Source organism: Dasypus novemcinctus, chromosome 18 (genome assembly GCF_030445035.2).
Source record: "Dasypus novemcinctus isolate mDasNov1 chromosome 18, mDasNov1.1.hap2, whole genome shotgun sequence".
NCBI classification, from domain to species: domain Eukaryota; kingdom Metazoa; phylum Chordata; class Mammalia; order Cingulata; family Dasypodidae; genus Dasypus; species Dasypus novemcinctus.
Window position 1 is genome coordinate 19,907,936 of NC_080690.1, and position 72,089 is coordinate 19,980,024.

A 72,089-nucleotide genomic window follows, 5' to 3' on the forward strand; every position below is an offset into this window, starting at 1 on the left:
TTTCCAATAAATGAACATGATGTTTAACTGTTGTATTAGCCAGCCAAAGGGGTGCTGATGCAAAATACCAGAAATTGGTTGGTTTTATAAAGGGTATTTATTAGAGTAGGAGCTTACAGATACCAGGCCATAAAGCATAAGTTACTTCCCTCACCAAGGTCTATTTCCACATGTTGGAGCAAGGTGGCTACTGACATCTGTGAGGGTTCAGGCTTCCTGGGTTCCTCTGGGGTCTGCTCCTCTGGTTCCTCCACAAGGTCAGCTGTAAACTATCAGGTGAATGGCTCTGTCTCTCTCCCTGGGGTTCCAGCTTAAGATTTCAGCATCAAACTCCAACATCAAAACTCCAGCATCAGAAACCTGCAAGTCTGTCCTTTGCCATGCCTTTTATCTGTGAATTCCCGTACACCAAGGGGCGGGGACTCAATGATGTGGCCCAATTAAATCCCTAATCGTAACTCAGTCAGGTCCAGGTACAGATCAGAGTACAAACATAATCCAATATCTATTTTTGCAATTCGTAACCACATCAAACTGCTATACCTGTTTATAAGAAATAAAGTACACACTCCAATGGTTTTTTAGAATAGTAACAGGGTTATACAACTATCACCTCTATCCAATTCCAAAATATTTTCACCACCCCAAAAAGAAACTCATACCCAGTAGCATTCACACTCCATTTCCCTTAGTGCCTGGCAAGTGCTAATCTACTTTATGTCTCTCTTTATTTGCCTAGTCTGAACAATTCATACAAAAGGAATCATTTAGTATGCGACCTATTGTGACTGGCTTTTTTCATGTAGCATAATGTTTTCAAGGTTCATTTAAGTTGTAGTGTGTATCAGGACTTCATGCCTTTTTATGGCTGAATGATATTCTACTGTATGTATATATCACATTATATATATCCATTCATTAGCTGATCAACATTTGAGCTGTGTCCACTTTTGGTGCATTATTAATAATGCTGCTATGAGCATTCCTTTTTTTTTTTTTTTGAGGTACCTGGACTATGGATTGAACACAGGACCTCCCATGTGGGAGGCAGGCGCTCAACTGCTTGAGTCACCTCTGTTCCCCCTGTACAAGTTTTTGTGTGAACATATATTTTCAGTTCTCTTGAGTATAAATCTAGGAGTAGATTTACTGGGTCATATGATAACTATGTTTAACTTTTCCAGAAATTGCCTGTTTTCCCAATTAGCTACACCATTATACACTCTCATCAGCAATGTATAAGAGATCCAGTTTTTCCACATCCTTGGCATCCCTTATCATTTTTCATCTTTTTAAAATAGCCATCCTACTGGGAATAAAATGATATCTCACTGTGATTTTTATTTGCCTTTCCCGAATAACTAATGATGTTTAGCATCTTTCTGTGTGGTTATTGGCCATTTGTATTTCTTCTTTGGGAAAAGATTTATTCAAATCCTTTGCTCATTTTTAAGTTGGGTTATTTGCCTTTTTATTGTTGAGTTGTAAGCATTCTTTATATATTCCGGACACTAGATTTTTATCAGATATGATTTAGTATTTTCTCCCATTCTTTGTATTGGCTTTCTTTTCTGGATAGTGCCCTTTGAAGCACAAAAGTCTTTAATTTTTATGATATCCAGGTTACTTTTCCTTGGGCTTTAGTATCATATCTAAGAAATCACTTAAACCAAGGTCATGCAGCTTTACATCTATGTTTTCTTCTACAGTTTTAACTCTTACATTTAGGTATTTCATCCTTTTTTAGTTCATTTTTGTACATGGTATGCAGTATTGGTACAATTTCCTTGCTTTGCATGTAGTTATCCAGTTATTTCAACACCATTTTTGGAAAGACAATTCTTTCCCCATTGACTTGCCTTGACACATTTATCAAAACCTGATTGACTATAAATGCTGGGGCTTATTTCTAGACCCTCTATTCTATGCCATCGGTCTATATTATCTATTCTTACAATAGTCTTGACTACTGTAGCTTTCTAGTAAGTTTTGAAATCAGAAGGTGTGAGTCTTCCAACTTTGCTCTTCCTTTTCAAAATTAATTTAGTTATTCAGGATCCCTTCCTTTTCTATATGAATTTTAGAATCAGCTTGTCCATTTCTGCAAAAAGAAAAAAATCTTACTAGGATTTTGATAGGGATTTTGTTGGCTCTGTAGACCAATCTGGGGATTATTGCAATCTTAATAGTATAGCTTCTCAATCCAGGAACATGCAATGTCTTTCCATTTATTTAGTCTTTGTTAATTTCTTTCAGTGATGTTTTGTAATTTTCGGTGCACAAGTCCTATACTTTCTTTGTTATAAATTTATTAAGTATCTTAATCTTTTTTATGCTATTATAAGTGTAATTGTTTTCTTAATTTTATTTTGATTATCATTACTAGCATACAGAATTACAATAGATTTTTGTGTATTGAACTTACATCTTACAACTTTGCTGGATAAACAGCTCTCATAGTATTTTTGTGAATTCCTTAGGGTTTTCAATATACAAAATCACATCAACTTTAAATAGGGATAATTTTCCTCCATTTCCAATCTGGATCATGTTTATTTCCTTTTCTTGCCAAATTTCTTGGATAAAACCTCCAGGATAATGATGAATGAAAATTTCAAGGGCAGACAAATTCGTATTGTTCCTTAACTTAGGAGAAAAGTTTTCTATTTTTTACCATTAACTATTTTAGCTGTGGGTTTTCCCCTTTATTTTTAATATTCATTTTTAACAGATTTTTTTCTAACCAAGTCTAAGCCACAGAATAGATATCTTTACTACTAAGCCTTCTGAGCTTGCAATGGCTGGGCTAGTTGTTAGAATTTAAGAAGGTAGAACTTAAATGTTATTAGACTACCAACAGATTTGTTAGTCGTTAAGTCATTAAGAGGGCAGAATTCCCAAATATGCATTCTGTGGAAGGACGTTAGTTAATGCTCTATAAACACCATGCACTGTCTGCCTGTTGGGACATTCTCATTCTTAACACCTTCCTTCTTGCTCCTCATATCTAATCTATGAACAGGTCTTGTTGATTTTAATCTTTTTAATCTATCCAATTCTATCCACCTCCACCATCACTAACATAATCCAAGCTGCCTTCATCTCTTGCCTAGATATTAGCAAGCAAGTCCCAACTCTGTTTCTACATGCCTTCTTGTACCCCTCCAATCAATCTACTACCCTATAGCCAGAGTGTTCCCTCTGAAGCAAGGCAATGAACACATAATCTCCTTATTTAAATCCCTTCCAAGGTAAAGCTGTATCTGTGTAAGTCAGATAATGATCAAAATCTTTAACAGAGATGCAATATCATGCAAATCTGCTTCACCTATCTCCTGTGCTTCTCCAACTTCCAGCTTATTGGCCCTTTTATATCTTCAAGTAAAAGAGGTTCACTTCCACAACAGGGCTTTTGTATATGATGTTCTGTCTGCTAATAATGTTCAATATACAGAGTGAGGTACGGAACCATCCTTCCAGCATTAAGGACTTGTGCAAGGTACCTGAAATTCAGTTACTAGATTTAGTCTTTTCACGTCATTCATTCACTGTGGCAGTGAAAATAGAGAGTAGAGGACCAGCTTCACAGTCAGTATGTTTGTATAACTCAGTATAGAAGTAGACAATTTGGTTCCATGAAATTCCTAAGGCCTAAAATGCTGACGTAATAGCCCCATTCCTTTAGGATATGAATTGGAGGTGTAATTTTAAAATATCAAAAGTTCAATCTTAAAAAGTTCTCACAAGTCACAATAGTCTCTTGAACGGGTATGAAAAATGACCTGGAGGCGGCGGACTTGGCCCAGTGTTAGGGCGTCCGTCTACCACATGGGAGGTCTGCAGTTCAAACCCCGGGCCTCCTTGACCCGTGTGGAGCTGGCCCATGCGCAGTGCTGATGCGCGCAAGGAGTGCCCTGCCATGCAGGGGTGTCCCCCGCGTAGGGGAGCCCCACGAGCAAGGAGTGTGCCCCATAAGGAGAGCCGCTCAGTGCAAAAGAAAGTGCAGCCTGCCAGGAATGGTGCCGCACACACGGAGAGCTGACACAACAAGATGACACAACAAAAAGAAACACAAATTCCTGTGCTGCTGACAACAGAAGCGTACAAAGAAGATGCAGCAAATAGACACAGAAAACAGACAACCGCGGGTGGGGGGGGTGAGGGAGGTGGGGGGGTGAGGGAGGTGGGAGGGAGAGAAATAAATGAATAAATCTTTTTAAAAAATGAGCTGGGAAAAAATACCAATAGAAGATAAATATAACAGGGAACTTTGGGTGATAGGTTAATGGGAATAAATAATCCCCCTGGGGGAGCTAAAGATAACTATCAATGGTTTTGCCATTCTGCCTAAATCTGGCCAACATAAGCAATCTCAGGATTGGTGATTTTAAAAAAACTTTTGTAAAATTTCTTCTATTATAAAAGTGTTACAAGAAGAACACACATTCATTTCAAATGCAAAAGGAAAATTCACCAGTATAGAAATACTGGATGGATCATAAAACCAGTCTCAATAAATATCTAAGAATTGAAACCATGCAGAGTATATTTTCTGACCACAGCAGTATTAGACGAGTAGACTTAGCAGATCAGAGAAAACTAAGCTCAGGCCAGCAGCAGAGTAAGCTAATTTTAGCTGCACAACTCCAGAAGGGCCCAGGAGAAGTACCAGGTACTGCTGAAGGTTGAGGTTCAGGGCATTTAAAAGTTTGTGTAAACTTAAAGTCCCTACCCCCACCCAGCATAGCCAGGACTCAAATACCAGCTCCACCATTTCTCACCTGTATGACCCTGGACAAATTCTTTAACCTCTCTCTGAACACAATTTCTTCATTTGGAAAATGTAGGTACTAGTGATACCTATTTCAAATGAATACATGTAAAACCATTAGAACACTGCGTGCCAAATATTAAATTCTGAATAAAGATCAGGTATTAATATGAATTCCAGAGAAAGAAAATGGAAGGAAGGAAATTATCAAACTCATGATATAAAAATTTTTACAACTAAAGAACCTGAGTTTTCAAATTAAATAGGCCCAACTGGTGCACAATGCAATGAATGGAAGGAAACTTTCTCCAAGGTACATCATCTGTTGAAAAATGAAAAGACCTAAAAATGTTCCAAGTTAAAAGATAGGTGTTTTAAAAATGATAAAAAAATTAGAATTACACTTGATTTCCCAACAGGAACTCGGAAGCTAGCATTTTCCCAAAAAAAAATCTGAGGGAAAAATTAACTTTCAATTCATAATTCTCTACTAAGTGAAACTATTAATCAAATTAGGAATGTAAAGACATATTCAGACATGCAAGATCTCCAAAAATTTACCTCCTACACACTGCTTCTAGGAAACTACTAGAGTATGCAACAAATGAAAATGAGGGCTTAAAACAAAAAAGAGGAAGACGTTAGAATACAGAAAATAAAGAAACCAACACAAAGGATTGGTGACAGGAATTCACAGGATTATGTTGAGGGAAGTTGCAGGCTGGTAACTGAGCAGCAGGCTTGGAAAGCAACCGGTCTATACTGAAGCACATGGAGGGAAAGTTCCAGAAGGAATGTGTAAAGAAAGAAATGGCGCTGAGAGAGTATTTGCAGTATTTAAGCATATTTGCAACTCAACAAAGAACACAGGGTTGAATTAGTGACAGGTATATATGAAATAAAATAAAAAGAAATATAAAACAATCACCAAATCCAGGAAAAACAAAAGTATAAATAAGCAAGATAATGTCAGCATAGCACGCAAAAATGATTCAGCCATGCATATTTATGTAGTCATGATAACGAAAATTCTGATTATTGATTTAACCAAACATGACATAGCTATAATGAGAGCTCAGAAGGAATACAACGGTCCATAGCTATAGTGCTGGGAGTGGGAAAAGGTATAAGAATACTAATTCTCATCAACATTAGTAGGAAGTGCATTGATGATGTCTAAAACAGGAAAAAAATCAATTGCAGCACAGCTAAAATTGTTAAAATTAATTGCTACTGGGGAACAGCATCAGGTCTAATAATATGTATTCAATTTGTAATATGATTTTATTAAAATAAATTTTAATGATAAAATCAAGTGAAGGGATGGTCAAAGAGATTTCAGGTAGAGAGAAAACAAAGTAAAGGAAGAAAAGAAATGATACTAGCAAAAAAAGATGAAATATAAATTTAAGTACTAAATAAAATAAAATGTAAAATTATGATAAGCATAATTTTCAAAGATGATTTAACATTCATAGACTTTTTTTTTAAGATTTATTTTTTATTTATTCTCCCCCCCCAGTTGTCTGCTCTCTGTGTCCATTCGCTGTGTGTTCTTCTGTGACCACTTCTATCCTTATCAGTGGCACCAGGAATCTGTGTTTCTTTTTGTTGTGTCAGCTCTCTCTGTGTGTGGCACCATTCTTGGGCAGGCTGCACTTTCTTTTGCTCTGGGGGCTCTCCTTATGGGGCGCACTCCTTGCGTGGGTGGCTCCCCTATGCGGGGGACACCCCTGCGTGGCACAGCACTCCTTGCATGCGTCAGCACTGCACGTGGGCCAGCTGCACATGGGTCAAGGAGGCCCGGATTTGAACCGCAGACCTCCCATATGGTAGGCGGACACCCTACCATTGGGCCAAGTCCGCTTTCTGACATTCACAGACTTTTATGCACCAAATATAGAAAAGCCATATTTATGAAGAAAAAGTAATAAAAATGCAAATTTAATTACAATCAAATTATAGAAACTTCCGCTTCCAAACAAAATGGACTAACAGGAACCAGATTTATACTCCTACTATTTAAACAACTAAAAAACAGTCAAAATATATGAAAGACAGTTTAAGACACTTGTGTAGATCTACACAAAGGAATGAAGATAACCAGAAATGGTAAATATGTAGGTAAACATGTAAGAGTTTTTTCTTACTATTTAAATCTCTTTTAATGACCTTTTAAACAAAAACAATCGTACTCTAGTATGGGATATGTAACATATATAAAAGTAAAACAGGATCACAAAGGTCAGAAAGAAAGAAATAGAAGTATGTTGTTGGAAGGCTTTTATAACATACATGAAATAGTATAATGTCATTCAAAGGTAGACTGTGATAAGTCAAGATATATACTGTAAACCCCTAAAACATTAGAAAATAAAAAGTTATAGTTAATAAAATAACAAAGGAGAACATTCAATTAATCCAAAAGGAGGAAGAAAAAGGGAACAAAGAGTAAATGGAGCCATATCAGTAATCACATTAAGTATAAATGGTATAAATACCCCAATTAAAAGGCAGAGCGTGTCAGATTAGACATAAAAGCAATACTTAACTATGTTCTACTTACAAAAAGAAAATACATTGAATGCAAAGATATAGCAAAACTAAAAACTTGAGTGGCTATATTATTCTCAAAGTAGATTTCAGAATAAACAATATCATAGATATATAGGAGTCAATTTTATTCTAAACTTTAGTTCAATCAATAACAGCTTCAAAATACATGAAGCAAAACTGACAGAACTGCAAGGAGAAATAGACAATTATAGTTGGAGATTTCTATATCCATCTCTTGACAATTGATACAAGTAAACAGAAAGTCAGCAGGATTGAGAAGTCTTGCATAACAATCAACTAAATTGGCCCAACAGACTCCATCCAATAGTAGTAGCATATGCCCTCTTTTCAAGTGGATATGGAACATTTACAAAAATAGATCAAATTTGGGACTGTAAAACAAGTCTCAGTAAATTTAAGAGGATTCAAATCATACAAAGTATGTGCTCTGACAACAATGAAAAGGCATTAAAATGATCACACCAAAAGAGAATGTTAGGAGTTTAGCTGTAGCAGCAAGTTCTACTTAACTGAGACAGACATGCGTTCTAGGTATGACTTAAGGATGAGTGCTAAGCACTGCTCTGCCTAGTATATATAACAAACCAATATTTGTTCTTGCTTCTTCCCATCCTAAAGTCCACTCTTGCCCTCATCTCCCTGACACTTCACCCTGACACTCTAACCTCACAATAAGGTTCTTCTTAGGGTCTGTTCCTTTTATCAAGAAAGAAAGACTTTCTTTCACATGTAAGTCAATGCACTCCATAGTTTAATCTTTTCTACAGAATATTTTACAAAAATTTCTCCAAGTTTCTCAACATCAGTAGCATTGTATCCTAGTTTTCAACAGTTACAACTTTTTCTCTAATTGTATATTTTTTGGTCATTTCAACAAGAACTTGGAAAGAAGAGTTAAATGCATAGGTTAAGTCACTTCCTTATATCATAAACATGCATCTTTTTAAACAAAGTGTAAAAAATATTTCAAAGCACCGAAAATACACAATATCGCAAAATTTCCTTGGTTCATGATACTGCATATTTAGTTATGTCTCTAGATAATTACCTCCAAATATCTAGCTAAAGTAAAAAGTTTCCCAAAATATATGTACCAAGAAAAAAAGTCCATAGAGTTAATAGGCATATTCTTCCTTCAATGCCCTAATAAAAAAGGGACTGGTGGATTTCCAGAATTGTAATAGTGTCTGGGAAACTGAAAGTTAAGAAAAGATGGAAACAGACTTTGGCCCAGTGGTTAGGGCGTCCGTCTACCATATGGGAGGTCGGCGGTTCAAACCCCGGGCCTCCTTGACCCGTGTGGAGCTGGCCATGCGCAGTGCTGATGCGCGCAAGGAGTGCCGTGCCACACAAGGGTGTCCCTCGCGTGGGGGAGCCCCACGCGCAAGGAGTGCGCCCCTGAGGAAAGCCGCCCAGCGTGAAAAGAAAGTGCAGCCTGCCCAGGAATGGCGCCGCCCACACTTCCTGTGCCGCTAACGACAACAGAAGCGGACAAAGAAACAAGACGCAACAAATAGACACCGAGAACAGACAACCAGGGGAGGGGGGGAAATTAAATAAATAAATAAATCTTTTAAAAAAAAAAAAAAAAAAAGAAAAGAGACTTGGGGGTAGGAGGGCAAGGGGAGTGAAGCAAGGATGAAATCAGTGACAGAACTAAATAGCTAAAGTCCTTAGTCAAGCATAGCCATAAAATGTGTGCAAACACACACACACATGCACATGCACACACACACATCTTACTTCTTTATTAAAATGCATAAAGCAGCCAGAAGCAGGATCACCAATAAATTCTTCTATATAAGCAGAAATTTTTAATGGCTCCCTGAACACTAATAACCACTGCTCTCTTATGTGTACTTGACTCTGTTTAACCTTTTTCTGGTGCTTTTTAACTTCTCCAAGTCAGGTACTAATAGGGAACTAATGTGGGGTTTATTTTCCCTATAGGAATAGCAAAAAGAGCAGTGCACATTATCGTAATTACACAAGTCCTTCTAGCAACGGTAGGACCTTAGATCAAAGCCTATGCATTATAGCTCAGGAAAAGAATTTAATAACAATTGTAAGACTAAGCAATCTTGTTTTTAAACATCAGATATTCCATTGAATATTAGTCATGGAAAAAAATACTTTTGGCACACAAGTGACCCAGGAGGAAAGAAAATAGACTTCTTTCAATAATGGCTAAGTTGCTGTTGATTTCGGCAGCAAGGATACCCTTGCAATGGCCGATCATCACAGCCTGCCACTGATGAAGGATGGCCAGAAACATGAACCCTTTTTATCTTTAGAAAATCTATTTTTTAGGAGATTCTCACTGCTGGAAATAAAATCTAAGTGGATGGGGTAGGGACAATGTTCCATTTCCATTCATATTAACCTCACACCTCAATATTCCAGATTGCTTGTGAGTTGCTATCTTAAAATGTGTTCAAACAGATCCTAAACTCAGCATTTCTGCCTGTTTTATCTTCTCTTAAGTTTTTATTTATTATTTTTCTCTCAGAGATTACCTTGGAGATGCTGCAAATACTTCCACAATTGGAAATGAACAACATGCCTCAAGATTTTTCCCCCTGACTTTTAGCTGCTGGATACTTTTCAATTCTTTTATTTTCAAATACAGAGGTCACCCCAGCATCCTGACACTACTCTAGTTGTGTTCCTGCTGCATTAATCCACTTCCTGCTGAGCTTTTGCAGAAAGAGGAATTCATTTGACACCAGCAGGGAGAATACAAGGGAAAAATTAAGGGAGAATGAATAAATAATTTAAACAAAAGAGAATAACAAGAACCAAGTAAATGACTATAAGTAGATGTACATGTATGTATGGCGGGGGGAGAGGGACAAGTGAAATTGTATAGGGAGAGATGTGCCCAGGAACTAATATGTATTCCTTTTAAAAAGAATTAAAAGAAAGAAATGGGAATTTGTTGGTCTCCAGTGAGGTGTAGCTACCTTGTGGTTTTTATCTGCATTAAATTTAAATACCATCTTAAAATAAGAACTAGGTTCATCACCTCTCTCAGATGAATCAAGACATGTCTACTGAGAAGGACGTAGTAATAAAATTCGTGGCTTCCAATATTAGCCCAGTATTTCCATCAAAGCTGTAGTCAGACACGTGGCTGAGCCAACACAGTTTTAAAGTCATTGTTTTCACACCCTAAATAAGTTCATCATACTTAGAATGTTTGCCCTCAATTATTTTCAAGCACAGAATCACATATGCAAATAAACTTAGGTAATTTCTGCTGTCTTTATCTATAGTTAAGTGGGAACACTAAAATACCCTCTCCTAAGACAGGTATCTGCTGAAAGAAATAAGTGAAACACATTTCCCTCTGATTTATTTACAGGATAACTGAAATACTATAAGTGGAATTAGCACGGATACCTGGCAAATCAGTCCTGAAACATTTCTAAAGCAACTTTGAAAATATAGCCCTAAAGAGATCATTTATAACATGATAGCCAAAAAAAAATTTGTAACTAGAGTACTCATACTGATGCAATCAAAAAGATGAAAATATCTGGCTAATTAGCCAGCATGATTTTAACTTATACCTCTCATTTCCTTAACTAGACTAATATTTATGTAGGATACACTTAGAGCAAGCCAACACACTTATTATAAGGAAAACTTCCTTCTCACCTCTGAATGTAATTGCTAACAGCTATCAAAATTGAGGAATTAATTTTTATGACCTTTCCTTTCTCCCTCTTATTCACTGGTGCAGATGCTAATTAAAATCCTAAAAGTGAGCAGCAGCAGAAAGTAGAAGGCAACTATTTGAATTATCCAGACATGACATAAATATCTGTAAATTGTAATATTTAATATTAATTTAATATTATATTGATTAATATTTAGAACTACCAGTATAGTTCTAGGTCAACTTTAACTGGAATGATGATGACAATAATAAGGGGCTCCATTTTTGAGCACTCATATAGGTGGCTGGCACTGACTTTTGTGTAATTTTATTATCCCCAATTTATAGATGAAGACACTGATGCTTAGAGAGGCTAATGATCTTAAAGGACACATTGCCAGTAGTCAAAGTTTGAGTGGAGACCAGTCTGACTCCAGAAATGATTCCCTTATCCCCTACACGTACTTCCTCCTCCGTACTAACACACCCTACGCCAAAGTATAGAAGTATATGATGCCTATTCACAAGTGTTCAAATGTTAACATAAAAACTTGGTATCCTTCTGTGCATCTTAGAGTCTCTGTTTATTAAAATATCAAAAAACAGTGCTTTACAAAATCTATTTTAAAGCATCATATTTCCAGATTGACCACTAATATCTCTAAGCACTGGGATTTTCACTGACATGCTATACCTGGAAAATAATCGCTGATAGCATTATCTTCAAAAATGAGAAACAGTAACAAGAAAGATAAGTGAACCATTTTCTTAAAAAATTTTTTTTTAGTTTTTTCTACTACCTAGCTGTGTATATTTTTTAAAACATGAAACTCTTTCAACTCCTGCTATGGCAATTCTGCATTCCTTTATTAAAGGGCCAGACTTATAAAGGGCAGGCAGGGTTTCCAGCGCCACACAGTAATAATAGTGATGATAATACCTTGTGTTTCTACAGTGCCTTTCCTCCAAGGAGCTCCAAGTTATTGGATTAACTCCACCAGTTTCCCTTGCCAACACACTTCCAAATATAATATTACCTTTTATTACTGTGCATTATAAGAAGAGAAAAAGTATTTGAAGTACAAATAGTATGTTAAAGAATCAACAAATATAGATTATCCCTAATGCAACCATATTTGAAGAAAAATATATATATATTTTAACACATATTCATGTCTGTTATTAGGATAATTCTTGATTTTTTTTTTTTTTACTTTAACTGAATTATATTTCTATGGCTAACAGTTACTGGTGAAGTTTTTAACTATTTGAATGTTTGATTACTGCATAAGAAGATAAGCAAGTTGGCATTTTTGTACCTAGATTTATTATGAAATAAAATATTGAGAAATACTTTGGAATTCAGACAAGCTCTTTTCTCTCTTATTAAAAAGCATCTTTAAAAAATACCCTGTATTAAGGAAAGAATAAAACACAAGACATTCTGAAAAAATATTTTTAAATTTTAATTAAAAAAAGACATACTAAAGAAGCTAACCAACTGTTTCCTTGCAGTAAGCCAAGATTGCAACCTGTGAACTTACTAATTACATGTTTGCTTCTCCACAAGACTCCCCATATGATACTGAAACATCCAAATACTTTAATTTGCCTACTCTATGCTGATTCAGTGACTGCTCACTTATTATGTGAGTGAAAGCTATTCAAGGAATCAACAACAACAAAAATGTTTAACTTCCTAGAAAATATTATAATTATGTGGACAAAATGATGCTGACTGATCCACATGGTTTCTTTCTTTCTTTCCAGAAATATCCGTGCAAGTTGGATCCAGACAGCCAGATGTGGAATATTTACTTTTGTGATCTCATTGTTTATGACAGTCAAGTCAAACAGAAACTTTTCTGTGAATCAACCCGTTTCCCAGTTGCTTAGTAGGAATGCTCCTGTGGACATTTGTTGTAAATAGTTTGACCACATTTGTCACGTGTCTGGAACTAAGTTCAGAGACAAAATGGAGATACGCAGCTTTGGGCTTAGAATTCACAATAAGTTCTCTCATGAGGGGAAAGATTAGAATTACATGATCACAGTGGAGGAAGTTGTTAACTCAGCAATTCCAGACGGAGTGTCCTGCCAAGCAGTGGAGGGTAAACTGAGAGAGACAGAATAGGGTAAGAAATAAAAGCGATACCAGAATGCCAAAATTTTCAAATAAGTGATAAAATGAAAGTTAAAACAATGATTAGATATTTTATATATATAAATACACATATAGATACATATACACACACATGTATACATATAGACATGTGCCTGCAAAAAGTATGTCTGCTAAGAAACTATGGTTAGAGTTAATCACAGCACTTCATTTCTTCCCCCTAAAAAGAAATTTCTAGGACAAAGCTGATTTTATGGATATTATAATATACCAAATCTGCAAATATTTAAGTTCCCCCAGGTGCCAAGTAGTATGTTAGAAGTATTTCTAAATGCTAAAGAAAAATAATGAATTTATAACCCCTGTATGAGTATAGCTTTTCGAGTTGGTAAGACTACAATATCATAACAACAGATCAAGTCTCCATTTCTGGTTTTATTGAACATATCAAGATTATGTATTAGTAGCATAGGTTCTAATATTACCTTAATTTTATTCTACTAATGGAAATGAATGGCAATGATTGGTCTACATTCTCTTGCCTCAGCTTTCTTGTGAGAAATGGTATAGCATTAGCTTCGTTAAATCCTGTTGTGAAGTACAAACGCTAGCTATATACACAAAATATTGAAAACTCACCATAATTCCACAATTCAGTTTTTATTATTTCTTGTGAAAGTATTATCAATGTTGTCACAATCAAGAGAAACAATTAATCTCTTGGACCTAATGGCTGACTAATTAGGAATGTACTATTCAGAGGTGAAAATTTTCTTCAATATCTAGTATAGCAAAGAAAATGCACAATTTTTCAAAAGGGTGATTATCACAATTGTCTTAAAAAGCTCTCTATTCTCCACTGGTGATAAAATCATGACAGTTTTTCAGAATTACTTCTAGGGATAGATTGTGTTTCCAAATATGGGTATAACCATATCTCCCATTCCATACACCTTTTGCAATGTGACCTTACCACTTTCCATCAAGAGATAGAGTCTATTTCCTCTCTTCTTAAGTCTGGACTTAAATCACAAAACCAGGCCAGACATGGTGGAAGTGACATTGTGCAACTTCAGAGAGTGGACCTTAAGAGATATGCAGCTCTTGACTCACCTCCAGGATGCACCTGCTTGGAACCCAGCTGCCATGCAAAGAGCAAGTAGGCACAGTTCAACCAAGCCTCGGAACATGCTCTTCATATCTTTTTTCTTGCTAGAGATAATTTTAAATAAAGAGGACCACTTCAAATCCCAATTGCTGTAAGCTTTAATGCCTGAAGTATTCTTCTCAGATAAAAAGTATATCAGTGTCCTTAAAGTTAGGGAAAGGTTATCTATATAAAAAGGGCCCAAGCACCTTTTGAGTCAGGGGGATTTGTGGAAGAAAACATTCTCCAAGCTTAAAAAGCTTGGGTTTGAATCCTAACTTTGCTGCATTAGATGAGTTTCCACTTTCTCAACTATAAAATGAGAAAAATAATGTGAGAATTCAATGAGATAATATGGTAAAGGACTTGTAAATGGTAAGAGATCATGCAAATGTGAGAAAGTATTATTCAGTATGCCATTCTGTACATAGTAAGATTGTATTCCCAAAAGAAGTGGTTCAAATATACTATAGCCAGCTTTCAAGAAGCATGAATTTGGGTTGTGACTCTCCTAGAAGTAGGATGCCAAGTCCAAGTGCAGGAGATTCAGCAGGCATTGGCCTTTGTGTGTTCATTTAATCAATTTTGATTGGATATCTATGATGTAGCTGGCGCTGTTCTAGGCATGGGGATGTACCATGAACAAAGCAAAGTTTTGCTTTCTTGTAGCTTTTAGTTCCATGACTATAGAAATATGTGCTTAGAAAAATAAATAGAAATAAAGAGACAGAGAGCAACCTATGGGAAGGCGGCTATTTCAGGAAAAGCCTCCCTTATAGACAAGATGAAATTTGTGTGCTCTGAATGAAGCGAGGGAGCAAACCAAGCACATATGTGCAGAAAGATATTCCAGGTGGGGGAAACAGCTAATGCAAAAGCCCAGCGGTGGGACTGTGCTCGGTATGTCCAAGGACCAGCCCACAAACCAGAAATAGGTGGTAAGGCAAAGAAGCAGTGGGGCTTCTTTTTCAGATCAGGTAAAGCTCAGTGGACCACAGCAACAACTTTAGATTTTACGCTGAGTGATCAGACACACCAGAAGAGATTTTGAGCAGAGGAGAAGCATAACTTGATTTACCTATTCAAGATATTATTCTGGCTAGATGTAGAATATATCATGGAAGGGGCCTATCCAGCAAGTGGCTGTAGCAGCAGTCCCAGCAAGAAATGATATGGCCTGGACGAGGGTTATAGTAGTCTGTACGTGAGAAGTGGCTGGGTCCTGGATCTATTTCAGAGTTAGAACTAACTGGATTTACAGAAAATTGGTAGTTGTGAGTGGGAGAAAAAAGGTGAATCAAAAAAGAAATGGATTTTACTAGAAAAGAGGGTACTTTTAGGGTTGATTTGCTTAAAGGTAACAGCAACAACAAGAAAAAGGTGATTTTCAGCACCAAGTTTTCAACGTCCTGGCCAAAAAAAGAAAGAAAGAAAAAAAAGCCAGTGGTCTCTTTAGAAATTATTTAACTGTCATAAAAATGTGCTGATTTGGGGAAATATTATGAGATGCATAAAAGCAACTCAAATTCTATTTTCTTTAGTCGAAGCTTTATAACCAAGCACAGCTGCAAACTGCCCAGGCATAATTATAGCTCCACCTGGCTGGCAGGCCCCTCAGTTTGAAACATAGCATTTCATTAATAAAATGAAAGAATGTGTGAAATTGTATTTTTAAACAGTTGAAATGGAAAGAGACTCACAGGTGGCAGACTCTCTTTTCTAGGCCACAAACTAGTGTGTTGAAATGTCACATGAACAGCACCTGTCACACTTCCCACCTTAGCATGAGTGCGGCCAGCCTTACCATGGAGTGTTCCAGGAATACAAGGGGCTTTCATAATGTAGACATTCTTATAATTTCACGGAATTCCAGGGAAGGAAAAGACACAACCCTCAGGCATCTTTGTTGCACTCACCTGTAAATGTCTTTGTTTCCTTCAGATGACCAGATAACCAAGAAGCAGCATTAAAAAGAAATGTGTGCATAAATTATATTGACCACCATCCAATTGTTTCTCATTTATTCACTCAATTATTTGCATTTTACTATACTATTAAATTATTGCATAAACTGATTAGCAACCTGACTCCCCCAGTATGACATCTTCAGCTCCACCTGGAGCTACCAATAAAACTCAATCACATTTCTACAAAAGCAAAAATCCATGTTTGCTCTCTGAGGGGACAAATGCTTAATAAAGAGAAAAAAAATTAATCTTATATTGTGTCAACTTACCCATCTTATAGATGTCAATCAATTAGATTTTCTACCTAGACCCTATTGTTACATACCAAATAACATACCTTCAAAACAAGTAACTAAAATGTTTTTAGATATAAAAGAGGAATTGACAAACCACTATATATAGCAGGTTTTTTTAATATAGCTCTCTTAAAAAACAACTGAATAAGTAGATAAGTTTATGAATAACAATTTAAGAATTGATTTAATAACTCTACAGACTTCCTTTTAAATGTCCATAAAACATTTTTTTAATGAATCCAATGGTAAAACATAAAGAAATTCATACAGACAGCATTCTCTGACTACAGGGCAATGAAATAAAGAAATTAACAACAAAAGGAAAGTCAAAATTCTAACCACTTAGAAATCTTTAAACACTCTTCTGAATAACTCAACATTCAAAACTGAAATTATAGACTATTTAGAAATTCATGAAATTAGAGGGAAGTCTAATAAGAACCAGAACTTCTTAGAGAAATGACAGATTCCAGAACTGGACCAGGAATTGTACAAGATAGGCCTGGGATGTCTTGTTGTATGAGAAAACAAGAAAGCTATCAAAGACTAGAAGTGTCATGCAAAAAAGGACCTAAAAATCAATGCAACAGGCCTCCCACTTGCCAAAGATGGGACAATGTGAGCATCAAAAAAAGTGATGACTAAATGGATTTAAACACATGAAACATGAAAATCTATGCATTTATAATAATACTTTTTAAAATGGTCACTTCTGGAGGTTTCTAGAGTACCAACTCATTATTCTGGAACATGGTAAGTAAAAGATTCAAGAATTTATACTGCCTTTTTCTATGAAATTTATTTCAGGAAAATATTTAGCTGATATAAAGAAATAATAGAATAGAAAATCACCATTTTACAACCCCTAGTGAAATAACTTATCTGGGCAATAATTATCAATGGCTGCTAAAACCATTAGTTAAGACTGCTGGGGACCTTTATAATGGATGAATCATTCTGGAAATCCCTGCGCCCACATCACAAGAAAATAAACAATCAGACATTGGGGTAATATTGTAATAGGAAGTACACAGCACCACCTGTGAGAGCTTCTTGCCAAAAATATTAAACTCATCTGAAGCTGATCAAACCTTCAGTTATAACCAGGAGTTTACAGGAACTACAGGGATAAACACATACATTAAGCAACACCATGGGGCTACGATCAGCCAAATCCAGAATGAGGAAATTTTATAGAACAAAGGCCCATTTCTTTACAAAAACAAGCAGAGAGCAAGGAGGAGGAAAGACTGTTACAGATTGAAAAAAGACATATCGACCAAATGCAATGTGTGGATCTTATTTGGATCCTGAGTCAAACCAACCAACCTTTAAAAAGATATTCAGAGATAAGTGGGGAAATGTAAACACTGAATGGATATTAAGTGATACAAAAGAATTGTTAATTTTTCATTGGGAGAGAATAATGTTTACTTAAGAGTCCTAATCTGTTAGAAATGCAAATAGAAGTACTTACAGATAAAATAATACATCTGGATTTGCTTTAAAATAACCCAGAAGACTGGAGAAGTAGGGTATGGATAAATAAAATCAGCTGTGTTTTTTGAGGCTGGTAGTTTAAGAGTGGGTCTTCATCATACTAGTCTTCCTGCTTTTGTGTATGTTTGAAATTTTTCACAATAAAATGTTTTTAAAAGAAATGTAGGGGAGCAGATTGGCTGAAGCAGTTGAGCACCCACCTCCCATATGAGGGGGTCCCAGGTTCAGTTCCTATGCCTCTTGAAAAAAAACAAAACAAAACAAAGAAACAGCTAACAAAACAAACAATAAAACCAACTCAGGGAAGTCAATGTGGCTCAGAGGTTGAGCGCTGGCTTCCCACATATAAGATCCCAAGTTCAATCCTCAGCCCCCAGGAAAAAAAGAAATGTATGACAATGAGAATACCACATGTCAAAATTTATTAAATGGGACCAAAGCAGCACACAGTGGAAGGTATTTTTTATTTTTTAGTAAACAAAAAAGATAGTAAATGAAATAGCATATAACCCTAAGAGCTAGGAAAAAGCACACAATAAAATAAACTAAAATAAAGTAGAAGAATCAATCAAGATAAAAGTGAAAATTGGTTTTTTAAAGCATGCATTTGAAAAATAAAACCAAAATCTGTCATTTCAACAAAATAAACAAATCTCTGGTAATTATAACTAAGAAAATAAGAACAAAATCCTAAATGAGCACTTTAAGAATGATATAAAGGCCATAATAAGAAAAAAAGTCCATAATCACAAATAGGAAAAAATTTAAATGTTAAATTACACAATAATATTAGGTTTCAGTAAAGCTGAAAATCTAGATGAAATAGATTATTTCTACTATAATAAAAGTGACCAAAAACAACTCAAGGAAAGCTATAACATGTAAACATACTGATAACCACAAAATAATAGAAATGGTAGTTTAACCCCCGAAAGTCATCAGTCCAGATGGTTTTAGTCATTCATGTATTCTTTCATTCATCCCAAAAAGTCAGTTGAACATCTAAGATACCAGACACTATTCTTAATGATAGAGATTCAGCAGTAAACAAAACAAACCAAAAAATCCCTGCCCTCCTGGAATTTACATTACAGTGGTGATTGCAGGATGGAGGTAGGATACAGACAATAAAAGGATAAGTAAAATATATCATATGTTATATAGTTTGGTAGGCTAAATGATGGCCCCCCAAAGATATCCACATCCTAATCCCTGGAACCAGTGAATACATACCCCTACTTGACAAAAGGGACTCGGCAAGGTTAAGGTAAGGGTTAAGGTAAGGTGAGAATGCTGAACTCCTTGAGCCAAGCAGAGTATCATGGGTTATCCAGGTAGGTTCATGTAATCACAGAGGGAGACAGGTGGATCAGAGTCAGAAAGAGTGCAAGGGAAATAAGGAGAGGAAAACAGTTATAGATGCTGTGCTGATGGCATTGAAGATGGAAGAAGGAGCCATAAACTAAGGAATTCAGGTGACTTCTGGAAGCTGAGAAGGCAAGGAAATAAATTATTCCTTAGAGCCTCCAGAAGGAGCCAACCCTGCTAACACCTTGATTTTTAAAACTTCTGACCTCCAGAACTGTAAGAGAATAAATGTGCATTATTTAAAGCAATAGAGAACTAATGCAGATAGAAAAAAAAAAAAAAAAACGAGTAAGAGAATGGGCCTGCCAGAGGGTGCAATTAATATGAGATAGTTAGGGTAAGTCTCAGTTCTAACAAACCTTGTTATGTAGACTATTCCAGGGCAAGGAAAAAATAGAACTAGCGCAGGAAATTAGAAAAAATAGCATACAAATGGCAAATAAACATATGAAAATTTATTCATTTTCACTAATAATTAAAGAAATGCAATTTTAAAACAATGAAATATTGTTTTTGTTTAAGATATTGGCAAAAAGTCTTAAATGATTGTTAACATCCAGGTGAGTGTGTGAGGAAAATCTCATATACTTCCAAAAGAATTTTAAACTTCTACAATTTGTTTGGAGTGCAATTTGGTGATTTCTATCAAATTTAGGCATGCCCTTTGTTCAGTAATACATTTCTAATAATCTACAGAAAATGCTTACATTAATATCAAAGGAATATGTAGTATTCACTGTAAAAATAATGGAAACTTAAATTTCTAACATTTGGGAATTGATAAATTGCAATCAATCATACAAAGCCCTACTTTGCAACCATTAAAAATTAAACACTGCACAACAATCTACCCAGAACTACAGAAGATCCGTACATACTAAAATGGAAAGATATTCACAGCATATTTTTTTAATACCCTTGCCTTTCCAACATTTCCTTTGTGGATCTCTAAGTCAAAGGAGGGTTAAATTAATTCTTACATGTAAAGTCCTGAGAAGCACTTAGAAGTATACCCGGCACTTAAGTGCTTCTCAGATATCATCTTTTCTTTTTTAACAAATCAATTTTATTGATATATATTAATAAAGCATAAATCCATCCAAAGTGTACAATCAATGGTATTTTGATGTAATCACATATTTGTGCCTTCATCACTTCAATCATTCTTAGAGAACATTCATTATTCCAATAATAAAAATAAACAAAAAACAAATAAAACTCATTACCTCTCAATCTCTCTATGCTTCCCCTGCCATACACAGCTGCTATTCTGTTTCCTTCTCTCTAGTATATTTGTATTTACATTTTATAAAATGAAGTCTAATATATGCAGTATCACCCATATCCATGTTTTACATGAGGTTTTACCATCTTATACAGTCCCATGTTACAGTTCTTGGCTTTTCTTCTAGCAATATAAATGACCTTAGACTTTCCTCCTCAACCACTGTCCTACCCATACAATAGTACAGCTCGTTACAAACACCACGATATGTTCTAATCATTTCCACTCATCTCCAAAGATTTACAAACAACTCTTCACAGATTAACTCTCAACTTTCCATTCTCTACCCTCATTCCGTTTTCTGGTGCTCTATATTCTAATTATTAACTCCATGAATTTACATAATACAGTTAGTTCATAATAGTGTAATCGTATGGTATTTGTCCTTTTGTGTCTGACTTGCTTCACTCAACATAATGTCCTCCAGGTTCATCGATGTTGTCATATGTTTCACAACTTCATTTCTTCTTACTGCTGCATAATATTCCATCGTGTACATACACCCCAATTTATTTATCCATTCATCAGTTAATGGACACCTGGGTTGTTTCCAACTTTTGGCGATCATGAATAACACCACTATGAACATCAGTGAGCAGATGTCTGTTCATGTCTCTGCTCTCAGTTCTTCTGGGTACATACCTAGTAATGGTATTGCAGGATCACATGGCAAGTCTATATTCAACTTCCTTAGGAACTGCCAAACGGTCCTCCACCATGGCTGTACCATTCTTCACAGCACATTTTTAAATGAAAAACTGAAGATACATAACTACATACACAGAATAGCCCCCGCAGCGGGCAGCGCCTAAGGCACCCCCAGCATATTCACACTGGTGTGTTTCCCTCTTCTTCAGTGCGGTCCATTACTAGTGAATAGAATGTGGCAAAAGTGATGGGACTAGGTTACAGAAAGATGGTAGCTTCCCTTTTCTGACCCTTATGAAAGCCAGCTGACCTAGGGAGAGGTCCACGTGGCAAAGAACTGACAGAGGTCCCCAACCTACAGTTAGCAAGAAACCGAAGCCTTTGGTCCAACATCCCCACAAAGAACTAAATCCTGCCAACCACTATGTGAGTGAGCTTGGAAGCAGATCTCTCCCCCAGATGAGACCAGTGCCAAACAACATCTTTATGGCAGTCTCCTGAGAGATCTGGAGGCAGAGGGCCTGGCTATGCCACACCCAGATTCCTGACACACAAGGAAGCTGTGAGAAAATAAGGGTTTCTTGTTTTCAGCCCTTATGTTTTAGGGAAATTTGTTACACAGCAATAGAGCAATAGATTTTTTTTTTTAGTAGAATGCTATTAATTATCAAAAGAATCAAAACTATATACGTAGGGGGATGAGAGTTGGGGAGTGGTGTTGTACAGGCTAGGAAAACATTGGAAGAAGAACATCCAACAGCGAAGGAAGGTTATTTCTGGGGCATGGAACTAGGGAAGAGGGAAAATTGCACTTTTTAATTCCATATTGTTTGAATTTATTACACAAGTACATATCATTTTCATAGTCTAAAAATATATTTCCTTGAAATTCTTCTGCATCATTGCCATTTTATGCAAATATCATGTTCCTGACACAGCAGTAAAAGTTAGGTACTTTTCTGAGTTGTTCTGTCAAGTATGGCACTAAATTTTCACTAATCCATTCACTTAACTTTTTCTCTTGCAACAAATGGTGAATTCTTACAAAGACAGAGACTCCCACCAATGAAATTGAGCAAAACTAATTGACTCTTCCAGGAGCTGAACCAACCCCTTGTTTTGTCAGAATAGGAGTAAATTTGTTAAAAAGCAGGTTGTAAGTACCGTTACCACCAAGTCCAGTAACGCAAAACCTCAAAAATCAGAATGTTTCCATATTCTGAAAAATCCTTTCTTGCCATTTCAGAAAATAGCAACCCCATAGCCAAGAAACCTCAGTGTCACAGATCGTTCCTCTCTTTGCTCCACCAACCACATATACTTGTGAACAAGTCCAAAGCAACAAAATATATTTTGAATCTGACCACTTTTCTTTATTTTACCATTACAAGCTCAATCTAAGCCCTATTATTACCCTCCTAGGCCACTACAATAGCTTTCTTACTGGTCTCTCTGCTTCCATACTTGCCCGCCTATAAATCATTCCTCACACAGAGGTCAGCATGATCTTTTCCTTTTTCACTTTTTATTTTGAAATGATTTCAGGTGCAGGGAGAAAGTCATTAGAACAATACAAGAACTGAAGAATCCCCAAGTTCCCCAGAAATAATCACATTTGCTTATTGTTCACTCCGTCCCATACTCCATGCCTGCACACATGCACACACACGTTTTTTCTGAACCATTTGAGACATCTTGCCCCTTTCGCCCTAAATAATTTCAAGTGTATTTCATAAAAATAAGGACTTTCTCTTCCATAAACAGAGCATCATTATCAAAATCAGGAAATTAACAGTGATACTTTTCTATTATCTAATCTACAGACCTTATTAAAATTTCACCAATTTTTCCAATAACGAAGTAATCTTTTAAAGAAGTAAATCATGTCACTCTTCTGCTTAAAATGTTCCAGTATTCATCATTGTAATAATGTCCAGATCCCGTACTTTGGTTTACAAGCCCCTGCACATTCAGGTTCCTGCATCTCTCTCTTAACACTCTCCCCACCCCTCACTTTGGCCAAGCCCTAAAAGTCTTCTTTCGGTTTCTCCAGTATATAACCTAATTTCTACCCAGGGCGTTTGCAACTACCATTGCTTCTGTCTGGAATGGTCTCCTCCACAGATCTTCAATGGCTGACGCCTCATCACTCAGGTCAAGCATCACTTCCTCATTGACTCTATGTTGTGTTGCCTTCTCCTTGGATGACTTTTAGGGGAGGAAGTGGGGAAGATTTAATTCTAGACTGTTATTGTGTTCCTAAAAGAATCCCAAAAGATTGAATTCTCTGCTTTTTCTTTGCTCTGGTGCATATTTTATTACATCCAAATTATTTATAAATGCTCATCAGTATATGGGATATATGGGATATACAAATTAAAATCCTATTCTTAAAACTCTCTAGATAAATAGTGATATCCAGTACCATATGGTTGTTCTTGGATATTTGCCACAAAATTGGTGTCATTAAGTAGCAATGATTTTTCTTCTCTCTTCAACGTATTAACAGTATAAGAAGTATGTATTATAGACCCAATTCAAGCTTATCTACAAGTAATTTAGTAATGAAGTTATTCTGGTTATAAGATCTGATTCTAAGGACATAAATAAAATATTTTGGTTCAATAACCATATATAATCAATGTTAATGTATAGCTAATGCATCTATATAATAAGGGGTACCCTAAACTTTGCTCAAACCTCAGCAGCCACTTAGAATCATGAAGACATTCCATAGGGCATCATGTGAATCCTAAAACTAACATGGTAAGACGTGGAAAGTGATTATTGCTATTATTTAGGGTCTTATGTCATTTTTCTGTAGTGACATCCTGTGTTTCCTCTATTCCAGGTAGCAGTCTTCCTCCTCTCCAAACTCAAAGACAAGGATTATATGTTTGAATAAAATGTCCACATCCCACATTATGCAGGGTAATGGGAATCCAAATTCTCCCTCACTAGTCAGAGCTGAAAGAAACAACATCTTTAAAAACGTGCCTGAATTTTCAACTAAAACCCACCTGATTTCAAGGTGACAGAATATGTTCTTAAGAGCTGTTACCACGGTGGATAATTATCAGGCTAGAGAAAGGCTTCAAGAGGGAACGAAGGAAGATTAACACCTCTGCGTGTTGATACAGCCTAACTCAAGCAGGGCCACTGGTGACCCAGAACGAAAAGAGCTGCTGCAACTGCTGCCAATTGGAAGAAAATTGAAATAAGGTGGAAGTGAGGAAACATTTATTAACAATTAATAGCAAAGGGCTTGCTTTGTCTTTTTGAAAACTACAGATATTTGTGGTTAAGAACAGATAGAAGGTTTTGAATACTTCCAAGGTCACAACTGCAAATAGTAAGTTGGTTGGCAATATAAAAAAGTACAAAGAACAAAGGGATAAAAGGAAACAAAAGTGTTGTTGAAATGCAAAACAGAGAAACTGGGAACAGGATTTCACATTTGCCCTTGACACATGCGTGGGGTCTGCAGAAACTGATTACCAAAGCTCTGGGGCTGTGTTGTTGTTCTTTCCTGAAGATTTGGGCTAGTTGAGTTTGGTGCTACTCCTTTCAGTTTAGTTCAACTCAGGAAACATACTCTAAACCAATGACCTCCTAACCCTAACCCACTGGGATATGGGAAGAAGATGTTACAACTTTTTATATTTATTATTTATCTGGCTCTTTTGAAATACCCATTTTGTGTATGCTATAAAATTTATACACTAGGGAAGCAGATGTGGCTCAAGTGATTGAGCTCCCACCAACCACATGGGAGGTCCCTGGTTCGGTTCCCAGTGCCTCCTAAAGAAGACAGCAAGTTGGCACAACAGGCAGGCACAGCAAACTCACACAACAATAGACACAAGAAGAAAAATAAAACATAATGAGAGACACTACAAAGCAGGGAGTGGAGGTTCCTGGTGCCTCCTAAAGAAAACGAGCAAGACAGTGAGCTGACCCAACAGGCAGGCGTGTCAAGCTGATGCAACGAGATAATGTAACAAGAGACACAAGAAGAAAAACACAATGAGACACATCAAAGCAGTGAACAGAGGTGGCTCAGGCAATTAGGTTTGCTACCCAGGACCTCCTGGTAAAGAAAAGGAAAAAGGCATTCCAGAGCTGTGGAATGTCACAGCTCTCCCCACACCCCCACACCCCAGCACACAGTAAAGCAACGCATCAAAAAGATGATGATGCAACCAGATAGGAAAAAAAGAAAAGAAACAAGTTAGAAAAACAGACATAATAAGTACAAACAACGAGGGGGTGGGGAGAAATAAATAAATCTTTTTTTTTAATGTATACATGGGAAGCAGATGTGGCTTAAGTGATACTAAATGCATGAACAAGCCTATTGTGAAGGTAAATTAGCAAAACACTCTTACTGATGGCGGTATGTGATCAAGAAAGCATAGGGAGGTGCAGAGGTGCCCAAAGATGTACTTACCAAATCCAATGGATGTGTCATGATGATGGGAACGAGTGTTGTTGGGGGGGGAGAGGGGGGGTGGGGGGGTGGGGTTGAATGGGACCTCACATATATATTTTTAATGTAATATTATTACAAAGTCAATAAAAAAAAATAAAAAATAAAAAAATAAAAGTACTTAGAAAGAAAAAAAAAAGTAACTGAAAAAAAAAAAAAAAAGAAAGCATAGGGATTCTGATTCAGTAGGTCTAAGATGGGGCCCAGGAATGTGTATTTTTAATAACTTCCCAGCTGATTCTGATGGGCACATTTTATGTATATTAATTCATTTTAATTCTCACAAGTCTACCATTAGGTTGTATAATATATTAATACTAAGGCAGTTACAACCATTGCCATTGTACAGATGAGAAAACTAAGGCATAGAAAGGTTAAGTAGTTGCCCGAGTTCATGCAACTAGTCAGAGAGGGAGGCAGAATTCAAATCTAGGCAGTCTGGCATTAAAACCATGGTTCTTAGGCACCACCCTGTATTATCTAGAAATGTTAGGAGACTATGACACAAAATACAATTAAGCAGGGGAACACTAGGTAATTTTAAAACTCAGGTAGAAAAGATGGATGGGTGCTCAGTGGAGAATGTCACCATTCTGGATAACTCCATACAGTGGAGTTTCTCACTCGTGAGCACCAACATAGACTCCCAAACAAACTTTCACATATTTTGGTCACATTTGCTTCGCTTCATTAGATGGGACTATTCTAGAAAGACAAAGATAGGAAAGAATACACAAAGATTGCTTCAATAAAATATCACCCAGCCAGATCAGTTCACTGTCATTTTATTTTTTATAGAAGCCTTTCGCCGTATGGAACTAATTATCACCATCTGCCGTTGCATACTTCTATATCCTCTCTAGCAGCTCATTCTTCAATAACTCAGTAGCTTCCTCCCTTTACATTTGTAAATGCTGTTGACTATGGATAAAATCCATGTTTACTTTCTATTCAAAACCCCATAGGAAAGCCAGTTTTAATCACCCACAGATGTTTCATTCAGTTCTGCTTAACTTGGCACAAAACTTCAGAGGGAAATAAAAGAAAAATCTTTATTTTATATTTCAATTGTAGATTGTTACAGACTAAATAAAATGCCAAATTGTTATTGGAAACAACACAGCCACTGTAATAACGATAGTCGACATCTCATTTTTACAATTATAATTTTATCTGGCATTTGTTTAACTCAAGATGGTTTCCATATTTTACAAAGGGCCTTTTTGTTTTTCTTCTCTGAATGAACCTGCATTGAAGCTATAGAACATCATAATTTACTTTTACTACATCTTTTACATTTGAGAAATATTGAAATTATTATATGATAGTGATTAGACTTTTAAATACTTTCCACCCTTCTGAAGTCACTTTTTGATATGTTATCCTTTTGAATTCCTTTATAAGCATCCCTTAACCCAAAGACCACTTCACATATATCTATTACCTCTGTGGATCAGTTCTTCATTGTTTCACTTTTATTTTTTTATTTTATAACTAAAGGAATTGATATATAAACATTCACTATGAATTACATTTTACAAATATTAAATGTAAGGGGAAAAAAGCAACTTTTTTTAGAGGAAAGAGTAGTTCTATGAACTTACAGTAGATTCTCTACTTATTTCCAAATACTGTGACATGATTGCTTAGTAGCCTATTTCCTTATAATCCATCCTTGCAATCAGCCCAAAGTTTGCCTGATTCACTAATAACCTAAATTCTAGGAGATGCTTTCTTTTTTTTTTTTTAAGATTCTATTTTTTATTTATTTCTCTCCCCTTCCCCCCCCCCCCCCCCCACCCCCCAGTTGTCTGCTCTCTGTGTCCATTCGCTGTGTGTTCTTCTGTGGCCACTTCTATCCTTATCAGCGGCACCGGGAACCTGTGTTTCTTTTTGTTGCCTCATCTTGCTATGTCAGGTCTCTGTGTGTGTGGTGCCATTCTCAGGCAGGCTGCACTTTCTTTCACGCTGGGCAGCTCTCCTTACGGGGCACACTCCTTGCGCATGGGGCTCCCCTACGTAGGGGACACTGCTGCATGGCACAGCATTCCTTGTGTGCATTAGCACTGTGCATGGGCCAGCCTCACATGGGTCAGGGAGGCCCAGGGTTTGAACCTTGGACCTCCCATGTGGTAGGCGGATGCCCTATCCATTGGGTCAAGTCTGCTTCCCTATAAGGTGCTTTCTAATTTCTTTTCACTACACTAATGCCAAGAATCAAACTACACTCCCTAAGACCTAAGTCCAAAATTTGCCAAACATGTACCTATGCTAAATCCAGCCAATTTCATTGCTCCTTCAGAAGCATTTCATTTAAATTATATTTATATGGCAGAGAGCTAATTTTAAATTTCTTTCTCATTCTAATTTGTTAAAACTTTAGATGACTTTGTTCTGGATTCAGTGCATGAGGTTCTAGAATTATTCCCTTCAGTACTTAGAAGGTATGTTGGTACATATTCAAGGAAGAAAAAAATCTGCTCAAAGAAAGATGATCCCAGAATGAGCCAAACGGCTTTAAGAGAGGGCCAGTTACAGCTCCTTGTAATTGTTTCAATATACACATCAAGACTCTGGTTTGAAAGTGCTTACTTTGCTCCAGAAGAATTCTATTTTATTGTCCTCCTTCCTATTTGTTCAGAATACAGGGGTCAAAGAACTTGTGGTTTACTGGAGGGAAGAGTGAATATATGAGGGGGAATGATAGAGATGGTGCCTGTCTTAGTTTGCCAAAGGGCTACCGATGAAAAGAACCAAAAATGGGTTGGCTTTTATAATGGGGATTTTATTTAGGGTAAAAGCTTACAGTTCCAAGGTGGTGAAATATCCAAATCAAGGCATGCATTCTCAGGGTCCTGCCATACGGCGAAGCAACATGGCCACCAATCTCTGCCGAGGTCCCTGCCTGCACCCCCAACTTTCTACTAACTCCCAGAACTCAGGAATGGGCAACCAGGCATAGGGCTTGTCTCTTTCCAGGCCTCCTCTCTCAGTCTTGACTGCTCTGCTATTTTTCCAAGGTCAGCTGTGGTCTATCAGGCATATGACTCATCTCTTGAGCTTCTCAATGGGTCCCTTGGGGGCCTCTTTCAGTGCCTCTTTACTCTGCTGGTTCCAGACTCCAGGACCTCTCTCAACTCTCAGGGCTTCTCTGTTTTCCTGCAGTCCTCTCTCTCACGTGGCAGGATCAATATAATATGGCAGCTTCCTTTCTCTCTGTGTTCATTTATATCAGACCCAGCAAGAGGGTGGAGACCCAAGCTGGCTCACCTCACTAACAGAGTCCAATCAAAAGGCCTCATGATGCTATTAAAAAAAAAAAAAAGTAGAAAACTACAAGTGTTGGGGAGGTTGTGGAGGACTAGGAACCTTCATCCACTGCAGGTAGAAATGTAGAATGGTGCAGGCACTGCAGAGGACAGTATGGTGGTTCCTCAGGTAGCTAAGTATAGAATTACCATATGATCCTGCAATCCCACTACTAAGAATTTACCCAGAATAACTGAAAGCAGGAACAGAACTGATATATGTGCACCAGTGTTTATCAGGGTATTATTCACAATTGCCAAAAGCAACTAAGTGTCCATCAGTGGAGGAACGGATAAACAAAATGTGGTATATACATACAATGGAATATTACTCAGCTGTAAGAAGGAATGAAGTATAGACACATGTGACAACATGGATAAATCTCAAAGACCTTATGTTCTGTGAAGCAAGCCAGTCACTTAAGGACAAATATTACATGATCTCACTGATATGAACTAAGGATACTGAGCAGACTCTCAGAGATAGTCTGGAAGATAGGCTCCCAGGAGATAGAAAGGGAGGAGAAAGTAGTGAGCTGGTGCTCAATCTGGGAAGGTGGGGGGGGAGGTTTGACAGTGGACATGGGTGACTGGACTGTTAGTATGCTGGACTGTTAGTATGAGACGGGTTGGGAGGGGAGGGGTGTTGGGCTATCCATAGAGCTGGGGAAGGGCGGAAAGGTTGGAGGAAGGAATAAGTGAACTCTGGGGAGGTAGAGGACTGTGGTTGAGAACACAATTGTGGGAATGTTCTTTTGGCAACTATGGCTGAGAAGAGTCACTGGTGCAGTGTGTTGGTCATGGAGGAGCGTGTGGGGTAGAGTGCACCTGGGGCATGCCTCTATGGAATATGAATGTGTTCATGTGATCATTGGGTATAATTTCAATGGGTGGAACCCACACAATAACCAACAAAATATTAAATTCCCATCCTGGGGAGTCCTGCTACATTCTTAGTAGAGTGGCAAGAATCTCTAGAGTACATAGATAGTGCCTAATAAAAGAAAACAGACCAATATGCTAAACCCTAGATATTAATATTTTCACTTATGAACCTTATTCTTATAAAATTGAAACTTAGCCCAGCAACATGTATTGCCTAAGAGTTAACTCCTAAAAACTTTCTTACTTAGAGATGTGGTCTATCTCTAAGCCAAACTCAGCAAATAAACTCACTACCTTCCCCCCAGCACGGGAACTTAACTTCCGGGGATGAGTCTCCTTGGGACCAAGGGATTTTTACCAAGCACCAACCAGTGATGCATTTGGAAAAAGATCTTGACAAAAAGGGGAAATTTTTAAACACAAAAGAGTTTTTACAGCTAAGAGATTTCAAAGTGAGATGGGAAGATCAGGTCAGAGGTTAAGCGTACGCACATCTCAGGCAGATCTAACTAACTGCTACAGTAAACAAAGCTTCCTGAGTAGTCTAGAGACATCTGGACACTATATGCAAGGCACACAATCCCATGAACTCAGCAAGGTCCATGGACCTTACCTTGGAGTATATGATAACCTATTTCCCCAATGTAACAGTTAGACTCATTTATAATTTCCCTACACATGATTGTTTTATCCCTTTTATTTGAACCTATAATTGGCACTATACTTGTTAAATATATGTCTAAGAGACTTCAATCTTTGGTCTGTTTATATGCCAGTTGAGCCCTGAATCTCAGCAGAGTTGGAGCCAACACCTACTCTCTAGTTCATTGGACTTACCCAGGACAACTGACAAAATGATGATGCTGGACAATGCCCATCCCAAAAAGCAGAATATATAGAACTGCAAGCAAGACAGTTCCTTCCATCTGCCCCATAAGATCTAAGGCCCCTCTCAATCTGAAGAAGAACAGGCATTATCATCCCAAAATCCTCAAGAATGAGGAATGAACAAACATAAGGGGGAATAAACCATGGACCAAAGTAGACATTATCATTTTAGTAATGAAAGAACTTTTAACATTGATATAAAGACAGTGGTTACCAAAGGTTCTGAGGAGAGTCGGAGGAAAGAATAAGTGGAATATAGGGCTTTTTTGGGGACATTCAAATTGTTTTGCATGATACTGCAATGACAGATAGAGGCCATTATACATTTTGTCAAAACTTATAAAATTATGCAGTGCAAAGTGTAAGCCATAATGTAATCTATCAACCATAGTAGCAATGCTTCAATATATGTTCATCAATTGTAACAAACATATCACATTAAAGAAAGGTGTTATTATAAGAGGAAAAGGTAAGAGGGGGAGGGGGTGGGGTACATGGAAATCTACTTATTTTCAATGTAACTTTTCTATAATCTAAAATTTCTTTAAGGAAACGACTGTGGCTCAAGCAATTGAGCTCCTATTTACCACACGGAGGACCCAGGTTTGATCGCCAGGACCTCCTGGTAAAAAAAGAAAAAAGGCATCCCAGACCTGTGTGGCAAGTTGCAAGCCCCCATGTGTCAAAGTGACATACCAAAAAGACAATGACACAACCAGACAGGGAAAAAAACAACAAACAAAAACCTCTGTTTAAAATTTCTTTAAAAATAAAGTTTTAAACAATCAAAAAAAAAAAAAAAAAAAGGCCCCAAACTCACAGGAATGGATTAGTTTAAAAAATCTTTTTCTTTCTGGGATTCATAAAAGAACTTCAAACTGTCAAAGTGCCTAAGAGGTTATCAAATCAAATTAAATGTTTTAAGTCAAAGTAGCAAAGGAAACAGGTTTCTTTACATAGCTATATTTTTCTATGTAAGTAACAACTCTTCAGTGAACAGCTCTGAATTCTAATAACAAGGAAGAATATTTACTTTCCTAAATTCTGACCTACCAGCTATATATACTTATGATCCAACATCAAAGAACAATTAAACTAAATTCATTAAAGACCTAAGCAAACTTCTTAATGTCCAGGTCATGTCTAACTAAGATCCTCTGCCCCTAATTAATGGAAACTTTTAGTGGCAACGAATAACTTAAGATTTTTTATTAAGAACTTTTAAAAATTATTTCATTTTTATTATTATTTCATAAGTGTTTCATTCATAAAAGGGACTAACACTTAGTCTTTCTTTGGTGTCCACTGTAATCCAGACAACTGGGTTCCTATGAGTCAAAGACAACAAATTAGACTTCCAGGAGATGGCATCAGAGTAGGTAGGCAGAGTTCAACACTCACACAAAAACAATGGAGGAAGGGCATAAAGCTGTCCAAGGGACCAGGAGAGTGCTGTGTATCCTCCAGGAGGGCAAGCATCAGAGACATGAAGAAACCAAAACAAAAGCCATGAGTTTCTAACCCCCATGGTCTTCAAGATGAACAGTCTGGATAAAACCTGAAGCTCACTACAACAAACGGAGAGGGGAGCATATGCCTTCCTCCCTGGGGAAAGGGAGGGTGCAGTGGAGAGCAGAGAATAATTTATCATCCATGAATTTGACTGAATCTTGGCTTTGGTCATACCAGAATCACCGGCAAGTGAGGTTGAAACAGACACCGCTATGTCAGGATTCACCAACACATGCCGTTTGCTAGCCAGCCAGCTGGGAAACCACAAAGAGAAAAACCACTTTTAGAAATCTCTCATCTCAGCCCCTTGGAGCAGAGCTGCTCCCCATTAGTGAGTCCCCAGACCTATTTTGATCATTTAAGCTGGGCAATTTTTAAAGACTTAGAATAAATTGCACCAAAAATCAAAGAAAAGCTGTGAAACAAAATCACTAGGCAAGAGAAACTGACCAGAGCAAATTCACCAACATATTCAGATGCCTAGACATCAGCAAAAAAAATCGCAAGCCATACTAAGAAACAGGAAGAGATGGCCCAGCCAAAGAAACCAAAATCCTGACAAGGCACCAGATTTAAAACAACTAATTAATGATAATTACACAAATCTCCTAAATCAGTTCAAGGAGTTGAAGGAAAATATGACTAAAGAGATAAAAGATATTAAGTAGACACTGGGGGAAGCAGACTTGGCCCAATGGATAGGGCATCCACCTACCACATGTGAGGTCCATGGTTCAAACCCCAGATCTCCTTGACCCGCGTGGAGCTGGCCCATGCGCAGTGCTGATGCACGCAAGGAGTGCTATGCCATGCAGGGGTGTCTCCCATGTAGGGGAGCCACACACACCAGGAGTGTACCCGATAAGGAGAGCCGCCCAGCGTGAAAGAAAGTGCAGCCTACCCAAGAATGGTGCTGCACACACAGAGACCTGACATAGCAAGATGACGCAACAAAAAGAAACAGATTCCCAGTGCCGCTGATAAGGATAGAAGCAGTCACAGAAGAACACACAGTGAATGGACACAGAGAGCAGATAACTTGGGGGGAGAGGGGAAAGAAAGAAATAAAAATAAATCCAAAAAATAAAAATGCGTAAAAAAAAAGAAGACAACACTGGTGAGCATAAAGAACAATTTGAAAGCGTGCAAAGAAAAGTAATAGTGGGAAACGGACTTGGCCCAGTGGTTAGGGCGTCCGTCTACCACATGGGAGGTCCGCGGTTCAAACCCTGGGCCTCCTTGACCCGTGTGGAGCTGGCCCATGCGCAGTGCTGATGCGCGCAAGGAGTGCCGTGCCATGCAGGGGTGTCCCCCACGTAGGGGAGCCCCACGCGCAAGGAGTGCTCCCCGTAAGGAGAGACGCCCAGTGCGAAAGAAAGTGCAGCCTGCCCAGGAATGGCGCCGCCCACACTTCCCGTGCTGCTGATGACAACAGAAGCGGACAAAGAAACAAGACGCAGCAAATAGACACAGAGAACAGACAACCGGGGGGGGGGGGGGAGGATTAAATAAAATAAATCTTTAAAAAAAAAAAAAAAAGAAAAGTAATAGTGCTTATAGGGATGAAAGACACAATAGATGTGATCAAAAATACATTAGAGGCATATAACAGAAGATTTGAATTGATGGAAGACAGAATTAGTGACTTGGAGGACTAAGCATCTGAACTTGAAAAGAGAACAGAAAGAGAAAAGAAAGGAAAAAAATGGAAAAGGGTCTCAGGGAATTGAATGACAATGTGAAATATACAAACATACATGTTATTGGTGCCTCAGAAGAAGAGAATAGAAAAGGGGCAAAAAGAATATTTGAGGAAATAATGACTGAAAACTTCCCAACCCTTATCAAAGACATAAATATCAATATCCAGGAAGGGCAACACCAAACAGACCTACTCTGAGGCACCTTCTATTCAGAATAACAAATACCAGAGATAAAGAGAGGATTCTGAAAGCAGCATCACATACAAGGGAATCTCAATAAGACCAAGTGCTGATTTCTCATTAGGAACCATGGAGGTGAGAAGGAAGTATGATGTATTTAAGGTATTGAAAGAAAAACTGCCAGCCAAGAATTCTTTATCTGGCAGCTGTAAGAAGAAATGAAATCAGGAAAGATACAACAACATGGATGAACCTTGAGGATATTATGTTGCATAAAATAAGCTAGACACAGGACAAATATTGTGCAGTCTTACTAATATGAACTAAATATGATGAGTAAACTCACAAAGGTAAACTCAAGAGTATAGGTTGCTAGGAGATAGAATGTGGGTTGAGAATGGGAGATGATGTTTAATGCATGTAGAATAAGGTTTAGTGTAAAAGTGTGGAAATGAATAGAGTTGATGGTAACACATTATAGAGAGTATAAACTAACATTGCTCATTTATAAATGTGATTGTGATGAAAGAGGTAGTCTGTGGATGTAAATGTCAATTGAAGGAAGGTGAAGAATACTCTAGGGACTGTATAACAGTGATTTCAGTGGTGGGTGAAAATTGTCGTTAATAGTATAAATACAAGAATGTTCTTCTTTTACAAAGTGTTAAGAATATGGTGACATGGAAAAATTACAACTTATATAATTTATGGACAATAGTTAACAGTAATATTGTAATATTTTTGTAGCAACAGAAAAGAAGATATATAAATTCTAAGGGACAACAGGGGATATAAAGGGGTATGGGATTTTTCCTTTAGGAATAATGAATATGTTCTAAAATTGGCTGAGGTGATGACAGTACAACTCTGTAATGAAAATGAGAGCCACTGAGTGCACACTTTGAATGGATTGTACAAAGCATGGGACTGTACAACACACGGAATCCATGATGGAAGATGTCGAGTCTATATTCAACTTCCACAGATACTGCCAAACAGTCCTTCACAGTGGCTGTACCATTCTACATTGCCACTAACATGTAACTATTCTTTAGCCCTTCAAAGAGGTGAAGTCATATTTCAAAAAGGGACAAGCCTTTTCAAGCAGTGGACTGGACATACAAACATTTAGCCTTTGGCAGAGCAAGGGCAAAAGATGTGGTTACCATGCAAGTGGATAAGAAGAAATCAGCTACAATTTTAATCAAATCCTTAAAGGGCAAGAGTAGCTCTACATGGCAATTTGCAATAGTTAAAAGTTCCACCCCATCCCCCAGAGTCCATGCAAAGGTCCATTGCCTCCCACGTAAGTGCAGAAGTCAAAACTTTCTGCCTCTGGAGTGGAGAAGGAGGAAACTTTCTTGGACTCAGGAAATGCTCTCCCACCTTAGACCAGCTACAAATACTAAATCTGAGTTTAGCTGCCATGGAGAAGAGGGGCAGGAATTCTCAGAAAACCCTAACCGCAAGTCCCAGGGACACATGGCCTACTTAGAATGAGGCTGGACCAAGACAAAAGAGAACCTCTCTCCCCCACCACAGGCCTAGCACCAATTAACAAGGAACAGCATCTAACATTGGGGAGAAATAAGTACATGAAGAGAGACACCTTCTGAGGATTCATGCAGGCAGGGTAGAACAGGTACACTGAGAGAAAAGAAGAAAAAAAAACTCTCTAGCTCCCCAGGTCACACTCTAAGCAAAAATTTAGAGCAGCAACCACTGAGGAAATCTGAGGTCAGTGATGAACTAAAGGTAACCATAACAACAACAAAAATAAATAAATCCAGCTCAAGTCCTGATGGCATGATTGAAGAAACATGCCCGTTGCCAAGTAAAAATACAATTTACTGCTTTCTCTTCTGTTCTTCTACATACCTTCATTTTAAAAATTATAAGACACAAAAAAAGCAAGATAAACTTTATTGGAATTGTAGTTGGTGCTGGGGTTTAAGATATATTTAGGGGATTTGAATCTCTGGACTGATAATAAGACACCCAGGCCCAGAGCCTCAACAGACTTCAGCGCCTACACTTTGATTTATTGGACTTACCCCACTCAGCTAACATGGAGTTGAAGAAGGTCAACCACCATGCCATGGGGCCTGGGGTGTCTACAACTGAAAGCAGGAGGAGTGCATCCAGTATCCATGTGGAATCTAAGCCCCCACTTGACATAGATGTGCAATGGACACAACCAATCCAATGTCCATAGAAAAAATGTGGAATGGGTGTGGGAAGGGTAGCCATGGTGGCTGCTGGGTTTGGGGAATGGGAGGAAGAGATGAGATGTGGAGGCGTTTTCGGGACGTGGAGTTGTCCTGGGTGGTGCTTCACGGACAATTACAGGACATTGTAGATCCCCCCAGGGCCCACTGGATGGAACGGGGGAGAGTGTGGGCTATGATGTGGACCATTGACTACGGGGTGCAGTGATGTTCAGAGATGTACTTACTGGGTGCAATGGATGTCTCACGATGATGGGAGAGAGTGTTGCTGTGGGGGGAGTAGGGGGTGGGGGCGGTGGGGTTGATTGGGACCTCGTATTTTTTGAATGTAATTTGTAAAAATAAATAATTTTAAGTAAAAATAAATAAATAAATAAATTTAAAAAAAAAAAAGCAAGATAAAACCATCCATTGTTAAATGATAAAGCAATCAATATGACCAAATGCAGAGATGACCTAGATGTTAGAACTATGAAGCAGGGACTTTAAAATAATTTTGATTTAAATGTTAAAGGATCTAGTGGAAAAGATGGACAAAATGAATAGCAAATTTCAGAGAAATGGAAACTATAAAAACTAGTCAAATGGAAATACTACAGTTTTTTTGTTTTTTGTTTTTATTTCTCTCCCCTTCCCCCCCACCCCCACCCCAGTTGTCTGCTCTCTGTGTCCATTCTCTGTGTGTTCTTCTGTGACCACTTGTATTCTTGTCAGCGGGACCCGGAATCTGTGTCTCTTTTTGTTGCGTCATCTTGTTGCATCAGCTCTCCGCACGTGCAGTGCCATTCCTGGGCAGACTGCACTTTTTTGCACTGAGCGGCTCTCCTTACAGGGTGCACTCCTTGCATGTAGGGCTCCCCTATATGGGGGACATCCCTGCGTGGCATGGCACTCCTTGCATGCCTCAGCACTGCTCATTGGCCAGCTCCACATGGGTCAAGAGGCCCTGGGTTTGAATCCTAGACCTCCCATGTGGTTGGCAGATGTCCTATCTATTGGGCCCAATCCGCTTCCCACTACAGTTTTTTAAAACCCACAGTAAACAACCCATTTAAGAAATTGGCAAGAGATTTGAACAGAGGCTTCCACCAAAGAAAAAATACAAATGGCTAAAAAGCACATAAAAAGATGCTCAATAACACTAGCAATTAGGGAAATGCAAATCAAAACTACAATGAGATCCATTTTATACCCATTAGACTGGTGGCTATTAAAAAAACAGAAGACTACAAGTGTTAGAGAGGATGTGGAGGAATGGGAACCCTCATCTATTGCTGATGGGAATGCAGAAGGATCCAGCCATTCTGGAGGACAGTCTGGTGGTTCTGCAAAAAACTAGCTATAGATTTGTCATATGATCCAGCAATTCCACTGCTGGGTATGTACCCAGAAGAACTGAAAACAAGGACAGCTAACAGGGAGGATGGTCAACCACCACACCAGGGAACTGAAAATTTCTACAACTGCAAGCAGGAGAATCACATACATCAGTGATGTGGGATCTAAGCTCCCTGTTGATTTAGAAGTAGAGTGTACATCACCATCCCAGGGTCCACAGGACAGAGGAATAAAATATGGATTAGAGTGGACTTACTGGTATTCTGCCATAGAACTATTGTGACTCTAGCAATGGAAGAAATTGTATCATTGATGTGGAGACAGTGGCCAAGGGAATTGCTGAGGGCAGGGAGAGGGAAGAAGAGGTATAATGTGGAGGCAATTTTGGGACTTGGGAGTTGTCCTGAATGATATTGCAGGGACAGGTACAAGGCATTATATACCCTGCCATAACCCACTGAATGGACTTGGGGATAGTGTAAACTACAATGTAAACTATAATCCATGTGGTGCAACAGTGCTCCAAAATATATTCACCAAATGCAATGAATGTGCCACAATGACAAAAGAGGTTGTTGATGTGGGAGGAGTGGTATGGAGTATATGGAAACCTCTTATATTTTTAATGTAACATTTTTTGTGATCTATGTATCTTTAAAAAAAGACAATCAAATAAAAATTTTTTAAAAAGAACAAAATATTAGAGATGAAGAATTCCTTCACCTTACTATTAGCAGTGACAAAGCTGAGGCAAGAATCAGTGAAACCAAATATAGATCAGTATACAGTATTCAAACTGAAATACAAAGAGAAAAAAGAATAAAAATATGAAAAATTTTGAAATAACAGAATAGAGCTTCTAAGGGCTGTGGGATAATATCAAACGATGTAATTTATATGTCACTGAAGGTTGAAAAAAAGAAAGATAGAAAACTATTTGAAGAGATATTAGCTTAGAATTTTCCAAAATTAGTTAAAAGCAACAAACCACAAATCTGAGAATTCCAGAGATCCTCAAGCAGGACTTTATTCTTTTTAAAGAAGAAAGAAGAAAAAACAAAACAAAACACAAGAACCAAAAAACACCTAGACATAGCATAGTCAAACTGGTGAAAACCAAAGATGGAAAGAGAAAACCTTGAAGACAGGCAGAGAAAAAAGAAATTACATTTAGAGGGGGAAAGCTAAATTAAAAAACTAAAGTAATATTACTTATTATTTAAAACCATAAAAATAATTGCAATGCTCATCTTTGCATTTTATCTTCTGTGTTTTCTTATATTGTGTATTTGATGTTTCCTCAGATCTTTGTCTCTCTGATTTGACTATGGAAATTAAGGAAAGAGACCTACACACCCCTTTTTAAAAAATATTGTCTTTATCACCTAGCAGAGTACTGGATAAAGCATGGATATTCAATAAATACTCCTGAATTGGGAAGGTTTGCTTTTGTAGGACTTCCATGGTATGGGTGAACTTTTTTTAAAAAATAGGACATAACACTTAAATATAAAAGTATTTTAAAATTAACTTTGTGAAACTTTTTATCTTGCCTTCTCTACTTTTTATTTTTCTGAAATTGTTGACAGCTGACAGCCTCGCAAGAGATGAATAGTTGCAGGTTTGGCTCTACATTTAGAAAAATAAAATCATGGATCCTCGCCCACTTCAATATTTCCTTTCCCTAGCACTTACATATTGAATTTCAGATAATTTTATATTCATCGATGTATTGTTTTGTTATCTGTAATTTCATATGGGCCCTTTGTCTATTTCTCCACAGATACTGAATCTTCAAAATAAGGTCTGCAGGGAAGCGGACGTGGCCCAGTGGTTAGGGCATCCATCTACCACATGGGAGGTCTACGGTTCAAACCCCGGGCCTCCCTGACCCGTGTGGAGCTGGCCCATGTGCAGTGCTGATGCGCGCAAGGAGTGCCATGCCACGCAGGGGTGTCCCCCGCATAGGGGAGCCCCATGCTCAAGGAGTGCGCCCCATAAGGAGAGCCGCCAAGCGCAAAAGAAAGTGCAGCCTGCCCAAGAATTGTGCCACACACATGAAGAGCTGACGCAGCAAGATGACGCAACAAAAAGAAACACAGATTCCCGTGCCGCTGACAACAACAGAAGCGGAAAAAGAAGAAGACAAAGCAAATAGACACAGAGAACAGACAACCAGGGCAGGGTGGGGGGAGGGGAGAGAAATAAATAAATCTTAAAAAAAAAATAAGGTCTGCAATGTGCTTATTTTGTATTTCATACACAACAGATGGACAATAAAATGTTTGGTTACTAACATTAGTATAATTAAAATTTCTAGGAATGCCAGTTCTTCCCTGCTACTTTAAATCCCAGGTCCAAGAAGGGTGAAAATACAATAAACCGAGATAGAGCCCATTGTTGAGTTTACCCTCACCATCCATACTCTCAGCTGTTTCTTCTCTGCTGATCTCAGTTTTGCCTTTTTGGCCTCATAGCTGTCCCAGCCCATGGCAATATCTGCGTTTCTACGATCTACTTATTCATTTCTCTGGTTCTTCAACTGCCACTTTATTCCCCAGTCTTTGGCCTGTTCTCTTTCATGCACTGCCTTTGTTCAGACAGGCTTTCTGAAATATGACTTTTTTAGTTTGACCTCAGGACTCTTTTCATATGCTACATTCTAGGCTCTGACAAGAAGCAACCTTAAAAGATGTGAAAACAAACAAAGCTCTTGATAAAGCCAAAGTAAAAATTATTATCAGGTATGCAAATTACTCTTTTATTAGGATCATACTTAAGGGGAAAGCACCAGACTTTCACACCACTATCTATTAAATCAAAGAACATTAATCCAAAATTATTAGTTTAGCTGAACATTTAAATAAATGTAATGTTTAGCCTATCAAATTACCATATAAGTAAAATAATTAGTTCATGAAAATCAGTACCACTCAAAAGACTAGGACTTGCCAGTGTGCTCTTGAAAATAAGTACATTGCCTAAAGAAACTAAGAATCTGAGCTTAAAAGATGAGAAATACTGGAACATCCAATCAAGTTCTTTGACTCAACCTCAAACCATACACCAAAGGTATAATCTCTATCTCAAATATCTTCCTCAATGGCCCAATTTGATACCTATCTTGAATCTCATCACACCTCTCTCAGTTTTCCAGTCACTGATCTTATTACTTATCAACTTTACCCCTTGGTGCCAGTGCACATTTTCATCCTTCCTAGTCATTGCCTTGGTCCCAGGGTCCCTTTCCCAACAATGTATTCACATAAATGAGGCAGGACAACGAATGTCCTACCACATGCAAAGGCATGTAAAAACTAAATCCACAGCCCAACTTCACCCTTCCTTTCTTCTTGAGTTTACTTGTATTTTCAGAATCTATAACATCTTATTGAAAATTCTGAAAGGATTGGTCCCCAAAATTAGGATAAATACTTGGGTCATTTGGTTCTAAATTATGTATGTAATTTATAATTTTTTAAGTATAGGAAATCCCCAATAATTACTGAGCTTTGCTTCCCCTGTGCTGAAAGAAACCTGGTGAAATACTACCTGCCCCTTGGTCATCATAGAGAAGTATTAGGTCTATGTACCTCTTGTTTTTCACTGGGCATATTGAGGCTGTCCATAAAACATATATAGCTATGAGTGATTACCCATATGTAAGCTAATTTATGTTATTGATCAGTTCATTTAGTTCCCTCTGTGACTAAGAGGGAAGTGGGGGAAGTGGATTTGGCTCAACTGATGGAGCAACTGCCTACCACATGGGAGGTCCAGGGTTCAAACCCAGGGCCTCCTGACCCATGAGCTGGCCCAAGCACAGTGCTGATGCAGCAAAAGCAGTACCATGCCATGCAGGTGTGTCCCCTGCTTAGGGAAGCCCCCCGCATAGGGAAGCCCCATGCACAAAACGAGTACACCCTGCTAGGAGAGCTGCCCCATGTGAATAAAGTGCAGTCTGCCCAGGAGTGGCACTGCACACATGGAGAGCTGATGCAGCAAGATGACACAACAAAAAGAGACACAGATCCCTGATACCTCTGACAAGAATACAAGCGGACACAGAAGAACACACAGTGAATGGACACAGAGAGCAGACAACTGGGGGTGTGGGGGAAGGGGAGAGAAATAAAAAATAAATCTTTTTTTTTTTAAAAAGGGAAGTGGAGGTATAGAAAAATAAAGCTCTAAAGACTAGATGCCTTGAACTTCTTGAACAAATATGTGCTATAAGATTCATGGGATACCTAAAGAGAGGCTATTTCTAATACAATAGAAACACATCTAAGGTTGGAATTATAGGCACCATCAGAGTAGGAACCAGGGTTGGTTTTGCTCACCATTGTAAGCTCAGCATCTCTTCTTTGTCTAGCATGTTGTAAATACACCAAAAAAACATAGTTATTTCTCAGCAATAAAAATAAACAATACATGAAACAACATGAACAAATCTCAAAAACATTATTTTGAATGAAACAAAGCACACATATTGTATGACTCAACTTATATAAAGATCTAGTAAAGGCAAAATTAATCTATTATGGAAAATATGTCTTTTGGGGTCTAGAGGGCAAACTGGTAAGTTGAATTACCTACCCCAATAAACACATGCTCTGTTCTTCATCTTAACCACTTCCCTGTAGGTGTGAACCCATTATAGATAGAATATTTTGAATATGTCATATTTAGTCCAGGTGTGGCCAACTGAATAGGGTAGCTCTTTTTTTAAAAAAAAAAAAGATTTATTTATTTATTTCTCTCCCCTCCCCCTGCCTCAGTTGTTTGTTCTCTGTGTCTATTTGCTGAGTGTTCTTTTTTGTCCGCTTCTGTTACTGTCAGCGGCACAGGTATCTGTGTTTCTTTTTGTTGCATCATCTTGTGTGTCAGCTCTCCATGTGTGCAGCGCCTTTCCTGGGCAGGCTGCACTTTCTTTCGCACTGGGCGGCTCTCCTTATGGGGTGCACTCCTTACGCATGGGGCTTCCCTATGTGGGGACACCCCTGCATGGCACGGCACTCCTTGCATGCATCAGCACTGCGCATGGGCCAGCTCCACACAGGTCAAGGAGGCCCAGGGTTTGAACCACAGACCTCCTATGTGGTAGACAGACGCCCTATCCACTGGGCCAATTCCACTTCCCAATCAGGGTAGCTCTTAATCCATATTAAAAGAAGGTCTTATAAAGAAAAGCCAGAAAGGAAAGGGCATTGCCATGTGAAAGGAGGGCAGATATACAAGCCAAGTAATTCCAAGGATTATCAGCAGCCAGCAGCAGAATACCACAGACTCAGGTAAAAAGCATTGCCAATATCTTGATTTGGACTTCTTCTAGCCTCAAAAGTGTGAGCCAACAGGGAAGCAGACTTGGCCCAGTGGTTAGAGCGTCCGTCTACCACATGGGAGGTCTGCAGTTCAAACCCCGAGCCTCCTTGACCCGTGTGGAACTGGCCCATGTGCAGTGTTGATGCACGCAAGGAGTGCCATGCCGTGCAGGGGTGCCCCCATGTAAGGGAGCCCCACGTGCAAGGAGTGTGCCCCGTAAAGAGCCGCCCAGTGTGAAAGAAAGTGCAGCCTGCCCAGGAATGGCACCACACACACGGAGAGCTGACGCAGCAAGATGACGCAACAAAAAGAAACGCAGATTCCCGTGCCGCTGACAACAACAGAAGCGGACAAAAGAAGACACACCAAATAGACACAGAGAACAGACAACTGGGGCGGGGCAGGAAATAAATAAATAAATCTTTAAAAAAAAAAAGTGTGAGCCAACAAATTCCTGTAGTTAAGTCTAAACTAGTTTGTGATATTTGTAATAGCAGCCTAGCAAACCAAGACAGTTTTTGTTTTGGTAATGAATGGTGCTGATTTTAGCACAACAGTGCAAATGTAATTAATTCTAGTGAACTGCATACTTGAAGGAGGGTTAAATGAGATAATTCATGTTGTATATAATTTAAAAATTTTAAAGACATGCTAAGTCAAGTATAGTAAATGTTTTTAATAAGAGATTCTAAGTGGTGATTATTTGCATGTTCACAGTAAAATTCTTTCAAATTTTGTTTGTTTGGAAATGCTCTTAATAAAATGTTGAAGGGAAGTTCACACACAATATTTTAAAAATACATTTAATAAAATGAAACCATCTTCCCCAGTCTTCCATCTGATCCTGAATTCCATAGTTTCATCAAGTGATCATTTAAATCAGTGATTTTCAAATGTTGCTTCATAGACTAGCTGAATCACATAGAGCACTGATTAAAAAACACAGATTCCAAGGGACACCAGGACCTATTAAGTCAGAACAACTGGAGTATTTTTAACAAGCCCCTCACCCAGTCTGAGTGACCAGGGGATGCCAGACCTGGATGATGTTCAAACTTCCAGATTAGAGAGTCCACTTTTCCGTTGGCCCATTGCATTTCTGGAAAGTTCTATTCAAATATTTTTTCCTTTCCACCAAACTAGAGTCTGTCTTTTGGGATCTACCACCCATGTCTTCTATTTCTTATTTCTGGAGGCCATAGACTAAATCTTTCTTCCATTTTATAACTATTGGTTTCATTATTAGTGTACTTTATATCATATTACACTCTGTGTGTATCACCTCTCAGTAGCCTTGTTTTTTAGGAGGTACCAGGGGTTGAACCTGGCAGGACCTCTTATGTGGGAGGCAGGTGTTCAACCACTGAGCTACATCCACTCCCACCCAAAAGCCTTTTAAATTTCAAGTCGTTCCCCCCCCACACACACACACACACACCCCTTAGGTCTTTCCTTCTCTACACTAAGCCATCACAATGACTTCAACTTTTGTAAAGTTGTGCCATGGCTTCTAGTCTCCTCATATCTTCTTCAGAGAATGGTCATAGCATAAATCCAAATCATTTTACTCTGCTGTGAATAAGTTTGAGATGCTTTTCTGAAAATAGGTTGTGACAGAGTGAACACTAAATAGCATAAAAGGGGGAGTCTCAAACACATGGAAAACAACCTTTGCTTATTTCCTAGTTCTGGCAAACACCAGCTCAGCTTACAGGGATACAGTGTATTCCTCTATTCAGCTTCAGACTTCGAATGATCTGGAAACCATGGTTTCCACTATTTACAATTTAGACAAGTTTGACTGAAATTTAAAATTAACCCTTTCAGCTGCCATATTCTATGAGCTTAAAAAAATATTTGTATCTCAGTGTAAAATAATGTCGCCTCAGGGTCTGTTTAATTTTGCTTTTTTGAAAAATATGTTCAAACACTCCTGCTAAACTCAGAACTTTAAACAACCTGAATTGAAATATTTTTTAATAAGATTTGGGAGACAAAATCACCAAGTTACCTGTGTTTTCCTAAAATCTACTTGAGATTTGTGTATTTTATAATTTTTAAATAAAAGTAGCATTGTACTCTGCTATGGATCAGTTTGACAGTTTAACTATTTGGTTGCCAACAGTCTATTCACCGTGTTTGTTGATATTCCTGGGTATGACATATTTTAACACAAACGTGATATTTTTACTAATATATTCATAATGCGAAGTTTTGTTAATGTAATCATAGCATTTAACTGCTAATTTCAAAACTGGAGTTCTTTAAATTTCTAGGGAGTTTAGTAACTTCTAGGTTGAACCATGAAACTGACAAATTTGGGGTAAAAAGCTCAAATATTGGCAATTTCATGATGTTCAATTTAATGTTACCTTTCTTTTGATTTTTTTAAAGATTTATTTATTTATTTCTCTCCCCTTCCCCCCCCACCCCAGTTGTCTGTTCTCTGTGTCTATTTGCTGTGTCTTCTTTTGTCCACTTCTGTTGTTGTCAACGGCAAGGGAATCTGTGTTTCTTTTTGTTGTGTCATCTTGTTGTGTCAGCTCTCCGTGTAGGTGGCGCCATTTTTAGGCAGGCTGCACTTTCTTTCACGCTGGGCGGCTGTCCTTATGGGGTGCACTCCTTGCGCGTGGGGCTCCCCTACACGGGGGACACCCCTGCATGGCACGGCACTCCTTGCGCGCATCAGCACTGCACATGGGCCAGTTCCACACAGGTCAAGGAGGCCCAGGGTTTGAACCGCAGACCTCCCTTGTGGTAGACGGATGCCCTAACCACTGGGCCAAGTCTGCTTCCCTCTTTTGATTTTAAAAGACAAAGCAGAGGGGAACTTTTGGGAAGATGGGGAGTAGGGAGCTCCAGAACTCAGTCCTTCTACCAGAACAACTATTAAACAAGCGGGATCTCTATTAGACAATTATTTTGAACTTCCAGAGGCCAGAAGAAACTACACAGCATGCAGGGAAGAGCAGGAGAAAGAGGCTGATAAGTTATGGTAAAGAACTGCAAATTGCTCTCTCCACACAGCAGTTAACAGTGCCTATCCCCCACTCTCGCAGCAGACCACCACAGAATCCAGTCCCTGGATTGCTATTGGTAATAGAAAGGAACATAAAAGTCCTCTTCCCCAAGAACAGGGGTGGGCACCACCAATCACTGATCGCCACTTTTGATTAGTAAATTTTTGTCTATGGCTCCCAGCACAGAGGGCAGCCATTGTTTCAATCCTCCCCATCAGGTGTGAAAGCAATGGAGATTTAAAGATGTAGGGCTTCCGGGGACAGTTAGGTGAAGGATTACATTTGTCAGACAGGCCTGGAAAGCTCAGCTTTGGGGAGCTGTTGGAGAGCTTTAGGCACCCTTAATGATGCTCTTCCCTAGGTGCTTTGGAGCAGATCTGTGTCCCCACATGGCCCCTGGACTGCTTTGACTGGGAAAAACTGACTTGGGAAAGTCCTCTCCAGAGTGATGATCCTCCAAGAATTTGCCCTCCAGGCAAAAGTAGCATGAGACAACAAAAAGACTGTAAAAATATATATATAGACACAGATAGTGTGAGACAAAGGCCTGCCAGCTTCAAATACCCAGGAAAAGAAGGCTTCTCCCCTGGGAAACAGAGGATACCAAACTCCTGTAAATGAGGGAACTCCAAAACAACTAACAGGCAAAAGCCCAGGACAAGATAGAGGCCCAGAATGATAGGGAAAACCCTGCTCAGTACCTTCACCTTGGGTAGACCTTCCTGATAGGAGAACCGAAACTCAAGAAAATCTGTCTTATCAACAACTGGATACAAAATCAGGAGAGACATATCCCAAATAGTAAACAGCAGAGTTAGCATTTTAAAATATTAAAATGTACAGTGTACAACAAAAGAACAGACAAAGAAACAGGAAATATGACCTATTCAAAGGAAGAAGATAAAAATACAGAAAACACAAATAAAGAAGACAAGAATGTGGGCATATTGAGCAAAGCCTTGAAAAATAATCTTATCAATGCTCAAGATGATGAAGTAAAGAAAAAGAACTAAAGGATATGAGGAAAACAATAAATGAACATATGAGAATCTAAGAGATAGAAATATTTAAAAAGGAGTTAAGCGGTACTATAGTACTATAGAGGTGTAGACCTTTATAACTGAAATAAAAAATCCCCAGGAGGGCTTCAAGAGCACATTGGAGCTGGCAGAAGAAAAAACTAGCGAACTTGAAGGTAAGACACTTTGAAGTGTATCAGGCTGAGGAGCAGAGAGAAAAAAAAAAGACATATTAAAAGGAAAAATAACCTAAGGCAGCTATGGGATACCATTAAGTGCATCAATATATGCATGATGGGAGTTCAAGAAGAAGGAAAAAAGAGAGAAAGGGGCAGAAAGAATAGTCAAAAATAACAGAGAACTTCCCATAGTTAGCAAATAACATGAATATGCACATCCAAGAAGCTCAGAGAACACCAAACTGGTGTACCCCATCCTAAAATAATTACACTATCAAATCAAAAGATAAGAAGAGAGTCCTGAAAGCTGCAAGAGAAAAATAATGTGTTACATACAAGGGAGTCTCAATAAGACCGAGTGCCAATTTCTAATCAGAAACCATGGAGGCAAGAAGGGAGTGGGTTAAAATACTTAAAGTGCTGAAGGAAAACAACTGCCAGCCAAGAATTTTATACCCAGCATGATTCTCTTTTAAAATGAGAAAGAGAAAATGGTGTTAGAGTAGGTAGGCAGGGCTCAACACTATCATATAAACAAAGGAAGAAGGGCAAAAAGCTATCCTAGGGAACTGCTTTGGGATCTGCAGACCAGGAGAGTGCTGCACATCATCCAGCAGAGAAAGGGACAGAGAGACAAAGAGACCAAACACAAACCATGAGTTGTTCACCCCTGCAGCTGAGAAAAGCACACAAACCCCACCCTCAAGGAAAATAGCTTCAGTAAAACCCCTGGGTCACTGCAGCCAGCTGAAAGGCAAAAGAAAGTCCTCCTCCCTGGGAGGAAGAGGGGTCTGGAGAATGTTTTCTCTTCAACGAGTTTGGCCAGCTGGGCCCACTTTGAATCTCAGCTGTAGCCAGACCAGCAACTGGAGGTTGAAAGAGACCTATCCATAGGAAGCTGAAAGGTAAAGAGGTATGAGTTAGGCACCCAGCAAACTCAGAGACAGAGAGGTGTAAGGGTGAGTAGAGATAGGTCAGTGGAACAGAGTGGGGGAAAAGACCCCAGATGGTTCTGAAGTGGCACCAGGGAGAGGGAAGGGGGACTCTGATCAGGTAAGCTGTCATACCTACCCACCCTGGGAGAGAGAGGAACTAGGTCAGTGAGGGGGTAAAGGCACCTAACAACCCTAGAGAGAAGGAAGCCAGGAGACAAAGCCAGCACACTGTTAGAAACCCAACTCACTTGAGGGGAAAAAGAGGACTGGGAGAACCAGATAAGTTTTCAGAAGTTTACCTAACCTGTGGAGTGGATATAGCTCAGTGGAGCAATGTCTGCCTCACATATACTAGGTCCCTGGTTCAATCCCGGTACATCCTAAGAGAAGGGATCCAGAGAGTGATCCACCGGGTTCTCAGGCACCCAGTCAGCACCTCATGAGAGGGAAGTTATAGACTGAGGTTTTTTTTGTTTTACATTTTTTGATGTGTTATTTTATAATTTTTTTTATTTTTTATTTTTTTATTCTTTATTTTATTCTCTAAAACCTTACCTGTGGAGGATGGGCTGCAGGGGGATTGACTGATAAGCACTGGCAGCCTGAGATGGTTCCTAGGATACTAAAAGGGAAACCTGTTATTCCTGGGTTGATTTTTGTTTGTTTGTTTCTTTTTTCCCCCTTTTCCTTCCTTTTTCTCCTTCGTTTCTTTAGTTCTTTTCTTTCTTTCATTATTCCCTCTTCTGTTGCATTTCTCTTGTTTGGGCTTCACTTTTTTCTTCTTATCTTTCTGGTCTTTTATTTTATTCTATTTTTTTCTTGTTTCATTTTTTAAATTCATATTCCTTTGTATTTTTTATGATTTTTCACCTTATTTTTTTTCCTGGCTCTTCTATAGTTCTTTTTCTATTGTTTTTTAAAAATTATTACTAGTATTCCATCTTCTCTCTTTCCTTTTCTCTGGTCTTAATATTTTTTCAAGGGAACATGGACACCTACAAGGATATAGAATAAGTGGAATCAAGTGTCAAAGAGAAACCTTAACACAAAACAAAACAAAATAAAACTCCAGAGTAGAAAGAGAAGTTAACCATCTCAATAAGCCCAACAAGAAAATCAGATGCCTAGACACCAACAAAAGAATTACAAGCCATACCAAGAAACAGGAAGACATGGTCCAGTCTAACGAACAAACTAAAAAACAGGGGAAGATACAGAATGCATCTAATCAAGAATGTCCAAACAAATAAGAATCAATTTAATGACATGAAGGAAGAGATAAAGGACATTAAGAAGCACTGGGGGAACATACTAAAGAAATCATAAACATATATAAAAAGATAACAGACCTGGGGAAGCGGCTGTGGCTCAATCAGTTGGGCTCCTGTCTACCATATGGGAGGCCCTGGGTTCACGTCCCTGGGCATCCTTGTGAAGGCAGGCTCTCCCGCATGCTGCAGAGAGCTGCCTGGCCCGCAGGCACCACAGAGGACCAACTCAGCAAGGTGATGCAACAAAAAAGGGAGACAAGCAAAAAAAACACACACACAGAAGAGCATGCAGTAAATGGACACAGAGAGCAGACAGCAAGCAAGCCACAAGGGGGAGGGGAAATAAAATAAATACAGACACCGAAGAACGCACAGCGAATGGACACAGAAAGCAGACAGCATGCAAAAAGCCATAAGGAGTGGGGATAAAAAAAAAAGATAACAGATCTGATGGTGATGAATGGCACGATGCAGGGAAACAAAAATACATAACAGCGGATTTGAACTGGCAGAGGAAAATATTAGTGACGTCAAAGGTGGTACATCTGAAACTACACAGATAGTAAAACAGATAGATAAAAAGATAGAAAAAATTCAGCAGGGAGTCAAGGAATTGAATGACAACATGAAACACACAAACTTACGCATTATAAGCATTCCAGATGGAGAAGAGAAGGGAAAGGGGACAGAAGGAGTGCTGGAGGAAATAATGGCTGAAAAGTTCTCAACTCTTTTGAGGGACATAGATGTGCATGTCCAGGAAGCACAGCACACTCCAAACAGTATAAACCCTAACAGGCTTACCCCAAGACATAACACTTACCAAATTGTCCAATATTCAAGACAAAGAGAGAATACTGAAAGCAGCAAGAGGAAAGAGATCCATCACATATAAGGGAAGCTCGATAAGGTTAAGCATTAGTTTCTCATCTGAAACTATGGAGTTGAGAAGGCAGTGGTATGACATAGTTAAGATGCTAAAAGAAAAAACTGCCAGCCAAGATTTCTGGATCCAGCAAAGCTGGCATTCAAAAACAGGAGAGGGAAATGGACTTGGCCCAGTGGTTAGGGCGTCCGTCTACCACATGGGAGGTCCGCGGTTCAAACCCCTGGCCTCCCTGACCCGTGTGGAGCTGGCCCATGCGCAGCGCTGAAGCGCGCAAGGAGTGCCGTGCCACACAGGGGTGTCCCCCGCGTAGGGGAGCCCCACGCGCAAGGAGTGCGCCCGTAAGGAGAGTGGCCCAGCGCGAAAGAAAGTGCAGCATGCCCAGGAATGGCGCCGCCCACACTTCCCGTGCCGCTGACGACAACAGAAGCGGACAAAGAAACAAGACGCAGCAAATAAACACAGAGAACAGACAACCGGGGGAGGGAGGGGAATTAAATAAATAAATAAATCTTAAAAACAAAAAAAACAAAAAAAAAACAGGAGAGAGTTCAAAATATTCACAGATAAACAGATATTAAGAGAGTTTGTCAACAAGAAACCTGCCCTTCAAGAAATACTAAAGGGGAGCAGATGTAGCTCAGTGGTTAAGCACCTGCTTCCCATGTATAATACAAGGGCCTGGGTTCAATCCCTGGTACTTCCTAAATAATTTTTTAAAAAATAAAAATAAAAAAGAAGGGCCTTTACCTCACACTGTATACAAAATCAACTCTGGATCAAAGAACTAAATATAAGAGCTAGAACAATCAATCTCCTAGAAGAAAACATAGGGAATCATCTCAAGAGCTTGTGTTAGGCAGTGGTTTCTTAGACTTTAGACCCAAAGCACAAGTAACAAAAGAAAATAAGATAAATGAGACTTCATAAAAATTTAAAACTTTTTTTTGGCCTCAAAGGACTTTATTGTAAAGTAAAAAGACAACCTACACAATAGAGAGAAAATATTTGGAAACCACATATCTGATGGTGGTTTAATATCCAGAATATAGAAAGAAATCCTACAACTCAACAACAAAAAGACAAATAACCCAATTAAAAAACTGGCAAAGGACTTGACCAGACAGCTTCCCAAAGGATATATACAAATGGCCAGAAAGCACATGAAAAGATGCTCAATATTATTAGCCATCAGGGAAATGCGAATGAAAACCACAAGGAGATATCATTTCACACACAGTAGAAGGGCTGCTGTTAAAAACAAAACAAAATAACAACAACAACAGGGTGGCAGACTTGGCCCAGTGGTTAGGGCGTCCGTCTACCACGAGAGGCCCGCGGTTCAAACCCCGGGCCTCCTTGACCCATGTGGAGCTGGCCCACGTGCAGTGCTGATGCACGCAAGGAGTGCTGTGCCATGGAGGGGTGTCCCCGCATAGGGGAGCCCCACGCGCAAGGAGAGCGCCCCGTAAGAAGAGCCGCCCAGCACGAAAGAAAGTGCAGCCTGCCCAGGAATGGCGCCACACACATGGAGAGCTGACATAACGAGATGATGCAACAAAAAGAAACATAGATTCCCGTGCTGCTGACAACAATAGAAGTGGACAAAGAAGATGCAGCAAATAGACACAGAGAACAGACAACCGGGGTAGGGAGGGAAGTAGAGAAATAAAAAAATAAATAAATCTTAAAAAAAACAAAACAGAAAATAAGTATTGGAGAGGATGTGGAGAAATAGGAACACTCATTCATTGCTGGTGGCAATTTAAAATGGTATAACCACTGTGGAAGACAATTTGCTGGTTCATCAGAAAGCTAACTATAAAATTACTATATGACCTGGCAATCCCACTACTAGGTATATACTCAAAAGAATTGAAAGCAGGGACTCAAACAGATATTTGCCCACCAATGTTCATAGTGGCATTATTCACAATTGCCAAAAGATAGAAGCAACCCAAGTGTCCATCAACTACTGAATGAATAAATAAAATGTGGTATATACATAAGGAAATATTATTCAGCTGTAAAAAGGAATGAAGTCCTGAGACACATAAGAGCATGGATGAACCCTGAAGACATCATGTTGAATAAAATAAGCCAGACAAAAGTACAAATATTGTATGATCTCACCAATTTGAAAGGAATAAGCAAATTCAGGGTTAAAATCTAGAATATAGGTTACCAGGGGATGGGGTGGGGATAGGAATGGGATGTAAAGGCTTAAATGTACAGGGTTCCTGTTTTAGAATGATGGAAATGTTTTGGAAATGGATGGTGGTGATGATAGCACAACATTGTGAACTTGATTAGCAGCACTAAAAAATACATATCTGAATATGATTAAAGGGGAAATTTTAGGTTATATATATGGTCACAGAATTTTAAAAATTTTAAATCCATGGAACTATACTACACAGTGAGCTCTAAATTAAATCATGAATTTTAATAGTACAATTATAAAAATGTGCTATTATCAGTTGCAACAAGTGTTCCATACCACTGCAAAGTGTTGGGTGGTGAGGTGGTATATGGGAATTCTGTATTTATGTATGACTGTTCTGTAAAATCACAACATCTCTAATAAAAGAATGAATAAATAAATAATGGGGAGCAGATGTGGCTCAAGCAGTTGAGCGCCTGCTTCCCATGGTTTGGTCTCTCATGCCTCCAAAAAAGAAACAAGCAAACAAACGAAAAAGAAAAACCAACTCTGGGGAGCTGATGTAGCTCAATGGTTGAGCTCCAGCTTCCCACATATGAAGTCCGGAGTTCAATCCCTGGGCCCCAGTACATAAATAAATAAATAAATATCAAAACAGAAGTGCTGCCAATTAGCAATTTACTTCTGCCTCTCACTGGAATCATGCAAATATTTTCCTGTCTACTATAAACTAAAGTATAATTTTGTATTATGAATTTTCAGTTTTGAAAACAGACCTGAATCTTCCTGTAAGACTATCTTTTCACCATTTTGACTCTGCAGTTCTGGACTAGTCACCCTTCCCAACTTTGAAGAAACCAGAAGTTTACATGCAATGTTAACTATGACATTCAAAGATACAGTGAAGATAAAAGTGGTTTCCCAGTTCTTCTAAATATTCTTTAAGTTTTACTTTAAGTGGCTTAGTGATTTTTTTATATAGAAAGGGCTTATAATTCTCTGATGGTATGGCATGGAACCCTAAGAAACCTCCCAAAATTCAGTGCCTGCAAAGTTCAGGACTCAGTGGTATGAAAGAACTTTAAACGGTAAATAAAACAGTTCCATAAAGATATTTACTTTTTTAACATCTAGATATCAAGAAGAAAATGTGGTCAGAGATTCCAGAAAAGAGTTATATTTTTCTTGTCAATACATAAAAAAAAGAAATACAATCTAGATTAATCTATCAAAAATATTCTTTTAACCAATGCTCATGATTTATAGTCTCAAACTTGGATTAAAGATTCATATTTTGCATCTTTTAATGAATAATTCCTTCCCAGGCTTCAGCAATATAAAATACTTTTCCTCTCTATGTACCCTGCTATTACCATTCATTTGGCCCTCATGCTTCCTCATCTTATTTATTATACAAATAAATAAATATACACATACACACCTACTATATGAACATTCCATAAGGAGAGCAAATGTCCTAAATATCTGTTTCTCTCTGAGTCTTGCATACCGAAAATATTCTTGCATGCGGTAACTCCTATTTTTTTTTTTTAATCAACTCTTTTTCCCCTAGATCTATTTAGTTACCCTTTTCTGCATCTTTCCTATTTCACCTCTACTGGTGTTTCTAGAGGGGTAATGACCAAACAATATACAATGGTCTAGGTATAGATGCATAGTACTTTCATTTCAAAACTACAACAAATGATAAACAAATTATGCATTCGAAATAGCTTTGTTCTGTGTATCCTCAGAAAGTTTACAAAAATTAATTAGGTGAGAGTGGATGTGGTTGAGCTCCCACCTCCCACTTGGGAGGTACCAGGTTAGGTTCCTGGTACCTCCTGAAAACAAAATACAAACAAGAAACCAAAAAAAAAGGGGGGGGGGGGATTGATGTGACTCAGTGATTGAGCACCAGCGTTCCACATACAAGGTCCCAGGTTATACAAATGAAAAAAAATTAATTAATTAGGCATGAGCCCAAAATCCTAATGGCCATTTCAAATGTTCTAGTTCTCAGTTTTAGTAATACAAAAATATTTAATAACATTAATCTTCTAGAACTATGTTAATAGGATCCATTTATGGATAGATCGACTTCACTAGAAAAATTCTCTGTGGGAAGATATAAATCTAGAAAATTCAAATGTTTTCTACAAGCCTATTACAGTTACTATTCAAACAAGCACACAAGGTATTTTCTACCTTAATTTCTGAGTATTACTTTTGAGTACAATATGGGCAGTTTTTCAAGGCTAAAATCTAAGGCAATTATCCAGATAACTAAAGTTAACTGTCAAAATAATCATATGTAACTGAAATTTAGTCTAGATATTGTTTAGATTTTAAATCAAGGGCCTGCAGCTTAATTTCTGGTCCTTTACTTAGTTGAATGGACTTGGATAAGTCATTTAATCTCTCTGAGTCTGTTTTCTTATATCTAGAGTGAAGAAACTTCTACGATCTGTCCATCTACTTAAGAAAATTTTGAAAATAAAATTAGATCGAGCTTTCTCAACCTGACATTATTGGCATTGTTGCAATTCTGTGCATTGTTGGATGTTTAGCAGCATGTCTGGCCTCTAGTTGCCAGTGGCACAACACTTCCAATTGTAACAACCAAAAATGTCTCCAGACCTTGCCAAATGTCTCCTGGAGTTAAAAATCACCCCTCATTGAAAAAGACTGAAATAAATTATTTGTAAGAAGCCTTTTTTCGCATATCAAATACTGATCACCTACTGTGTGCTGGACTTGATAGCCAAGATATGCTTCATGCCCTCAAATAATTTGCAGCCTATAAGGAGATAAACAAGCAACTCAATGATTACAGTGATAGAACTTTGGGAGCCACTCTGGGAGGAGTAAGGCAAGAGAGATTTAGAAACTGAAGAGCAGAACTTCTAGAAATTGGTGACTAAATGGATATGGGGGTGAGTTTCATTCAGTTTGCACTCCTATCACCAGAGTTATCAAGTCCAACAGGGGTCTGTTAATTCCCATCCATAATGGGACTATCAAGGTCTACAAAAACATAAAGAGGGATAACATACATCATTATGGTTTATTTATGTCATTCACTTAAGAACAGAGTATTTTACATGGTCTAAAGAGTTTTATTAAATATCAGCTTTGAAGACCCAAGTCAAATGCATTTGTACCAGTACCAAAAGAAAATCAAAACCTAACCCAGGGCAAGAAACTGCCTTTCCCCCACGACACTGGAGAAGTGCAGCTTTTCAGAATATTATCTGCATGTGAGGTCCTCACAGATGTAACGCTATTAGAACCCCCTTGCTGTGGTACAGCAAGACAAATGACTATCCCATTATTACAGCTCTTTCTAGTTTACATGTCAAAGCAGGAAAGTGCAGTTTTGAGACATAGAATATAGCATTCATTAGAGGAGAGCTCGTTAAAAGATGCAAATGGGACCCTTTGGCTCCTCAACTTGTAGAGGTATTTGGAGGAGATCCATGCACCTAACCACAGCCGTTTTTAGATGAAATACTCTTTGCAAATGTGTGTTACTTAACACCCCAAAATATATGAAAGCCCTCCTGGTTTTAGAGTGTGCAAGCCTGTGACAATGGAATTCTGTCTGGAAATATAAAAATTCAAAAAGACAATTTCTGAGCAGATCAAAAATAGAAACCATTATTAGAATATAAAAACATTTTAGTTACTTAAGAATCTACATTTCTAAGAAAAGCAGTCTTATTAAGCAACATTTGCTTAATAGGCAATTTTCCTCATTTAATTTTCATAAATAGATCACTTTGAAGTGTATTTCCCCTACACATTAACAACAAATGATACAACATGTTCAATTTTTAATTAGTGTCAAGAGCTTTATTTTGCTTCCAAGCAACTTAGAGAAACATGTTATTAATAGAATTTAATTTAGGGGGATAGACATTTGTTTTCTATTTTTAAAAAGGTGATTCTGAAATTCTGGCCCTGTTAACATCATTTAAACATTCCTGTTCCCTGCCTCAATATAATAAATTAAATTGGCATTTTAATTGTACCCTTGCTTTGTGGTTTCTGGCAGTACAAAAAATCCTCTATGAACACACAACTCTCCTCAGAAAGATTCCACCAAGTGATTAATTACTAGTCTGGAAGATATGAATATGTTCTCCAATAAAGACAGTATGGACTTCTAGAAGTTTTGGCTTTAAACATCTCTATAGGGCGCCTTTACTTAGCAGACATCCTCTTATTCAGACAAGATTCTGGAGCCAGCATCCACAAAGAGCTCTACCATGATACACTGCTCATCTATTAAATAGTATATTTCAATTAGCATAATTTTTGTACATGTACAAAAATCAGAAAGAAAACAGACAAAGCTAGTTCTTTAATCCATAAATATATAGAATGTTCAAGTTTTCTCTGCTTCTTAAGTAAGAAAGAACTGAGAATAGAAAATAACCTTGGCTTTCTTAAATTACCAACTTTATATATGCTACTCTTTTAAGTTAGACTCTGACGTTATTCACCCTCCATTCTGAGTTAAATTTTGGTCAAGACCATAACTTTATAAATGGAAACATCAGCCATAATATTTGTGCTTGAACCCCCTACGTACTGACTGAACTCAGAAGCCATCATGATCACTAGAAGCGAGAGAAGCCAAGAGAAAGGATGTCAGCTAGGTGCCCTCACCGCCAAATAGTACAAATAAAACAGTCTTAGGACTGGTTTTCTACAAAGCCAAACCATTTATAAGAATTATACTAGTCATTTAAATCAGAAATTGCAAGCAAAGTCAACTAACTTGAAAATAAAGATAAATACAAGAAATCTAAACTAAAAGCTAACTCTTTTAAGTTGAAGAACTGTCATGTTTTTAAATTAATGCTTCACAGTCACAGTTATGGCAGTTATTGTTAGAACTAAACATCACATCTACTGTACACTTTCATTAAGTTAAAAAGAGGGAAGCGGACTTGGCCCAATGGATAGGGTGTCCACCTACCACATGGGAGGTCCACGGTTCAAACCCTGGGCCTCTTTGACCCATGTGGAGCTGGCCCATGCGCAGTGCTGATGCACGCAAGGAGTGCCCTGCCACATAGGGCTGACCCCGTGTAGGGGAGCCCCACGCGCAAGGAGAGTGCCCCATAAGGAGAGCTGCCCAGCGCAATAGAAAGTGCAGCCTGCCCAAGAATGGTGCTGCATACACGGAGAGCTGACACAAGATGGTGCAAGCTGACACAACAAGACGACGCAACAAAAAAAGAAACACAGATTCCCGGTGCCACTGATAAGGATAGAAGTGGTCACAGAGGAACACGCAGTGAATGGACACAGACAGCAGACAGGCGGTGGACTTGGCCCAGTGGTTAGGGCATCCGTCTACATGGGAGGTCCGCAGTTCAAACCCCAGGCCTCCTTGACCCGTGTGGAGCTGGCCCATGCACAGGGCTGATGCACACAAGGAGTGCCCTGCCACTCAGGGGTGTCCCCCACGTAGAGGAGCCCCACACGCAAGGAGTGCGCCCTGTAAGGAGAGCCACCCAGCACGAAAGAAAGTGCAGCCTGCCTAAGAATGGCACTGCACACATGGAGAGCTGACACAACAAGATGGCGCAACAAAAAGAAACACAGATTTGCATGCCGTTGACAATAACAGAAGCGGACAAAGAAGACACACAGCAAATAGACGCAGAGAACAGACAACCGGAGGGAGGGGGAAAGGGGAGAGAAATAAATAAATAAATAGATAAATAAATAAATAAATAAATAAATAAATAAATCTTTAAAAAAAAAAACAGATTAGAGCAAACAAATAGCAGAACAGGGAAGAAAATATCAAGTTTAATACCCAGAGGGATACATGATCCTCTCCACTCCAAAGATGCAGCTCTCTCGAGGCTCCCAAGCTTCATTTGAGTGAGGTTCAGATCCCGCCCAGGGTAAAGTCAGGCATTTCATTTTGATGATTTCTCAGGATCTCAGTAAAAAAGTTTGATTTGGTTATTTGGTTTGGTGTGATTAGTGTCACAGCCAGTCAAATAATAACCATTTCACAAGACCTAGTACTGACCGGCCCCATGGCCAGGAGTGCCCAGTCTCACCCACTCCAAATAAAAAGACAACATGCTGACAGTAGCCCCAAGGATGGAGAGATGCAATTCTCCTAGAGCAGTCAAAGTTTGTGTTGGTGTTTATGGGGACCAGGGGAGAAAGCAATATCAGGAAGAAAACATGTCAGCATCATTCACTCCCCCAAGCAGATAAACAGATTAAGGAGACTCTAGGGAATGCCAAACTTAATTTTTGCATCATTCCCAACTTGAAGATTCCTTGCAAATACATTTAAATGCTATTATCAATAACATCACCTTCTAAAATAAACAACTTTTCATTTACGATTTTTCCCATTTTGACCATGTGAAACCTGCAAATTAAACATACTCCAGGAGATGAAGGCAACAAGGCAGACAATCTCCAGCTAAGAAATTTGAAGAAAAAAAAAAAGTATACATATATATATGAGAAAAAAAAATCAACCTTTGATAAAATAATTGCTTCTGCTGTTATTTTCACTATTGCTTCAGAAATGTTTTTTCTCTCTCTTCCTTTCTCGTCCCTATAGCAAGGTGTCCTGCTGTTGTACAGATGAAAGGTCCAGTCTCTTTAAAATTTCATGCAGAGTTCTTCACAACATTGCAGCTTTAAAGGCCCATGGCAAATTCAACATATTGTTACACTTGATGGAAAGAGATAAAATTACATGTAAAATCAACTGTATATTTATCGTCTGCTTCCTATATTTCACTAACCAATATGGATATATATATTCTGATCTTAATATTTAGAAACACAAAAGGTGCACATGGCGTGAGTATTGTAGCAAAAATCAGGATGAAACGCAAATCTTCCAAGGTTAGATTATGGTCCTAGGATGTGTGAATGTTTTTAGTTTTCCTAAATTGTTTTAGATATGTGAAGCATATGCAAAGACACCAAATGGTACAAAGGGAAAAAAAGAATCCTAAAACTTGTTTATATCATGGGGTTCTTTGCCCTATATCATCTTTATTTTTGTATGTCTATAAGGAAAACATAGTGATGTATGGGTTTTTTTATATATATAATTATCTCAGAAAAAATGGTAAGAGCTAAAACTGAAGATATTGGGATGGAAAACAGTGAGCTCTAAACAAGTTTATCAAACACAACTCTGTGATGTTTACCTGTAATGAGAAAACTATTTTTTAACTTTACAAATTGGACATCATTTACTCTAATCTAAATTTTAGATTTGTATTTTATTATAGCTATTTTCATATGGCCCCATTTAGCCAGACTTGTTCATTATATTCACTCATCCTCTTCTGTCAAGCATTTATTGGACATCAACCATATGACAGGCGTTTTGTTAGGTGTTAGATGTAAAAAAAAAAAAAAAACCAAAAAACAGAAAGACATAGTCCCTGTATCCCAGTGGATTACAGTACAGCGAACATATTAAAAAGTAAGTATGATAAGGCCTTAGAGTTTATATGTGGAAGCAGGTCTGGAGTATCTTGGTGGCACAAAGAATATATGAAATATATGATTGATATCTCCTGGAAGAAAAGAAAAAATTATGTACAGAAGACAGCCCTTGACCAGAGGCTTGAAGAGCAGGTAGGTGAAGATGGAACAAATGAAGGCAGTCATACAGAGATGAAGAAGAAGGAACGATTTCAGAAAAGTCAAGAGTAAAAAAACCTACAGGACTTGGTCACTGAATGGAACCAGAAAGCAAGAGCATGAGAGGAGTAGAGGATGAATTCCAGGTTTTTTATATTAGTTATATTCACCCTTTCATTCATTCTTTCAACAGTTATTTACACTAACTAATACATGCCAGGAATGATTCTAAATACGCAAAAACAGAGTAAACAAAACACAAAAGAACTAAACTCAGCAAACTTAGAGAAGACAAACAGAAAATTAGTAGGCAAATGAATAAGTGATATTAGGTGAGATAATGCTCTGAAGAAAATAAAATAAGGAAATGTGAAGAGTAGTTACTTGGGGTGGGTCAGCAACTTTATATGGTGATCAAGAAAGCTTTCTCTAAAGATGAAATACCTGAGTCAAGACTTGAAGGCTGAGGAGGATAAAGCTGTGCCCAGATCTAGGGAAAATCATTCCAGGAATGAGAAAACACAAGCACAAAGCCTCTGGGGAAAGGACAAGTCTGGAAGAGGTGTCCAAGATGACTGCGGCATGACCAGCAAGATGAAATCACAGAGGTGGGCAGTACCAGGTTATGTATGACTTTAGAGGCCAAGATAAAGAATTTAGATTTTGTTTTAAGTAGAATGGAATTTTCTTTTAGGTTTTAAGCCAAGGAATGACTGAAGGTCAACTGGGAAATAGATTAGAAAATGAAAAGAATCAGAGTGTCCAGCTCAAAGGCTCTTGCAATGACCTAGATTGGAGATAATGGTACTTTTGTCCAGAAAATTTGCAGTGAAGGTGAGAAAACTTGAGCATCTTAAGGGTCCCTTTTGGAGGTTTGGTTGGGTTTGGTTTTAAGGACTTGGTAGATAAAGTAACTGAGATGGGGAAGACTCCATAAGCAACAAGCTGTGAAAGGGAAATCAAGAATTCTGTTTTGGACAAATTGGGCTTGAGAAGCCTCTTAGACATCAAAGTGGAGCTATCAAGTAGCCAATTGTGTACATGAGTCTGAAACTCAGATGATAGGTCAGGACTAGATATTAATTTGGGAATCTCTCTCTGTGTATTGATATAAAGTCTTCAGACTGAATGAGATGACCCAGTAGATATGAGATCCCTGAGGCTCTCCCCCACACTTAGAGGCAGGCAGAAAAGCAGACACTATCAAAAAGACCAAGAAGCAGCAACCTAGAGAAGTAGGGGTAAACCAGGAGCAAATGTGATTTCATGAAAGCCAAAAGGAAAACAGAAGATGAGTACATGAAAGGATATACAAGTAACCATTATTTTTAGTTTTCAGCTGCTAAAACCAATAGGGATTTATTGGCTCATGATTTTGAGGCTAAGAGAAGACCCGAATCAAGACATCAGCAAGGTGATTCTTTCTCCCTGAAGTCTGTAGTGTTCTAGGGCTGGCTGCTGCAGTCCTTGGAGTTCCTTGGCTTTTCTATCTCATGGCAATTCACATAGCAGCATCTTCTCCTTGCTTTTGGTTCTGCTGACTTCCAGCTTCTGGCTGCTCCCCATGGCTTCTCTTATCCATATCCAATTTCCTTTGATTATAAGGACTTCAGTGATATTGGATGATGGCCCACCCTCATTCAGTGTGAGCATTTCTTAACTAATAATATCCATTAAAGTCTTATTTACCAATGGGTTCATATGCACACGACCAGGGGTTGGGACCTAAGCATGCCTTTTGTAGGGGACATGGTTCAATCCCCAATACAATTGGACTTGAAATCATTGAGATTCTTGATGAATTTGAGAGTTTAGGTGGAGTTGGGGGGATTCAAGTTTCCACCAACATCAGACAAAGAGCAGAGCAGGGATGCGGACGCTCATCTAGTGGAGAGAGCAGCCCTTCGTTCCTCATTCCTACCCTGTAGGTGATAATGGAGGACTAGCTTGCAGTCTTTTCCCCTTTAGTAAGTTTTCAAAGGTTCATTACCTGCTTATCATGTCAGCAGATGTGGCCAGGCCTTCAGCTCAGGAGCTTTAGGGAGACCAAAACTTCCCAAAGGAGAGTGACAGAGAGTCCCAATAGCCACAATTTCTGAAGTTCAACAACACAATTTGTGCATGTTTATGAGACTGACTAAACCAATATATTCACATTTATGTGTCCCTCTACAGAATGGCTCTTAATTCATGATCTCCACTTTGGAAAACTTCCATTCATTTCAGCCTTCAAAATCCAGCTCAGATTCTCCTAAAGAATTTTTAAGGCACATGAAAGACTGACCCTACCTAAGCTTCTTGTTTATCTTGGCTCTAAACTACCTTATAATGGTGTCCCTTAGCAGGTACAGTGTGGCAGTCCTCAGTGTTGATGCTAGATTTTGAACCCAAATCCATTTGGCTTTAAAGCCTGAGCTCCTTGCACTCTACCAACCAGTGGTAAAACCAAAAGATAGAAACCTCTGATCACAGAAATAAAAAAATAAAAAAAATCAGCCGGGTATTTGGCTTTCTCGGGGCTCCTGAAATCATCCACAGAAAAGGAGTGAGGCAGAGGCAGCAGAAATTTCACTAGAGTCGCTTGGGCACTAGTTCTGACTGCAAGTTACTTTACTTCCCTGGGTCTCCATGTCCTCATCTGTCATGGGGAGAGTTTCTATTATAGCTGACTACTCTTAAGACCAAGACTGTCTACACGTGCTCATGCTTGTTTATGCAAAAAGCACTTCAATCAGATGTATACACACTTCAGGAACAGATAAATATTTGTAATGAAAACATTACCATCAGCTTCAATGTACTTTAAAAGCATACACTTCATGTTTATAAATTTCTACTTTGTCCTCTGTCTTCTAAGTAACAACTTCCATTTGACGATATATTTAGCATAGTTTAAAATAAATTTTAGTTTCAAGTTTGTATCTTAATCTTGGCATCTCAGAAATGTTTTTTCATTTTCCAGCAATACTTTAAAATTTCACTGACATTGCCTAAATTATAAAATTTTCTGCGATTTTTGTTTACTACTTTTTCACACTTATTACAGTCACTGGAAGGAACTATAGGAACTATTCCAGTGCCAGTCATAGGTTTTATTACACAACAGTACTAATTATTGAATCTCTATCAACATTTCTAAATATCAATATCTAGGCAGTGTTGTGTTTTACAGAAAAAAATCCATAAATGGGAGATGTATGCATATGTGCATGTAATTGTCATTTTAATGAATTTTCAAAATTTGGTGATTGATCAAGATGCGTGAAGATAATCAGTTTAGCCAAAATCAAATGTTAAAATTCATCATCATAAGTAGTGACCATGTATTAGAATGATATGTGACAAATGTTTTGTAAGTTATAAAATATTACACTTGACAAGTATTATTTTGAAATTTAGGTAACTACCATATGCCTCCTATGTTTAGCTAATGGGTAAATCTCTGTATGATAAAATTTCAGGTAAAAATCAATTAAATAAAGACAAAATAGTCTCTAGAAATAACTTAGATACTGTCTGAAAATCTGACAAGTTTCCAACTGCAGCAAGTAATTATAGCTTCTGGCTTTCATGGCTATGAGGTCCCGGACACAGAGATAAATGATTTACATCCATCATATACTTTAATTCTCACAACTCTTTTGACCTCCTTGACTTTTTCACTACGTAGCACATATCATCACTGATGAAGTTTGTTTCCCTACTGCAGGTCTGAGGTGACAGGACCAAGGGAGTGATAGACTTTCTGTTCAAGAGGCACATGTATTGAAACAGTTCTGCATAGAAAATAGATATTTTAATTTCCCCATTTTGTAGATGAGGATGCTGAGGCTTAAGGCATTAAGCAATTTGTCCAAGGTCTCACTACTGGTAAGTGGCAAAGCTGAGACCCAAAGCCGAGAAGTCCCCAAGCGCATAACCACTATACTTCAGTGTTCCCTGGCAGTGGGAACACTTATCAAACATCTTCCTATCCATAAATGAAAATTTCAAAAAACAACTCTTAAATACCTGGGCTTCTCTAAAAATGATGCCCTTTTAGAAGGCAAGATTGTTTATGTTGTTTTCAGTCACCGAACATACAAAAAAGAACACTACCGCCACTTCTCCAGGTCAGGAATCAGGCAAAATTTTAAGCCTTGGGATTTGCGCTGAAATATCCTGCAGGGTCTTTTGCAATGTGATTTCTCCCAAATCTTTGTTTCTACTAGTAACATATCAAGATTAACAGCTTTGCCCCCTATGAAGCTAACAACAGAAATGTTATGTAACTGATATATTCCTGTACAAGCAATAACATACAAATAGCTTATACAAAATTATAATTAAATGGGGACTGAATAGGTATTATTTGGAAGTCTCCTTTAAGTTATTCATATAATAAAGAACACATGCCAAAAGAATCATCGAAATAGAATGTACCTTCATGTTACATCACAAGGAGGGGGAAAAATCTCTCTGAATAGAAATTCAGGTTTATTTTATCATAAATCAGACCTAGGAGATTAAGGTTGCTTTTCAATCTACTTGTGCATAATGATCTTTCAGATTAATCACACTACTTAATAGAATATTATTATTAATTAGACATATCATTGCTTCAGGCAGAAAATTATTGGAAAGTAAAAAGTAAAGGTCTATATTCCAAAGTCTCATAATGGAAAGATTTCCATTTCTATCCTACACATTTTTTTCAGTTTCAATTCTCAGTAAAAACTCCTCAACCAACTCAGTCCTTTTAACACTAACATTCAGAAGTGTTTCTCACTTAAGAGATAACTGAATGAGGGTTTGACTTGTAGGATATTTTCTGTATTATTTATAAGTCAATTACATTTTCTTAGGGCATATGGGTTCAGAAGAAAAATGCCCGCATTTTTATCATGTCCCATTAGATGTTTTAGAAAGGGTTGAGGCATAGGGGAGAACCATTGGGTCCTCAGTTGTTATTCATCAGGCTGACATCCTCCAAAATGTTCTCATTTCCAAGCGGTCAGCCCTTACATATCACGGCTGCCTCCTCCTCAGGCCCATACTACATTTGTGCCACTCTGGCCATACAGGAAAACTCTACTCTTCCCCCAATAGGTCAGGACTCCATGGTGCTCCCTCAGGCACCCTATGTAGACATTTATTTTGCTAGACATTGTGCTAGGTACAAGAAACTTCTAGAATCATATTACTTTCCACTGCCTTTGCCTAGGAAAGAAGACACAGGTATCCTATGTCCCCAGACTCCCCAAACTTATATCTTAATCCTACTGTCCATACACCCTCACCCTCACCTTCTGCCTAGCCTCCTCACTCTACGCATTCAAGTAAATAACGAAGCTTCCTATTTCACAGCAAAAAACGGAGGCTAGCAGAGCAAAACTTCCTCAATTTCTGGCATACCTATCAATGAATTTTCCTAGCTGTACAAAAATCTTTTCACTTGTATCTTGTATCTCATCTGCCCACCTCTTCAGAAGCCTTCCTCTGTCAGTTATGTCTCCTCTATATCTTCATCCTGTCTTCTTTCTTTCCCTAAGCTTATAAAATAAAATGTGGTTGCCATTAAAATATACAACATCAACAACAATAAGAACAACGCACAGAAAAAACTGTCCCTAGACCCTTCTCAATTTTCATCTTCTAAGAAGCTAAGCTTTTTCAAATATTAGTGAGAAGGATGTTCCAGGCAAAGACAAGAGTAAGTATTTAAACTCTGGGATGGAAAAGAACATAGTCCTTTAAAAAACTTAAGGGTTAGGGTGGGTGGAGAATTGGGAGCAAGTGGCAGGAAAATAGGAAAGAGCTAGATCATGGGAGCCCTGTGAGCCTCATAAAGGATTTTAACTTAGCACATAAGTTTGCTGTAAAGATTAAGAGAGTGTTTATTAAGTGTGTGCCTAGACCATGTTAATAAAATGTTACTATGGGAAGCAGATTTGGCTCAACTGATAGAGCATCCAACTACCATATGGGAGGTCCAGGGTTCAAACGCAGGGCCTCCTGACCTGTGTGATGAGCTGGTCCACACGCAGTGCCGATGCGCGCAAGGAGTGCCATGCAGAGGTGTCCCCCGCCTAGGGGAGCCCCACATGCAAGGAGTGAGCCCCATAAGGAGAGTAACCCAGTGCAAAAAAAGCACAGCCTGCCCAGGAGTGGTGCAGCACACACGGAGAGCTGACGCAGCAAGATGACGCAACAAAAAGAGACACGGATTCCAGGTGCTGCTGACAAGAATCCAAGCGGACACAGAAGAACACACACAGTGAATGGACACAGAGAGCAGACAATGGGGGGAAGGGGCAAGGAAGGGAAGAGAAATAAATAAATCCTTAAAAAAATGTAACTATTACTATCTTAAAATATATGAGCCTGATTCTCTCTTCTAACTTCGCTAGGGTACCCTCTGAGGCTACAGAAGTGAAAAAAAAATCCCTTTCTCTTTGACTTGAAGGCTAACTAGGTATGCAGGATAAAGATGAAGTCATTCACAACTCTAGATACAGGGCTGACTTGGGAATGTTTGGAAACAATAATGAATGGATAGAAGATATATGTATCAAGATCAATGTGCATTACACATAAATATGCAAGAATAAATTGCTCTGAAAGTCCTCCTCTAGAAAATGGAGGTTGGGTATGTGCAGAAAAAAAGTGGGATTAGAATTTTTCAAAGAAAACTCAGTCTCACAGAACAACTAAATGCAAAGGTGACCCTGGACTGAATGCTGTATTGGGAGAAAAAATGCTATAAGGGACACAGTTGGGATAGCTGATGAAACTGAAGTATGCGCTGTAGATTACATAGAAGTATTGTATCAATATTAAACTTCCTGAATCTGATGTTACTATGTAAGAGAAATCTGTGGTCTTAGGAAATGCATCCAGATAGACTAAGGAGTAAAGAGGTGTGTTTTAGGCTACCTACTCTCAAATTATTCAAAGAAAATATATATGTGTGTGTACTCATATGTGTGTGTATAAATATGTATGTATATATATATAGAGAGAGAGAGAGAGAGAATAGTAAAGCAAAAGTAGCAAATTGATGTATCTTAGTAAAGGGTACATGCGAGTACTCGATACTCTTTTTACATTTGGAGGTAAAAGGGCTGGACCCTGAATTGTCTCATGGACTCTCTGTCTTGTGACCTCCACAAAAACGCCTCTTTCCTCCTGCAGTGCTGCCTACTGAAGTCCTCAGCTGGTGGAATTTACACTCTGTTCTCCTGGCATCGTTGGGTTCCTGAGGGATTTCCCCCATGATGCCAACTTGGTTCCATCTCAAAACTTTTTTTCTCACCTCTCAATAATGCAAAAGGAATTTGGGGATTAGACAAACCTCGATCTCTCTCTATAAAGCCTGACTCTTAAGACTACTACCTCGTGTGACTTCCCCCAAACCTAATTTGATGGTTAAAGCTGAGCAGTGACTCAGTCATTCTAGCATTTCACCTTTCTCTTGACTCTAAAACCTGTGCTTCCAGGGGTATACCAAGCACATCTTGATTTGTAGAAATAAAATACACATTGCCTTAATAGTGTCATAAATGTAGCTCTTCTGTATATTTTCCATATAACTAGTTTAATTAGTCCAGGCTTTATTTTCTATTTCTCTATTTTATTTTCTAGTTCTCTAGATGGTGGAATCACAGTTGACACTATCAGTGTAAAAACCCCCAAGATCCCTGATAATCATCACCTACATTCAAGAATGCCTATCCTGGGAAGTGGACATGGCTCAAGTGATAGAGCGTCTGTCACCATATGGAGGGTCCAGGATTAGATACCCAGGGCCTCCTGACCCATGTGGTGAGCTGGCCCAGGCGCAGAGCTGCTGCACAAGGAGTGCAGCGCCACGCAGGGGTGCCCCTGCGTGGGGGTGCCCCACATGTAAGGAGTGTGCCCTGCAGGAGAGCCGCCCTGGGTGAAAAAAGCACAGCCCATCCAGGAGTGGCACTGTATACATGGAGAGCTAAAAGAAAAAAAAAAAAGAATGGTCATCCTAAATACAAATTCAAGATTTAGGAGAAGAAATGGGTGTACTTTATACAAGTTTTCCAAACTCTACATGAGAAAATAAAGGAAACGCTGATGTGGTGATTCTTTTTTTTTTCCTATTTATTTCTCTCCCTTCCCCCACCATTGCCTACTCTCTGTGTCCATTCACTGTATGTTCTTCTGCATCCACTTGCATTCTTGTCAGTGGCACCGTGAATCTGTGTCTTTTTGTGGTGTCATCTTGCTGCATCGGCTCTCCATGTGTGCGGTGCCACTCCTGAGCAGGTTGGACTTTTTATTTTTTCATGCGGGGCATCTCTCCTTGCAAGGTCCACTCCTTGCACGTGGGGTTCCCCTACATGGGGGACACCCCTGTGTGGCATAGCACTCCTTGCACATAGGAGCACTGTGCGTGGGCCAGCTCATCACACAGGTCAGGAGGCCTGGGTTTGAACCCTGGACCTCCTATATGGTAGGTGGATGGTCAATCTGTTAAGCCATATCTGCTTCCCAATGCAATGATTCTTAAACAACTAAAATTTCAATTAAAAAAAAACTACCACGCATACACTAATTTTCACTATAATTAAAATCTGTAAACTACAGTTATTGCACCAATGGCAAGAATAAAACTGCAAAACGAGCCTTGGATTCACTACACCACCACTCTCCGCCCTGGACAATGGGATCAAGATCAAAACTGGCATTTCCTGTATAAATTAAATGATTGTGTCAGCCCAATATGTATACAGAAATTCTCTACAGTGTTCGACAATTAAAAGTAGCCTAGAGGGAAACGGACTTGGCCCAGTGGTTAGGGTGTCCGGCTACCACATGGGAGGTCCGCGGTTCAAACGCCGGGCCTCCTTGACCCATGTGGAGCTGGCCCACGCACAGTGCTGATGCGCGCAAGGAGTGCCCTGCCACACAGGGGTGTCCCCCGCGTAGGGGAGCCCCACATGCAAGGAGTGCACCCCGTAAGGAGAGCCGCCCAGCGCGAAAGAAAGTGCAGCCTGCCCAGGAATGGTGCCGCACACACGGAGAGCTGACACAACAAGATGACGCAACAAAAAGAGACACAGATTCCCGTGCCACTGACAACAACAGAAGCAAACAAAGAAATAAGACACAGCAAATAGACACAGAGACCAGACAACCGGGGTGGGGGGGAGGGGAGATAAATAAATAAATAAATAAATCTTTCTAAAAAAAGTACAATAAAATAAAAGTAGCCTAGAAATAATCTGAAGTGGTAAAATTATAAGGATATTCATAAGGAAATTTGGCTGTCTGGGGAAACTCTCCAATTGTCCAATAGTGAATGGAAGTCCATGAGGCTTTAATTTGCTCAGGCCCTGGATGAGCTAAAAAGTCATAAAAGGGGCAGGGAAAGAAGGGGAACCAGGAAGACTGCTTCTTTTCAATAGCTTTGGTCTTATACCTCTTTAGCCCTTTTCTGACAACAGTATTAAGACTGGGATGTATGTAGTTTTTTATGTGTCCTTTTGTGCTTACAAATCTCAGATGCAAAAATAAAACTGGGGAAGTGGATGTGGCTCAAGCCCTTGGGTGCCTGCCTACCACATGGGAGCACCCCAATTTGGTTCTCAGTGCCTCCTAAAAAGAAAAAAAAAAATGAAGATGAGCAGACAATGAGCACAAAACAATGGGGGGGAGGAAAGAAATAAATAAAGAAAATAAATCTTTTTAAAAATAAAAAAATAAAAATAATTTACAACCTTGATCTTCTGGAATAATGGGTTTTGGGGCCTTTTATTTCCTTGAAAAACATTAAAAAAAAAAAAAGAAGAGGAGTTTCCTTAACTTGTGTCAGATATATTAAAGATATTGCCAGCAGGGTGTTTAGCCTTTTGAGCACTGTAGATGCTTCTAGAAAAATGAAGTTAAAAAAGATATAGAAGAAATTTTACTTCTAGGTTAACTTAAACTATCCCTTGGCCTCTCCCTTTGTATCCTGCTAGTATGTGCAATTTTATGTAAATTTATTGAAGCTTTTTTCTTATAAACTAAGGCCTGAATAATCTTAGAGCAAATAAAAATTCTCTTCCTATGAAACTAATGCACAAAAAAGTCCAAAATTCTCCATATGATCATCTTTTTTCATAAAGAACAGATTGCAAAAGTTTTTTCTTACTGCAAGAAATTTATTACACTTTTGAATGACTAGGAATAAATAGTTATGATGAAATTTTCTTGGAGCTTTTACATTATGATTGATCATGATTCTAAAATGTACATATGTGTATTAAACCTATGTTTTACAAGATGTATTTTAAATTATACACAAAATAGATAAATGCACATATCCTAAAATTAAACTTTACAAATCTACTCATATGTATATTCCTTTTGTCTTTTCCTTTTACAAAAATTCCTGTTTTTGTATTCATACTATATCTGATTACCAGGTAACCCAAAACACATTTACTTTCATAACTTTTACACATTCATAAATATTTTTAAGCCCCATAAAGATTTAATATTGGTATAACATATCAAAGTACTGTTCTTTCCTCTGTAAATAAATCATTTCAAATCTAAAGACTTGGACTGGGGTTGGGAGATGGGAGGAGGAGTTGCAGAGCGACACAAATCCTTCTGGCCAGTGAATCAAAGGAAGTTCCTAGACATTAACTTTTCTTTCCAAATATGAAAGACATATTATATATATCATATAATAAGATTTTTTCCTCATGTTTCCTTTGAGTAAAGTCTGTTTAGTGCATTCCTCTTCATATTGTGCTATGAAATTTAGTCAACTTTGTCATTTTTCCCCTCTGCAAAGGGCTGCCTGCTGGAAGGAAGCCAGAATTGCTATGACATCACTCACTAAACCAAGATTAACTACATTAAATTCAGGCAAAAATGAATTATAATATAAAAGAAAAAGAAAAAACATATTTTACAAAGTGAAATATACATACATACCTATACCATCCATTTCGTGTTACTTCTAAAGAAAAACAGATAACGTCCACTGTGATTTGAAAAGAAGATAGGCCTATAAGAAGAGACATAAGGCATTCACAGGATTGAAGTGGGCTCCTAGGACTGCTAAAAGTTCTACAGTACCAAGTTTTTGCCAAACTTATGAGGCCATTTGTATCTGTAACTAGGAATAAAACAATAACGGATTTCTCAAGCAAACCCTTCCTTAGGCTGCAAACCATCATGTTACTTAAAGGAACAGGAGCAGATGACTTGTTTGTTTCTGGGTAGCCACATCATAACAAACAGTACGTGTGGGTGGCCATGTTGCTTATATTTGTGGTATGGGAGTTAGTGACATTAGTTACACTTGCAGTTCACAAGCACAGAAAGTCCCTGTATTAAGTCTGTGATCTCTTTCTCACATCTTTTATGCCATGCATATCACTAGGCTATGCCAAAGCCAACTGATCATGCCTGTAGTTGTCAATTTTTCTGTATAAACATCCTCTTTGAATCAATCTTTTGCCACCTGCATTATTCCACCTCACTTCATTTCAGCAGCACTAACTACTTCAAGAGCACAACTGCCACTAAGAACATGATACTGAAGCAATCATTTGGTTCTGTGCACACATTTTAATTTCATGCCCTACAGGGGGGAATCACTATCGGCCTTAAACAAAAATTGAGTCTTTAATGCATTATTGTTTTATACAATTTATCTTTCAAATAGTCTATTAGCTCTTTAAAAAAAAAAAAAAAAGGAAAGGAAAAGTTCAATTGGTACTAAGTAATCAAGGAGCTTTAAGCCCACAAACCT